The following is a 72,089-nucleotide window of genomic DNA, read 5'->3' on the forward strand; positions in this document are numbered from 1 at the left end:
TGGGAGACGCTCCACTTATACTTAACTGAAAATATTGATGGCGTCACCAGAAGACTCGTCTTATCGTTTCGCTCTACCAAACATCAAGGGTCCAAATCAGGGCGATAGCCAGGGCAGCAGTCCTTCGTAGCCGTCGGGAAGCGGGGAACCTCGCAGCAAAGACTTTCGGACCACGTCGACATGCAGGGGTCGATGAAGTGGCGGCCTTCCTCCAGAATTTTCACACGAAGCTCCTCACAGACCTCAGGCTTGGACCGGTACCGCTGGTATCGCCCCACGTTGGGCGCCAACTGAGGTACTGGGTTTTTCAGAACCGGTACTGATCCGGTAACCCAGCGGTGCCAGGGTACACCCAAAGACCTCGGGTACTTTCCTGATTCAGACCACAGAAACTCAGAGTCTTCTAGGTGAAGTCAAAGATCGAATTTATTGGCTGCAACCAAGTAACAAGCGTCCTAGAAGTACAACAGCACGGTTTGTATGTTCTCAGGAGACTGTCTGTCAATGCAAAATCAGGTTTCCTTATATACAGTTTTTTAAGCTTCAGGCAAACATTCTTGACATTTTGGTTGGTCATTCACATGTTTTCACTACAAAGGAAAAAACAGTGTCATGATGAAACCTCATATTTCATGTCATCCAACCCATAATAAATTACCCGGCAAGGCCTAGAATTTCACATCAGATAAGTGTGGACCCCCAATAAAAACGGGCACCTCCCCCTCGTAAAGTACGAAGAAGAAAAGAGCAGGTGCAGGTGTGAGCAAGATTAGGCAGGGCGTGTGAGTGATAATAAGGGTTTTATGGCATGGTGTGCCTTGATGCTATCTGATTCGGCCACTGGGAGAGGGACTGACCAAACAGGTTTGGCCTGAGGCAATGGTTCCAGCTTGCCCAGGTCAGAGAAAAGTCAATCAAGGTGTACGTGTCCTTGGAATCAAATCCGACTGTATTATAAGCCTATGTGAGGGCAACTTTTAAAATGGCTGCCGTGTATAAAATGGGAGCCACGAGTGCAGGACGAAAATGGCGATTTCGAGGTGAAAGCGCTGCTGGAATTGAGCGAAAATGCTCATGCTTAGTGTACTAGTCATTATTGGTCTTTTGATACTAAAATCGTACTGCTGTGGCAAAGTAAATTACATGGGTCCAGAATTTTTAGAACCACACTGTAACAAAAGTAATTATGCACACAGTGCATATATGTGTGCCCTGAACTTGACTCCTGTCTGCTAAGTAACCTCCACAGGTGGGGCATCAAGGGGGCAAGCAGGCACCTCAGGGATTATTCGGGGGCAGAAGGGGGGTTTGGGCTTAGGTTTGGGAGGGGAACTTTTGGGATGTGGCTTGGGAGGGTAGTTTAGGTTCAGGTTTAGGCTAAGGGGAGGGTTGGCTTCTTTTGGAAGGGGTAGACTTCTTGGCAGGGGGAAGGACATGGGTAGTTGCAGGGGGGCAAGGGTGGTCTTGAAGGTGGAAGGGACAGACTTGGGAAGGAAAGCAACATGTTTAGGGGTGTCATGGGGCAGAGGGGTAGGGAAAAGGGCAAACTCGGTAAGGAAGGCTTTCTTAGACACACAGGACGGTCATAGTAAAAGGGTTAGTGTGTGGAGGTAGAGGGAGTGGTTGTAAGAGGTCTTGGTGTGGATGTCCTGGGTGCATGTGTGTGCGAGGTATGCTTGTGGGTGCTGGGTGTCTGTTAGTTGGGTGAGTATGGGCATTTATGTGTCTTGGGGTGAGAGTGGTGGAGGTAATGGGGTATGCCGTGGTAGGTGGGTGACTGTCTGTTGGGGTGGTGACTGCAGGTATGGTGGATGTGCTGCACGTAGGAGTGTCAGTGGTTGTGTTGTCTTAGGGTATGTTGACTCAGGTGGATGTCTGAGGGTCTGCTGTGGTGCTGTCTGTGGATATGATCTATGTAGTGGCTGGATATGTGAATGTTGGTGTGGTGTCTGCAGATGTGTCAGGTGTGCTGGGTCTGATGCTGGGGGTGTCAGGGCAGGTTGTGACTGTTGTTGTGTGTGCATCTGAATGTTGCTTGTGTACATGCCGATGGGGGGTCATGTGGTGCTTGTCTGTCTGAGCTACCCCTGGATGTTGAGGTGGATACATGCCTGTATGTTTGTGTGCTTTTGCTGGGCCTGGAAAGAGGGATTTGAGTTTGGGAAGAGGAAGGTGGAGGGGGGATGGGAGACAAAGGGTGACTGGCTGCCATCAATGTGGAGGCCAGAGCCTGAAAGGATCTGTATAGGCTAGCCAGTGCACTGTGAATGCCCTCCAGGAATGCATTACTCTGTTAGATTTGAGTTGCCAGTCCCTGGATGGCATTGACAATGGCCGACTGACCCACGGAGATCGACCTCAGGAGGTCAATGGCTTCCTCACTGAGGGCAGCAGGGCTCACAGGGGTGGGGGCAGGGGTTCCTACGGGAAAGAAGATGCCCATCCTCTTGAGTGAGCAGGCATGGCCAATTGGGTGGAGAGCTATAGGGAGAGTTGTGGGAGAAAGAAGGGTGGTGGACAGAGAAGGTGCTGGGGTGGTCCCAGATGGGTCCGCCACTGCCAGGGAGTATCTACTGGAGGAGGATTCTGATGATGAATAACTGGATCTGGTCTCCCACATGGCTCTCCCCTCACCCTCCAGGCCACTGGGTCTCTCGTAGTCGGTGGTATCATAACTTGAGGTCCCGTGGTTAGCAGCTTCTCTTCTCAGCTGACCTCCATCTCCTGCTGATGCTGGAAAACAGAAAGAGGTAGGGTCATCATATTCTTTACAAACACTAACATCACACTGTACACTTCAACACGTTACAGCCAATTGGACAACACCCCCGGGTAGAACCAGGTAATTGTCAACATCATGTCACAACTAGATGCCACCTGTTAAACCATCTATCACACACCTTCTATACCATCATAGCAGTAGAGCATTCACAATAAATATTCCTTGACAACCTAACTTCCCATCGTGACTCTGAGTCCCTATCCACATCAGCGGAGTCAATCAACAACCAAGCAATGTGAAATAGTTCTAACATTCAGTTCAACATATCATGCACTCAAAATTCACACATATCTACATTTGTAGCTGATGTTATGTACAAGGATAGGAACCACATCATGTTCCAAACACAAGACATCATGTTGCATACAATCCAAAACCATTTCATGTTACATAGTCCACAACCCTCACTATTGACATTTTCAAACATGCAACAACTATACCTGCCTTTTTCAAAAAAGTGAGTATAATAGAGTCCAAACATGTCAGAACTTTGTGGCCCAATAGTCAGGTAGGAAAGTATGATACATACGTTTTAGAGCTAATTATCTAAGTCATTCTCCACCTGTGATGAAAAAGTCATGTACACTTATAGGGGCAGACTTAGTCCACAGGATTTACCCAAAGACAAGGCCAGGTAGCATGCAATCACCTTAAATACAATGTACATTTGTCATATGCATGAAGGCCACATACAGTACAACTAATCATGATGATTGGCAACATCAATAGCCCCTTATTTAAGTGGCAACATCCCTATCCACACTTCAGAGATGTGCAATCTTACATCTGTACATGACCATTACAATGCTACAACACACTTCTGAGCTTAACATGATAGAGACATACACCTTGTGCCAAGCCTAATGACTGACTACACATACCATTTCAACTACATGTGAAGGTGAAATACCACATCTGCAACACAATTAAGTCAGTACAAACTATAGGATTCCATACTAAAAACCATTAAAACCTATAACTTGTGCCCTAAGGTAACTATAACTCAAGCCCCCGCCATACACAGTTTCTTCTTCAATAATTTGTGTGATAATGTTTCATTTGTATTTTTTATGATGTTATAGCAGTTTTCATGAGTTCTAAAATATATGGGGTAATTAGCAGTGCATGACGAGGGAACGAGTTATAGTTACCTTAGGGCACGAGTTAGAGTTGCTTGAAAGAACTCTAACTATAACTGCTGAATTTCTATGGTTTTGTATAAGTAAATTCAGAACCTAACTATAACCTCCCTGTAACGTTTGTTTTTTTCAGTGAATTTCTACAGTTTTTTAAATGTAAAGTAATTTTCATTACTATACGTTAATCTAACCACCACTGTGCACGGCTTTCGGCCATGCATGTTGGCAGTTGGCCACAGAGCCTGGCCTGTGGCCAGGCCCTGCAGCCAACCCCTTTAGCCACCATACCCTGCGCTGCACACAGCCTTCAGCCATGTGCATTGGGGGTAAGCCACAGGGTCTGGCCTGCAGCCAGTCCCTGCCGCCAACTCCTTTAAGAACCTAATCCTGCACAGCCCCCCACCCCCTCTCTAGGCCTAAATATTTGATTATTTTGTTTTGGGGGCGGGGGGCTAGACCTATCACAGATGCCTAGGATAAAACGTGTGGGACTAACCTCCACAATCTTCATGTAAAGTACTTGTGCTTCCTTACAATGCAACTTGTCGTAATGCCACATTCTAAGATTTAATACCAATGAAAGATACCCTCAAGAGTGATGTGAACAATAAAATATTATATGATGCTGCATCTCCTTAATCCTTGTGTGGTTAACGAGTAGCCCCCAGGGATTTAATTCACTAAAGTTATTTTGTAAGGGTTTAATTTACTTGATGTAAAATATTATAAGAGAATGATGATACTCCCCCCAGCCTCAGTGGAAAGTAGTGATACTTTTAAAAGGTGTAATCCATTCAAATATCATGAATTTAAACCTTACTCATAATATCATGCTACCATACTCTCTAGATATATTTCGGTTTAATGAAGTGACATTGTTTTGCTTTCTTTATCTTATGACCGAGCTGACAAAACTTCTCTGGTATGCACTTCTTAGTTTAAAGAAGACATTTATTATTATTACTTCACCACGAGGTTCCTGAAAGACGAGATTAGTAGGTTGGAAGCACAAGTTTAAAAGTAGTCACAGCAATGAAAGCAAAATATATCAAAGTACTTCTCAATTGCAATGTACACAGTAAATACATGTGATTATATTATAGCATGACTTCAAAGCAAATAATAAAAGTCAAAAATGCATCACTGTAGGGCCTATCACTGCTTGTCATCTTTCTCATGCCAGCAAGTTGATGACCCAAACGGGAGGCCAGGCAGCTGACGTCCGCTCCTGACTGAAGTCCTGGAAAATGTCCCCTTGCTGCTGCCCAGGGCCACCGTAAAAAGCCTGCTAACAGGCCCCTTAGTCTAAACATGCTGGCTCAGTGGAGGGAACCGAACAAGAGTTTGGAGAGTGGCCAAGTCTCCAAACTTCTTGTTCATTCCCAGGTTGGATTGAGAGGTAAACACAAAATATACGCTCTCTTATCACGTTAAGGTTCGTGTGAATTCAATTTGAAAAACACAGCTTGGTCTACCATGTGGAAAAACACAGCTCATCTGCAATGTCTCAACTGCAATGTCTAACTCCACGTTAAAGCCAATAGGCAGCTAAACTGAATGTAATGTCTAATGCCATGTTAAAGCCAATAGGCAGCTAAACCGAAAACAGAATGTAATGTGCTCCTGAAGAACATTGAACAACTAATATGCGCAGTGGTGAAACACAAAGTCATTGGTCAAACACAATTAATGGCATAACAGCCATGTGCAGTGCCATGTGTTAAAAACCTTTCTAATGGCCTGGGGCTCCAATACTCTCCCAACGTCTGGTTTATTAAGGTTCCATGTCCTAGGGCCATTCTAGGAATCCATTTAACTGTGACATTATATATGAGAACCTTTATAATAAAAGGGAACATTCTCAAGTCGGTGGAGGGGTGGTGCACCCAGTATGTCCCACGTCAGACCTTACTGCTTCAACTTACTAGTTTTGCATACAAAAGGTTTTAATAACCACAAGGAACATACAACATTAAATTATAAAGCAGGAGTTAAAGCTGTCCCTCCTATGCCCTCATATGGAGTGCTGATAATTCCTGAACAGTGTTAACCGCAGGATGTAAGATACACAAGAAGACTGGAAATAAAGTATATCAAACTTGATATAACATACACAGTGGGGCCTGGATATTTCGAGTATATTGATCTGTTAGTAATAGTACTGTGACCATCACTGTAAGCAATTCTTCATTACAGCGCCATGACCTTATTGCAATACAACCATCAAACAATGAGTTAATGCACACTGAGTTCCTATATCAAAGGACTAATTAGAAAGAGGTGGATACCTCTATAGGATATATGGACAACGTTACAGTTGTGGGGGATATATATATATATACATGTATGTATATATATATATATATATATATATATATATATATATATTGTAACACAGTGGCCAGCCAAATTGAAGAAGGATATGCCCAGACACTCCTACATTGCTGAACGTTGAAGTATATTGAAACCACTGCTCATGGGCTACAAATGTCCCTACCATTTTAAAACGTAGTCAGAAAAATGGTGGCAGCTCTTCTACCTCATTTTAAATATGCTCCAACAGGTCATCTAAACATTGCAAAAGGTATAATTATTACTCAGTGTCAAATGCTATCCAAATTATAATTCTTGTAATTCCCAAAATCAAAGTTTGTTCACCTGGCTGTGATGTCTCTCATCTAACACAGCGAACCAGAATACCCATCAATATTTTTGGCTTCAACAGCATTGGCATGACATAAAAAACATAAGAAGTTTTGAATTTCATATAGCAAGCACAGCACACAATAGCAAATGTCAAATATCAGCCTGATAGGGCACAGCATAGTATTAACAATAGCTAGTCCCAGATATCAACTTGGTGGGGCACAGCATTATAAAATGAACCCTCCTATTGTACCAACTTTCCAAATGTAATGACCTGTATAAACAGCAAACATTCCTTGGTCCAGTCCGGGGACACCTGTGGTGGCAACTGGGCAAATAGCCTACAAGTACCTGTCCACATTATTAGCATACCACCCATGTAGGCATGATGTCCAGGAACCTATTCCCTGTGGTAGTGATTCCCGGACCACTGTAAGGAACGTAAGAATGAGAGGAAAAAGGAGAAAAAATTAGAATCGAAAAAAAATATACAATTTATACATCCATAAATGTGACAAGGGAGGGTTGCAATTATCTAAGATAACGCTGGTAGTGTGAATTTTGCTCCCCTATCCTTGACTCATGGACTCTATGAAAATATCAAAATATAATATGATTTAAAGTGGGTGAGGTTGGGCCACTGGGGGACACATGCCATTACTAAATGGGAAAGCCTTCTCATATAGTCTTTGGAATCCCTCAGACTGACATATCATGACTTAACTAATACAGGGGCAAAAATAGCACCCACTGTTCACAAGAGACACAACCTCATGTGCATTGACCTATCTCCCCAAAAGAGGTGTTAAAACTTCACTGCTTAAATGTTGTATTCAGAGAGATCATCAAGGCAAAAATACACCAAAAAATATGACAAACAGCACTCCAGCTTGCAACAAAGTCATGGAAGGGTGGTGAAGCGGGGAGTGGGGGTTGAGGAGGTAGACCGGAAGCCTGTGCCTGATATCTCCAACCTGGCAATGCAGCTCGGGTTGGAGACAGCTCAGTGTGCACGTGGGTTTGACTGTCCTGAGATGGCCAGCCAAATCAATATGCTCACTGAGGGGAGTGAACACCACTCCCCCTCCATGGCTGTCAACCCCCATGGCCCCACACCCAAGACTCGGCCAGGAACAAAAAATAAAATGATAATAAACCTGGTTTATTATCATTTTATTTTTCAAGTTTTGCCTCTGCTGGCAGGGGAGTGACCCTCCTCTGCCTTAACAGAGGAGCCACCCCTGTCAGCTTGTCCCCACTGGTCCAAGGTGTATACAACTTCAACACTACTGCCACCTTTGCCCATCCAAGGCAGTGTAGAGTGAGGCTGAATGAAAAAAAAAAACAACGTGAAGATAAAAACACATAAAAACAGATTAAAACTTAGAACTAATACAAACAAATCTGTTTAATGACTTTGAACCTCCTCAACGAGAGGTACAAGTTTTAAACAGTTTTTTTATGTGTGGGGGGTGACCCACCCCCACCTACTTTACGTCATATTGCATTTTGGTATTGTCATCAGAATCCATGAATCAAGAGCAGGGCAGGCTAATAAGTGCACTACTACTACTTCTATAACTACTACTATATATCTATTCATTGAAAAAAACAAAGGTTAAAGGGACATTATAGTTAGATTCACATGTTACCTACATAAAACCGTAGGAATTCAGCAGTTATAGTTATACTTATAGTTCTACTTATGTTAAGAAACTATAACCCCTGGCCTATAGTTGCTTAACAGCACAAAGTATAGTTTCTTCAGATGCCATGAGTGATGTCATAGCCAATGTCATAGAACATGTAATTCTTCTAATGGAGTGTATTCAGATCTCATCTACTCCTTATATACTATTCATGATCTTGTGAAAGTCCTGTGGTATTGTAAAAATTTGTTCAAAACAATATACATTTATTTTCTTCACAGTAGTGATCCCTTAGTCACACATATATATGTATGAGTGTATAAGTTTGTGTGTCTTTTTAACTATGTCCATACGTATTGCAATCATGCTTTTTAAAGAGGATGGGGCATGATGTTTGTTGGCTTTGAGAAAGATGATTCTGTTGAAACAGTTCAGCCGACATGAATAAAAGTTCTGGATTACAACCCTCTCGGAGTGTGGGAGTCTCTTTGTTGATAAGTAAACCCCGTTTGGTGGACTTAATTGAAGGATCTGCAGTGAGTTAGCATGTGGGACATAAATAAATATATACATATGTATTTAATATGTGTATATATATATATATATATATATATATATATGTATATATATATCCCAAACACGAAAAGCCCAGGCACCAGTCCATGTTAAAATCCAAGAGCAGGTGTGAGTGAGCTGAGCCAGTGCTTTTTAAATACACAGTCTTGTGACTTCAATAACCAAGCTTCAAATCCCATAATGCACAGTTCCATCTAAACAACTTCCTGAGCTGGAGCGCTGAATTTCCATATAACTGCAATAGCGTCACAGACACTTCAGTTCACCATACAAATATCCTTTTGTGCATTAAGTATCCATTACTTGATAGTCCACTTGCTTTTACAATTGCTGCCCAGCATGATAACAGCAATACAGGGAATACATGAAAAGTAAAAGGAGAGGCACACTGCCTCCCTCCTATCCCTTGCTCACCTCCATCACAATATATTTCTCGGATAAATGGCTTGTTTGCATGAAGGTGAGCAGGTCAGGCCCCTTCCATCAACCTATCATTGTCACATCCTGCTCCGTAAGGGGCCACAGACCCTGCAGGGCGGCCTGGGTTATTGGGATGCTTCGCCCCAGTAACCCAGGCCGTCCTGCATGGTCTGTGGCCCCTTACGGAGCAGGAGGTGATAATGATATATATATATATATATATATATATATATATATATATAGTGAGCGCCATGTTGAGTTTGCAACTTTTGAACACACTTTGGTGGTCATTACAACCCTGGCGGTCGGTGTTAAAGTGGCGGTAAAACCGCCAATAGACCGGTGGTAAAAGAAATGGAATTACTACCGTGGCGGAAACCGCCAACATAGACAGCCACTTTAACACTCTGACTGCCAAGGCGGTACAAACAAACACCGCGGCGGTAACCGCCACCAGACAGCCGGAGGACAATGTACCGCCCACAGAATTACAACAGTCCAATCCGCCACCTTTTCAGGGGCGGATTCACTGCAAACAAAAACACGGTGGAAACAGGACTTGGAAGGGAAAACGCTCACCTCTACACACCCTACGAGGAACCAGGATGCCAAGGAACCAGAACTTCAGATACTCCCAGCCTTTATCTTCCTGCTCCTCTACCAGGAGCACGAACACCAGCGGCGAAGACCACGGTGAGTACTGCACCTACGACACAGGGGAGGGAAAAAACAGTGACACACACATGCAATACGCAACACCCCCACCCCCACCATCACCCACTACAACACACACATAAATGCAGCATGATTCATTACAGTTAAACCCCCCAAACCCCCCTTGAAGAATGCAAGTACAAAAGGAAATGAGTTGAATAATTGTAATATATTCAATTACATAAATCAAAAATATTTTCCATATATATACATTTACACTATAAACAATTATATACACCAAGAACACAAGTCCAAGGGATTCCACCATCATAGTCTGTGGACCACTGGGCCCAAAAGGCATGGGCGAGGCCCACACTCAACACCCAAACAAGACGGAGAGAACACTGCTGGGGCATGAGATAGAAATAAAACAGGCACCTCAGGGGGAAGGGAAGGGGGGCGCCTCAACCGGATGAGTGCACAACGCCAGATCCACAAGGGGGTTCCATGCCCACTGTTCAATCCTGGGGAGTGCAAAGCCACAGTCTCTCAAGTCTCTACAGTGGGTAGGTTGCCCACTGTTCAATCCTGGGGAGTGCAAAGCCACAGTCTCTCAAGTCTACAGTGGGTGGGTTGCCCACTGTTCAATCCTGGGGAGTCCAAAGCCACAGTCTCTCAAGTCTCTACAGTGGGTGGGTTGTCCACTGTTCAATCCTGGGGAGTGCAAAGCCACAGTCTCTCAAGTGGATGTAACTCTCCACTGGTTCTGGAGGGGGCTTGGTGCCCAGAGTGCTTCATCCTGCCAAGGACAGAGGTAGTGGATGTAACTCTACACTGGTTCTGGAAGGGGCTTAGTGCCCAGAGTGCTTCATCCTGCCTGTGGCGGCCTCAGTAGCGTTGTATTCATTGGCGCTCACTGTCCTGCAGTGGTGCTGGCGGTCTTGTCCTGGGCAGCGGTGCTGCTGGCGGTCTTGTCCTGGGCAGAGGTGCTGCTAGCAGCGGGGTCCTGGGCAGCGGGGCTGGTGGCGGTCTTGTCCTGGGCAGCAGTGCTGCTGGTGACGGTCTTGTCCTGGGCAGCGGGGCTGGTGGCGGTCTTGTCCTGGGCAGCGGTGCTGCTGGTGACGGTCTTGTCCTGGGCAGCGGTGCTGCTGGTGGTGGGGTCTTGGGCAGTGGGGCTGGTGGCGGTCTTGTCCTGAGCAGTGGTGCTGCTGGTGGCGGTCTTGTCCTGGGCAGCGGTGCTGCTGGTGACGGTCTTGTCCTGGGCAGCGGTGCTGCTGGCGGTGGGGTCCTGGGCAGCGGGGCTGGTGGCGGTCTTGTCCTGAGCAGTGGTGCTGCTGGTGGCGGTCTTGTCCTGGGTAGCGGTGCTGCTGGCGGTGGGGTCCTGGGCAGCGGGGCTGGTGGTGGTCTTGTCCTGGGCCTCGGTGCTGCTGGCGGCGGGGTCCTGGGCAGCGGGGCTGGTGGCGGTCTTGTTCTGGGCAGCGGTGCTGCTGGCGGTCTTGTCCACCAGGCTGATCTTCCCAGACTTTCCGGTTTTACTGTGCCCCTTCCCCACCTTGGATGGTGTCACAGGTGTCTCCACACTCCCAACTGTACCCCTGGGAGCGGCTTTGGTGGCAGATTTCTTTCCCCTCTCCCACCGGGCACTGGCCAACTTTTTATGCTTGACAGGTGGGGGACTGTCTGTGCTTTGGCTCCTTGCCACACTGGCTGCCCTGCTGCCTGGTGCACTCCAGAATCCAGTGGCTACTGGCACCACTGGTCCCGCCGATGTTGTGGCTGAGGTGCTTGGTTGGGACCTGGAGAGTCGGGCCCTAGGTGACTGAAGGGGTGGGGGAGGTGAGGGAAAGAGGTCAAGGTTGGACAGGAAAAGTTTCTTAGGAACACTGGGATGGGTAACTGGAAGGGGTTTGGGAGTGGAGGAAGAGGTAGTGGTTGTAGGAGGTGTACGTTTGGTGACTTTGGGTGAAGGTGCATGGGCTGGAGGCTGTCAAGAGGTGGATGGCTGTTGGGTGGGTGTGTGGCTGCGTTTGTGTACCTTGGGAGGTGGTCTCACAGACACACTGGGAGAGGACACATGGGACGTGTGAATGGTAGTGGGGGTGGTGACTGCACGTGAGCGGAGTGTGGTGGTGGGTGTGCTGGTGATGGACGTAGTGGCTGAGGATGTAGTGCATGCAGGTGTGAGTGGAGACGAGACAGGGATGGAGAAGGGAGACGAGGAGGAGGGGGACACAGTGGAAGCAGTGGATGTTGGTGTGTCTGCATGTGTCTGATGCTTGCGTGAGTGCATGTGGGATGTGTGGTGCTTATGTTTGCCAGAGCTTCCCTTGTGTGTTGATGTGTGTGCATGCTGGTCTGATGGTGTGCTTGGGATAGGCTGAGGTACAGGGGTGTGGGTCTGGGTGGAGGAAGTTGGAGGGGAGAGGCTAGAGACAGGGACAATGGCTGCCATCAGTGCTGAGGTCAGAGTCTGAAAAGCTTGCTGAAGGGCTGCCTGACCAGAGTGGATGCCCTCCAGGTATGCATTGGTTTGTTGCAACTGCCTCTCTATACCCTGGATGGCATTCAAAATGGTAGACTGCCCAACAGTGAGGGACCTGAGGAGGTCAATGGCCTCCTCACTGAGGGCAGCAGGGGTGAGTGGGGCAGGGCCTGCGGTGTCTGGGGCGAAGGTGATACCCACCCTCCTGGGGACACCGGGCAAACGCTGAGGGGATGTCAGCTCCTGTCCCCGCCGTGGAGCTCCCCTCACCCTCCGTCCCACTGGTGAATTCAGACTCCGTAGTGTCGCCCTCCAGGTCCATGTGGGATGCAGCTCCCTCCTGCTCCGGTGCCACTGCTCCTCCGCCTGATGATGCTAATGCACACAAGAACAGGGAGACCACAAAAGGGGGGGAGACAGAAGAAAGACATGTTGAATGCATGCAGTACCACTACCGTTGGCGGACACGACAGACACAGAAGCCACCTGCACTACGCCGCACACTTGGAGTCCACTATTCAATCCCAGGGACATGGGTTACAAGGCTATGCCCGATTTCTGCACACATGGATGTCGCAGGAGCCTGACTAGGTGTAGTTGGCACTGTACACAGGTGGGGTGAGGTGTCACAGGGCCTGCCTTAAGAAGGGTCTTTGCCTACTAAACTCGCCCTGGCCTAAGGGAACCCACAGCCCACCTCCCCCACCCAGACACCTACAATGGGCGCTGAATCAGCAGAATGAGAGTGTACTAACCCCCTTGTGTCTGCTGTGATCCCCTCAAGCGCCCATCCAACTCCGGGTTCGCCACCGCCAGGATCCTGAACATCAGGGGGGGGTCATGGTGCGATGGACACCCCTCCCACGTTGGGAGGCCATCCCCAGCTGGGCCTCCGCCGTCTTCTTGCTCCAGCGGCGAATGTCCTCCCATCTTTTCCAGCAGTGGGTGCTCCGTCTGTGGTAGACCCCCAGGGTTCGGACTTCCTTGGGGATGGCACGCCAAATGTCCTTCTTCTGGTGGGCGCTGACCTACTGGAATTGTACAGGGGAAGAAGAGAAGTAATTACCATCTGCACCATCATAGTCATTGGCCCCCATCCCTACCCTTGCCATGACGCACATGCACTCACCATCGTTTCATGCACGCCTCATTCTCATCCTCCCTATCTTTCATCCACCCCACCCCACTCCACACAGGCATTGCCCATACAGCATGCTCACAGTGTACTTACCTGTTTTTCTGGAGGACCGTAGAGTCGCGTGTACTGGGGGAGGACCCTATCCACGAGTTTCTCCAACTCCTCCGTGCTGAAGGCATGGGCCCTGTCCCCTACACACGAGCCATTGTCTCTTCCAGACTGAGGTCAAAGCAGCACTTGCAGTGTAGGTCCTATCCTGTCGAAGATCAGGTATCAAGTGATTGAACAGACAGAAAATGGCGGTCCTGTCCGCGGCGGTGCCTACCGTCACCGCCGGCATACATCATCATTAACCAATGCAGGATTGCGCTGCGGTCTTCGACCGCATACCACGACAGTGTACAAAGCCAGCACAGTTACGTCATATCCCCCTGTCCCACTTTACAGGTCAGGCAGCCGCCATTTCATGGGCCCACATGGCATTAATTTGGACTTCGTCACACATATCTAGGCCTTGCCTAAACACTCATACAGGCAAATTTCGATTTGCTAATATTTTCAGAGTAAGCTGTGTTTAAGTACCTCAGAGTTGGTTGACTCTCTGCTCGCTTTTCTCCTCCATTGGCAACGTCCGCTGGGGCATGTGAGGAGATGGCGGCATCCTCTGGTGGACCTGTCTACAGTGGAGGAGCGACATGTGATCATCACCTACAGGCTTGATCGTGCCACAATCCAGGAACTGTGTGCCCAGTTGGAACCAGACCTGATGTCAGCTATCCACCATCCCACAGAAATCCCCCCTCAAGTGCAGGTGCTGTCAGTACTCCATTTCCTTGCAAGTGGGTCTTTTTAAACAACAGTGGCCATAGCATCAGGGATGTCCCAGCCTATGTTTTCCAACGTGTTGTCCAGATTGTTGTCTGCCCTGCTGAAACACATGCAGAGCTACATCATTTGCCCTCAGGTGGAGGATTTGCCTACAGTGAAAGGTGATTTCTATGGCCTAGGACATATCCCCAACATCATAGGTGCCGTTGATGGGACACATGTGGCCTTGGAACCCCCCCACAGGAATGAAACCGTTTACAGAAACCGGAAGAGTTACAATTCCATGAATGTGCAGATGGTGCGTTTGGCAGACCAGTACATCTCCCATGTTAATGCTAACTTTCCTGGCTCAGTGCATAACGCTTACATGCTGCGGAATAGCAGCATCCCTTATGTGATGTGGCAACTTCAGAGGCACCCGGTGTGGCTATTAGGTGAGGACATGGACCGAATACAGTGGGAATAGTTGTCTGGGTCTGTGGATGTCCCTATGAGTTAGTTTGTGTCTAACAGTTGTCCCTCGCCATTTACAGGTGACTCTGGTTACCCCAACCTGTCATGGCTACTGACCCCAGTGAGGAATCCCAGGACAAGGGCAGAGGAACGCTAAAATGAGGCCCATGGGCGAACTAGGAGGATTATAGAGCGGACCTTCTGCCTCCTGAAGGCCAGGTTCTGGTGCCTCCATATGATAGGTGGTTCCCTATTCTACTCACCAAAGAAGGTATGCCAGATCATCGTGGCCTGCTGTATGCTTCACAACTTGGCTTTGCAACAACAGGTGCCTTTTCTGCAGGAGGATGGTCCAGATGGGGGTCTTGTGGCTGTTGTGAACCCTGTGGACAGTGAAGACGAGGAAGCAGAAGAAGAGGACATCGACAACAGGAACACAGTGATCCTGCAATACTTACAGTGAGACACAGGTAAGAAGACATCACTGCCTGCTACATCTGATTTTAATCTACTACCTCTCTACTGTCTTTCATTTTCACCTAATGTATGGTCACTGAGTTGTCACTTTCCCTTACGATTTCACAGATGTGGGTCCCACTGTGTGACATCTGCTTTGTTTCCTCATGGACTACTGCTGTGTGACATAGGTATGTTGACATTACATTTGAAAGAGCATTTTGACACTGTAATTGCTAATACACTATTTCGAAATCACAGACAGACTCCTGATTGTTTTGTGCTTTAAGGGTGTTTATTTAAGTGCTCCATATTGGAGGGGGTTGTAAAATGGTGAGTGGTGATGGTGGAGGAATGTCCATGGCAGAGTCTAGTCTCTTAGTCTCACAGGTGCATTGCCCAAATGGGCATAGGAAGTGGAGCTGGGGCAGTTTGAGGATGGACAGGGTGACAAAGTGGGACAGAAAGATGACATTCTGGCTGGTCTCATTTCTTGGCGGGGGTCTTGGCATCATTCTCTGTCTTTGTCCTGGATCTCAGGGTCCATTTGCGTGGTGGTTCTCCCTCTGCAGGGGGTGGGGTGCTGGTGTGGTGGTCCTGTGGCGGTGCCTCCTGTCCACTAGCAACGGCAGAGGTGGTGGGCAGTTCATCGTCCAGGCTAGTGTCAGAGGCCCCTTGTTGTGCCACATTGTCCCTCCTGGTGTTGAGTACTTCCTTCAGCACCCCTACGATGGTGCCCAGGGTGGAATTGATGGTTCTGAGTTCCTCCCTGAAGCCCAATTATTGTTCCTCCTGCAGGCACTGGGTCTCCTGAAACTTGGCCAGTACCGTTGCCATCGTCTCCTGGGAGTGGTGGTAGGCTCCCATGATGGAGGAGAGGGCCTCGTGGAGAGTAGGTTCCCTTGGCCTGTCCTCCCTCTGTTGCACAGCAGCCCTCCCAGTTCCCCTGTGTTCCTGGGCCTCCTTCCCATGGACCGTATGCACTCTGCCACTGCCCCCAGATCCCTGTTGTTGCTGGGGTGGTGGGTTAGCCTGGATTCCCTTTAGTGGTGGACACACTGCTGCTTGATGTGTCCTGGGGACAGAGGTATGGGCCCGCTGGGTGGGTGCTGTGCTGGTGTTTCCAGAAGGGGGAAGGTCTGTAGTGGCCTGTGACTGTGTGAGGGGAACCAACTGTCCTGAGGTCCACGATGGGCCGGGCTAGTCATCTGGATCCAGTTGGACAGAGCTGCTGTCATCACTGTGGGCCTCTTCTGTTTGTGGTGTGGACAAGTGTGGACCCTCCTGTCCGGTGATGTTGGGTAGGGGTCCTGCAGGGGTATAAAAGGATGTTTATTACATCTGTGTGTTGCATGGTGTGCAATAGGTGGGTGACCGTGTACCCCGGTGCTTGCATTCCTCTGTGGGACCTTGTGTGATGGTGGTTTAGGTGGGTGTATGCGTATGTGCAGTGGCCATGCTTTGGTGATGGGTGTCCATGCTTTGTTGTTGCATGCAGGGCTTGGTGTTGGGATGGGTGGGTTGTGATAGTGGGACATTTGTGAGGTGTTGGGGTGATGGGGGTGAGGGTGAGGGTGGGGGTATGTTATAGCATGCAGGTAGGTTGGGGGATGTAATAGTAAAGCTTTGACTTACCAGAGTCCATTCCTCCGTCTACTCCTGCGATGCCCTCAGGATGCAGAATCGCCAAGACCTGCTCCTCCCATATTGTTAGTTATGGGGGAGGAGGTGGGGGTCCGCCGCCAGTCTGCTGAACCGCAAGGTAGTGTCTTGAGACCACGGAACGAACCTTCCCCTTAGGTCGTTCCACTTCTTCCTGATGTCATCCCTATTTCTTGGGTGCTGTCCCACTGCGTTAACCCTGTCCACTATTCTTCGCCATAGCTCCATCTTCCTAGCTATGGAGGTGTGCTGCATCTGTGATCCGAATAGCTGTGGCTCTACCCGGACGATTTCCTCCACCATGACCCTGAGCTCCTCCTCCGAGAACCTGGGGTGTCTTTGCCGTGCCATGGGGTGGTGTGAGTGATGTGTGTGGGGTGGTGTGTGTAGTTATAAGTGGGGTGATATTTAGTGGTGTGTTGTGTGAGGTGCGTGGAAGTTATGTGGGGGATGGTATTGTGTGCCTGTGGATGCTTGGTAGTTGTTTGTGGTGTCTCTCTCTGGCCTTTCGGTATTTTTGGTAGCAAGGGTTTGTGGGTGATGTGGGTGTGTGTTTTATATTGTATTGTGTGTGTGGGAGTGGTGTGTGTATGTGTATCAGGTGTGTGTATTTGGAATTGTCCAATGTGTGTTTTGTAAAAGTGTGTGTATTTTGAGCGCAGTGGTGTGTACTGCCAATGGAATACAGCGGTTGAAAGACCACTGCATGAATTCGTGTGTCATGATAGTGTGGGCGTATTTCTGTTGGCGTGACAGTGGAGGTTTTGTTTTCGCCAGTTTATCACAGACCTTTGGTGTGGCAGACTTCTGTGGGTGTCTGAATTTTGGCGGATTCCATGCTGTGGGTCATAATAGCTGTGGCGGAATTCCGTGGCGGCGGCGGTGTGTTGGCGGTCTTCTGCACGGCGGTGAGCAGCTTTTACCGCCAATGTTGTAATGAGGGCCCAAGTCACAATGTTGGGGACCACATGGGAAGCCTGAAGGCCCTTACTGTCCCAGCCAGCTCCCCACCTCCTGTGGTAGCCGGCACTGCTGTCACAGAGTGGGAGCTGTTGAACTCAACGGAGCTCAACGGGAGCTCCCTCTCTGTGAGAGAAAAGTTTCCTTTGTTCCTCTGCTTGCATCTTTGCGGGCAGAGAAACAGAGGAACCCTCCACTTCCAGCTAGTGAGAGCTGTTTGACAGCTCTCACTTGCCGGAACCAGAGTGTTTGCTCTGACTTGGCGGGAGCTGTCAAAGCTCCTGCCAAGTCAGGACAAACAGCTGTGTCCCGGGGAGGGCACTCTTGGACATACCAGGAGCCGGCCCTGGGGAGTGACGATCCTCAGGGCCATTATTGGCTCTGAGTAGTTGGTGGTCCCCATGCCTGGGGGTACACAACAGACCCCCTTTATTAGCTTACTTCAGCTCCAGGGAGGTGGCGGTTCCGGAGCTGCTGGGGGTGGTGCACTGGCCCACTCATTGTATTTATTTGATTCCCAGGGAGGCGGTGGTCCACAGGGATAGAGAAGGCTGGGCGGCCCTGCATTTTTTATATTTAAAATTGGGGAGGTGGTGGACCCCAGGGCTGCGGGGGGACAGATGACCCCCTGAATTTCAGTAGACGCAAGTCCCAGGAGGTAGTGGTCCCTGGGACTGCGGGGGGATAGGTGGCCACCCTGCATTTTCTATTTTTTAATTGAAGCTCAGGGAGGTGGTGGTTACAGGGACGTTATAGAGAGTGTCCGAATTTACTCACTCAGAACGAGAGAAATTCAGCAGCTATAGTTATTTCAAGTAACTATAGCTCGTGGGCTAAGGTGACTATAACTTGCGGCCCCTCCATGCACAGTTGTTTCTTCAATAATTTGACAGCTTATTGATTGATTGATAATCTTTATTTTGATTATAAAAATATAATCATAAAAACATGTAAGCATAAAACCATATAACATTCTCATAACAAATTCATCAACATAAAATATCCCATCCAGAAATAAATAAATATATGAAACATATAAATACATTAAAAGCCTCAAGCAGTTTGAGATTTCATAATCTTGTTTCAAAACACTTTTTAAAAAACAACACAGGCTAAAGGCCACCAATAATTGCAGATGAAGAAATGCAGGTCTAGATTGATAAAAACTCTGGCCTTGAGAATAGGCAACAAAACCCTCGGGCGGGCAGGGCCATAAAAGTCACAAAAGAGAACCAGGTGTTCCAAAGTCTGCAGGGAGCGGTTGTCAAATGGGCATACTGCTATAGAGGATGTGGCAAACTGCCCAGGCGGGAAACAAAGATGTGACCTAGTAGAGCCCAAACAGAACCTCGTAAGATGTGATCTCTCTCAGGGACTTCTGACCCAGGAAAGATAAAGTTCCATGGTAAGAGAAGTTTTCAGAGCTGAAAATACCAATGGGGCAAGTCTGCTCTGAACCAGATTCACTCTACACTCCTTGGCAAGGGAAAAAAGTTTCCTTAGCCCTCTTACCATCCCCTTTACAGAGCTGGTGTGGAGTAGAAAATAGATCAGCCATCCCCAAAGATTCTGCAAGACTCTTAATATAATTCAGGAAGCCCTCTATCACATCCCTATTGAATGCTGTTGACTCTTTACACTGTACAGCCACCCACAAGAGTAGTGGGGTGATCGCGGGGTGATGCTCAACATAATCTAAGCCCAATTCATCATGCACACAATTGGTGACTACAGCGGGACCCACTGCTAACAGCCATCTACAAAACAGATTCTCCATCCACTGAATACAAGAACAATCCCAGATCACGCAAATTGCTGCACCATATAACAGGGCAGGCCGACACCTCATGTTACAGAACTGCAGCAGGGACTAAATAGGTTTTCTAGTCACTACAGCAGCAAATCTAAAAATGGCACCAAATCTAAGACAGTGATTAGCAAGACAGGGAGACCGGTTGTTGAGCTGATCAAATATGCCCCCTAAACAAGGAAAATAGGTCATTCTTGCAATGAACTTCCCCTTAACTAAAGTAGGTCTTGATTTTTCTGATCATTTTCCACAAACCATATAATGTGTTTTCCCAACATTCGTGTCAAGCTCAAGGCTATCCATGAAATCTACAAAGAGATCAACCAATCATTTAAGCCCATGAAGGTTGGGGGAAAGGAGGACAGCATCACCTGCATACAATAAAGATGGTACTGGTAACGATTTAATCTTCAGTAAATCTCTCCCATTCTCAGCCAAATAAGAACTAAGCCCATTGATGTACAGTAGGAAAATAATTGGTGCTAATACGCACCCTGATGAACCCCTCTCCTTGGAATGGAAAATGAATCTGTATATTTTCTGTCCTGCCCGTACCGAACATACACGTTAACATCACAGTCAAGGGCATGCAAAAAATCTACCAATGGTTGTGGCAAACCAAGAGTGACCAATGTGCCCCACCCGGTCAAAGGCATAACTCAGGTCAATAAACGGAAAATACAGCTCTCCCTTCTTGGTGGACACGTGTTTACCAATTACCAGAGTAAGGTTCAGGCATTGTCATATTGTTCCTCTCCCTTCCCTGAACCCATATTTGGCTGGACATAAACAATTATTGGATTGCACCTAGTCCTTAAAGAGATGCAAAACAATCCTCCCGCAATTTTGACCATTGAGCCTAATAAAGAAATAGGTCTGTAACAAGCCAGATCTTGTCTTTTGCCCTTTTTAATAACTTGGACAATCACTGCAGACTTCCATGTATAAGGAATATTTGTTGCAGAGATAGCATTAGAGATATTAGTTAAAATTGGGGCCCAAAACAAAACAAAACAAAGGGCCATGTTAGAAGAACTAACCAGAAATTATACAAGTTATAAAAGTTGACACTATAAAAGTTGTCATGAGTGCTGTAATATCTGGGGCAATTAGCACTTCACAGCAAGAGCGAAAGTTATAGCAACCTTAGGCCACGAGTTATAGTTCCTTGAAATAAGTCTAACTATAACTGCCGAATTTCTCCGGTTTTGTTCCAAATCTTATTATAAAATCCATGTAATCTTTGTTTTTTAAGTGAATTTGTATGCTTTTTTTAAATTCAATTTCTTTACTATAACGTCCCTATAACCTTTGTTTTTTTTTTAGTGAATTTCTATGGAGTGTTTAACATATAGTAATTTTCATTACTATATGTTAATCCAACCACCGGCAAGCATGGTTGGCCACTGCCAATCCCCTTTAAGCACCCAATCTTGCACCGTGCACAGCCTTAACCCGTGTGCAGGGGATGACTTGGCCTGCAGCCACACCCCGCAGCCAAGGCCCTCTAACCACCCAACCCCATGCTGTGCACAGCCCTTTGGCTGTGCATGTTGGGAGTTGGCCTTGGCCTCTCTGGGTGTGAGAATAGGCGTGAGAGGGCGTATTGAGGGGTGAGAGTGGCTGTCAGATTGTCTGGGTGTGAGTGCGTGCATCAGTGTTTTAACAGGTGCAACAGTGTGTGTACGAGTCTGTGAGTTGGTCATGAAGGTGTCAGTGGGTCTGTGACAGTCTGAGTGGGTCTGTGAGTGGGTGCTAAACTGTCTGAGTGAGTTTGTGAGTGGGTGCATGAGGGTCTGACTGAGGATGTAAATGGGTGCACAAGGGTCTGAGTGGGTCTGTGAGTGGGTGTGTGAGTGTCTGAATGGGTCTGTGAGTGTGTGCATAAGTGTCCGAGTGAGTGAGAGAAAGATTGAAAGAGATATATAGAGAGTAAAAGAGTGAGAGGGAGAGAGATAGAGATAGAGAGTTTTTTATGCATTGATATGTGACATAGTGAGAATGAGATATTTCTGGACAAGTTAAAAAGAAAAGTGTATTTATAATTTAAAAAGAGTAAGATTACCTTTCAGTATGAGCCTTAAAGATTTGTAGTAAAAAAAAAAGAGAAAAACAAGTCCATCTGGACTCAAACCCTAAATGCTCCATTTGAAGGTCTGTTGACCTTCACACTGAGCTATTCATTTTTTTTTTTAAATATATGTTTGTGTAGCCCTTTACGGGCTATTTGGGACCAGGGAGGAAGCCTCAAGGTCTCCCCGTGCGGTCCCATTGCTTCAGGAACCAAAGATCTGTTTTAAGCAGCAGCTCCCTTGTTGCTGAAGAAAACCTTTTATCTCTGTTCTCTGCATTCATATCTGCGTGCAGGGAACAGAGATGAAAGGTCAGGTTCTTGACAGCGGGACCTGTTTGACAGGTCCCGCTGTAAAAAACTGGAGTGTTTGCTATGTCCCAAGGAGGGGCATCCTGGGACATAGCAGGAGCCAGCCCTAGGGGGTGGTGGCCCCCAGGGTCATCAGTGGCTCCACAATCGGGATGGGCACCTTCTTAGAGACCCACTGACACACATACGTACCCAGTCATAGACCCACTCAGACACTCATGCAAGCATTCATATACCAGTCGGACACTCATTCACCCATTCACAGACCAACTCAGACACTCATGCATGCAAACAGGTACCCAGTCTCACACTTATGCACCCACTCACAGACCCAGTCAGACTCATGTGTCCACTCAGAGACCCATTCAGACACTCATTCACTCACTACCATACACTCTCTGGCACTCATGCACCCACTCAGACCAACTAAGACTTACGCACCCACTCACAGACCTACTCAAACACTTATGTATCCACTAGCAGACCCATTCAGACACTAAGGCATTCACAGAGCCACTCAGATTAATGCACACACTTACATACTCACCCAGACACTCATGCACCCACTCATAGACCCATACAGGCCCTCATGAACCCACTCACAGACCCAGTCAGACCCTTATTTACCCACTCCCAGACGTACTCAGACACTCAAGCACCCACTCGCAGACCCACTCAGACACTCAAGCACCCACTCGCAGACCCACTCAGACACTTATGCACCCTCACACAGACCCACTCAGGCACTCATGGAGACTCTCACAGACCCACTCAGACAATCACGCACCAGACTCACGTTGAAGTCCACCTGTGCAGTGCTTTTCCAAGTGCTCCCCCATGGTGATCCTGCACCAGCTCCAAAGACTTCCAGACGTTGTTCCGCCGGAACCAGGAGTCATCTGACCTTCTCTGGCTGGTCCAAAGGACATTTTAGCGACCTTGACCTAAAAATAGAAGGAGACATTGGTAAACACACTGCCTGATTTTACATGCATTTTACAAATGTTCTCGCATTGATTCCTATGGTGTGTCATTACGCAAAGAAACAGAACATTTTCTAAACTTTTAAAAATCGTACCTTAAAAAGTACTTACCTGATTTTGTTTGAGTGTGTGTCCACATTTATTGTTACTGTGAGTACAAAAGATGCTTAGAACTTCTACAAAATTGGTCTAACTGCTTAACCAAGCTACCATAACATTTAGAACATTAGTTGGTCTAGTTTTTACCTATGTAAACCAAGGTGGGGTTGCTTGGACTCTTTGCACATTGCACACGTCACTGTTGTACACTACATAGAGAGCCAGCCTCCTTCACCCGTGCACAAGCCCATGCCAGGTGCAAGAAGTCTGCATCAGCCCCCCACATGTCCTCCCTTAGCCTGTATCTATATAATTTTTAAAGGTGTATAGTACATTTGCTGTAAATACTTGAAGTGTATAATGCATAGGTTGCATTTTGATGTCAGTAGACCAGACAGTGTGCAGCAAAATTCCCACTCCTCTTTTGTCAGTGGTGTGTCTCGTGCAGTAGGCTAATGTTCTAGTCCCTTAACCATGCAGGTCAGACTATCTTCCTGTGCAGCATTGCATAATTTAGTTGCTATTTTTGTCTGGGTTTGGCTAGTGATCAGTGTCTGTAGGACACAAAGTGTCCGAGGCTTCTCTGGGAACAAGGGGAAGATGGTTCTGATTGCAGATCAAAGGTAGTAATATGAAATATGACGATCAGTGTATTGTTGCGTAGGAATTACAAGTTGCTAAGGGCCAGATGTAGCAATCTTTTGCGAGTCGCAAATGGCCCAAATCACAATTTGCGACCCCGCAAAAGTGGAAATGGGATGCAAAAAGCCCATTTCCGACTTGCAAAATGCGATGCAAGCCATTACCGACTCGCAAAAATAGCGACCCCATATTGCGACTCGCAAATAGGAAGTCGCAATTTGTGAGTCGCAAACCATATGCAATAGCCACTCGCAAATTGCGACTAGTCGCAAAAAGCCCATTTTGCACTTCCAATTTACCACTAACTCAGAGCAGATGGTAACCATTACCAAAGTATAAAAGGAGACCCAGAAGGCATCTGGGTTACTCAAGATGGTGGAGATATATGTGATAGGAATGAGGAGGAGAGCCCACGCTGCACAGCAGAGGAGGAGGAGGAGCCAGAGACAGGAAAAGATATACAGAACCAGGCAGACACTTTCCCAACAAACAGAGGAGGAGATATATGATAAATATAGACTCAGCAGTGCAGCAATACTAGATTTAATAGATTTACTCAATCCGCAGCTTCAACACCAGACTGTGCGTGGCTGTGCCATCCCTATGCATGTGCAAGTGCTATGCTCACTGCACCTCTTGGCCTCGGGTAGCTATCAGGGGGTCATTGCTGTGGCAGGTGGGGCATCCCAGAGTGCACTATCACGGTTCTTTAGAGCATTCCTAGATGCCTTACTCGCACACATGCCCAGATACATATACCTACCCAGGAATGAGGCAGAAATCAACAGCACCAAGTTGGAATTCTACAGGATTGCCAACTTCCCCCATGTCATAGGGTGTGTGGACGGGACACATGTACAGATCTGTCCTCCTTCAAATATGGAATATCTGTTCCGCAACAGGAAGTGTACCCACTCACTGAACATCCAGGTGGTATGTGACGCCCTTTATGTCATCACTGACATGGTTGCCAAATTTCCAGGGAGTACACATGACTCGTGCATTTTCAGGCACAGTGGGATACACCAACACCTAGAACGTGGGGAGTTTGGAGACGGATACCTCCTAGGTATAGCTGAATACACCTTGCAGACATACACACAGGTCAATGTGGAACCCATCTAAGCCCAGCTAACATTGTACATTTTATGCCAAACAGGTGACAGTGCATATGCACTACGACCATGGATACTCACCCCGTACTTAACACCCAGCAATGAGACAGAGAGGCGATACAACAATGCCCATAGGAGGACCCGAAATATCATAGAGAGGACATTTGGACTGCTGAAGTCAAGATTCAGATGCCTCCACAGAAGTGGAGGTGCCCTCCATTATAACCCATTCAACAGTATTCAAGATAGTTGGCGCATGCGCTATGCTCCACAACATTGCCACCAGACGTGGGCTACCTCTCACCCCAGAAGACCCAGATTCGGAGGATGAAGAGCAAGAGCTACCACATCACCAGCCTGGGGATAGAAGCATTGCTAATCAAGGCAGACAGAGACAGGACCACATTGCAAACCAATACTTTGGAAGGTACGTGCTGACTGTCACCACACTCACTAATGTCACACACAAAGAGTCCAGGTGTGAAGTGGAACTAACAAGTGATTTAATTTGTGCACCAAAAAAAACTATATACATTGACAACAGTTCAGGGGCTGTAAAAGTCCACCTGGCATGAGGACACATTGACCTCATGTGCCTTTACCCCAGGACAGTGTGGAGCTCATATTCTACGCCGGCCTCGGCCAGCATGGCTGGTACCAGGTGTGTCAGCAGTGCCCTGCCTTGCGCTTCCACTGCACAACACTCTGGTGTCACTGGCTGAGACACTGCTGATGATGGAGCCCTCCTTGCTGTCCTGTGGCGTGTCAGCCGCGCCCCGAGCCACCTGCCGTGCCTCCATGATATCTACAGCGTGGCTGAGACGTCCCAGTCCACGTGCCACATCACTGGCAAAGTGGCCCATGTCTACTTGGAGGCTGACCGTGCGCCTTGAAAGGCCAGTAGTGTTCACAGCCAGCTTGACAATGGAGGCAGACATTCGGTCCAGCCGGTGCATTAACTGCCTGTCACGACGCATTGCACCCTCTCTCTCAGTTATGAGTTCTGCCACAAGTTGTCTCATGGAGAGTGCAAGGTCGCCGACATGTGTGTTCAGTTGTTGCAGCTCTGTGTGTACCAGCTGCATACCACTGCTTTGGTTTCGCTCCATGCGCCGCATTGCCCCTGATATTCTCTGTATCTCTTGTGTTTGCAGGCGCTGACCCCGTAGGAGTGCGGCCTAAGCTGGCGACATGGAGGCATCCCCTGACTCTGCCTGCGGCTCTGGTGGTACATTTACACGTCGCCTGCGACGCAGTGGAGGCTCCGTGTCATCTACAGTGGCACTGTGGCTGGGACCAGGTGCTGGCTCACACACCAGTAGGGCAACTGGTGCATCATGAGGGGACTGTGTGTTGGTGGTGCAGGTCTCTGTGGTGGCTGGTCCTGACTCGTCTGCAGGCTGGTGGCTGACCTGTGGCCCCTGGATGCTTTGGTTGGTGGTGGTGTCGTGTGGGAGACCTGTAGGACATAGGGAACACACTGTCAGTATCTACCATCTGTTATCAACTTCCTAATAAACTTTTGCCTATCAACTGCCTACTTGACTACATTGCCCATAATGCACCATGCAGGTGGTTGCTACTCTGAAATGGAGCTGTTATGGTTGTGCATGCTACTGTGTACAAGGTGGGTGGGGGTATGGCATATTTGGGTGTACATGCATGTCTCATGGTACTCACCGGTTGATGGTCCTGGCTCTGAAGTATCCAGCTTTCCCATCCCGCACCCTGCCTCTGGCTCTAGGGTCTCCTCAACTCTTTCCTCCAGGGGTGTGGGTGGTGGTATTGTGGACGGTCCCCCCCCCCCAGTGCCCCACATCTCTCGGAGCCGCTCTGCCAACCTCTCCTTGTCCGGGAGCGCAGGTCATACCACTGTTTCTTTAACTCTTCTATGCTGCGGTGGCTGACACCCAGGGAGTTCACCTTGTCTTGGATGTCCGTCCAGATTCTTCTCTTCTCCACCTCTGGCACACTGAGGGCTGCCCTCCCAGAAAGTTGGTCATGGTGCTGGCAGCACTCCTCTGTCAGCACATCCAGCTCTTTCTCTGCAAATTTCAGTTTGCGCTTCCTTGGTGTCTCAGCCATGGTAGCTGCTGTTCTCTCTGTTTGCAGTTCAGCAGTTTAAAATGGGTGTGGTCCTCCCTCCTCCCAGGTGTATTTGTAAACTTCCTGGCTGTGATGTCATCATCAAGAGTCAGGAAGTGTTTTCCAGAGTGTTCTGCTGCACCTGCATTCAATTTCCAGCACAGTCGCAATTTGCGACACCCACTCGCAAATTGCATGTTCGTTTTTAGCACGGTCGCAAAAAGCGAACTCGCAAACAGCGGACTCGCAATCTGCGGTGCGACTTCATTTGCGACTCACAAATTCAAGTTGTGTTTTCTTCTTGCATACCATTTAGCGAGTCGGAAATTGCGAGTCGCAACGACTCGCAATTTCCGACTCGCTAAATTTTTCCTACCTACATCTGGCCCTAAGTTCCAGTAATTCCCTTCTGAGTGCAAGTCACCCATTGTTGCAATGCCTGTTTATTTGAGGAGGGTGATACCTCCTACTTTCTGCGCCACTGCAATGGATAGGCGATGACTCAGTGGAAGCAGAGGCGTATACAGTGGTAACTTATGCGCTCTTGCGCCTAAAGAATGCCATGTTGCTGTTGTGCAGTTTATTGTGTTTATTTCTGTACATGTTATATCTCTGCGGCTGTACGGCAGGATATATTTGAGCAGAATGGGCTGTGCGTCATCTGCTTCCCCCCCAAGTGGGGCGTGTAGGCATGAGACTGATACCAGTAGTGTGCGAACTGTGTCTGAGCGCATAGGTAATATAGATACATATTGGGTGCGCCAAAGCCGTGCCATGGCAGTGTTAGTACCTTCCATTCAACTCGAGGTTATTTGCCAGCCCAGACCAGCTGTATCAATTGTTTTTGCAGTATTTTAAAGAAGCACTGTGGTAAATTCATAGGAATATTACTGAATAGGTAGAGGAAGCATGATAATAATAGCATTTGTATTGTAGCCACCCTGTCCGCCAGGGACAGTGGCCACTTTATCAACCTGTCTACTTGATGCTCTAGTTTCCCAATCACTTTGCCATAGTTGTCTCTTACCACTTGAGTGGGATCTCTATGAATCCATAACCCTAAATATTTCACAGAGTCAGTGGGCCATTCTAGTGGGTATTCTAGGTTGTGTGGCATTATGCATGGCATCAGTGGGAATATCAATGATTTGTCCCAGTTTATACCGAGACCGGAGAGCCTTTTGAACCGAACATACTCCCTCAGTATATGTCATAAGTGCAGTGTGGGGTGTCTTACATAGATGACCATGTTATCTGTGTATAGCGATATTCCAATAGGGTGTTGCCTGAATCTAAGCAATGCGTCCACGTGCAACTGATGTATCACATGTGAGAAGCTCCAGAGCTATCGCAGAGTATCGGTAACAGGGGTCATCCCTGTTGTGTACCTCGCTACATATGGAGTGCTGTTGATGTATGACGATTGATCTGTATTCTTGCTATTGCATTGGTATATAGCAGTCACACCCACTTCACAAAGCTATCAAGAATTCTATTCTGCTTAGAATCGTGAACATCTATGTCCATTCTGTAGAGTCGAAGTCTCTGGCAGCACAGAGTAGTACCACCACCACCTCCAGCTCTGGGTCCAGCTGATGCTGGAGTGCAAATATTGTGCATAGATTGCATGTGGTGGAACGCATTTTTACAAAGCCCGACTGATCTGGTAACACCACATTCAGCAGCAAGGGCTGGAGTCTACTAGCAAGGATTTTCCCATTAATATTTATCAGTGAGAGCTGTTGATACAATTCACAGTTCACAATTCACAGTGCTCTGTCCGCTTGTCTGGCTTTAGTAGTGCTATTATGAGAGCTTTGCATAGTGTTGGAGGGAGGTACTGTTTAGTGTCTGCCTCCACATACATTGCATGCAGATGTGATGCAATCAAGTCTGCAAATTGTTTATAGAATTCGCTAGTCAACCCATCTAGGTCCCGTGCTTTCCCATTTGGCAATAAACGTATAGCTTTGAGCATGTTGTCTCGTTCTGTGGATTGCAAAAGATATTCTTTTTGTCCAACTGATAACCACGCTAGGGTTGCTAGGGTTATGTCGTCAAAGTACTCTGCTATGTTTACTGCTTCAGTTGATCAACGGGAAGCATATAGTTCCTCATAAAAAGCAGTAAATGCACCCAATACTCTGAACATATCAAAATGATCTGACCCATTATTGTCTAATATTGCATAGGTTGGTCCCCAATTATGGTCCTAATTTGGCCACTGGTGTGAGGACAGGTCTCCCTCACTCACCATAGGTCCACGCTGTATGCCTGCTTGACATGTATTTATGTTCTCTCACTGCCTTGTCATGATTTCTCGTGGTATGGTCTCTAATATCGGCTAAGATGTCAGGCTGAGGCTCATGTTCCTATTTTGTCTCAAGTTGTTGTAGTGTTTGTTCTAATTTATGCCGCTGTAGGTGGATGCCCTTGAGTATACCAGCTTTGGTTGTAATACATATTCTCTTTTCCTTAAATGCCTCCCATAAGGTATCTGCCCCAGTAGCGAAGTTTTTGCTTGTATCAAAATAATCAATCTTAGGCCCTCATTATGAATCTGGGGGTAATCACTGCCGATCGCTGTGCTGACGGTGAACACAAGACCGCCAGTGCTGGTAGACTGCACACAACTGAATAATGATGCCAAAAACACAGTCCACCCAAAAATGTACAACCTCCACTCACTTCCAGGGCCAACGACGGCGGTAAGGCAGAACACAGCACCCCGCCACAGCCATCCCTACGAATCCCCCACCCACCAAATAATGATGCACAAATCAGTGTGGCGGACAGTGGATGCCCAATGGACATTGGCGGTAATGACTGCCAAGCACAGAAATGGGAACCGTCAGCAACAGAAACACACATTGGCAATTTTGAAAACCATACAGCTGACACACATCCACACCACTATAAAACAAACACACACAACCCACAATCCTTTGCAACGCCAACAGCACCACAGAAAACCACAACACACAAACAACCACCACACAAGTTACCGACAGGTAGCTGACGGCCATGGTGGATGAAATACTCAGGGTCAAGCTGCAGTTTTTTGGAGCACAGGTGCAGCAGACGCCCTTGGTCAAGAAGATGGAGCTATGACAGAGGATAGTCAACAAGGGCAACACAGTGGGAATCTATCCAAGCACAAAGGATGATATCAAGAAGAGATGGAACGACCTGTGGGGGAAGGTGCATTCCATGGCATCAAGACACAACATTGCCGTACAGAAGACTGGCAGTGGTCCCCCACTTCCTCCCCCGAATACACCGACTGGGAGGAGAGGGTCATGGCCATCCTGCACCTGGAGGGCCTCACTGGACTCCCTGGAGGACTGGACTTGGGTAAGTCATCCACACCTGCAATGCATTTATCACCCCATCCCGCTCACTACCACCATGCCCCCATCCCCTACATCAGTGGTTCCCAACCTGTGGGCCGGGGACCCCTGGGGGTCCGTGAAGCCTCCTCAAGTGGTCCGCGGCTGCTTAAAACATTTAATAATATTAGGTACCAGCTATCAATAATGACTCCTCGGGGGGCCCGTGTTCCAATAATGATTCAGTGGGGGTCCCCGGGCTCCAGTATTGATAAAATGGGGGTCCACAGAAGTCAAAAGGTTGAGAACCACTGCCCTACATAGCTCACAACACCCACAGACACCTACCCATGTCCCCTGCATGCCCACAACCCCCTATACAACCACTATCCAGTCCCTTTTGCACAGTTAAAGCAGAGCTGCAAGGGACATGAAAGTGCAGGACACCCACATCTCTGTTCTCAGACCCACAGGCACCACCACCCATGCCATCCAGACGGAGACATCAAGGGATGCCAGTACTCTACCTGAAGATGAAGGCCCCACTCAGGAGAGTGCAGAGGGATGTCTGGACACAGAGGACAACCCTGGCCCATCCCACATAACCATTGCACATTCACCCCCCAGTAGCCCCACCCAGGACACCACTGACACGCTTACCACTCAGCCACCACCATCAGCTCTGGCCCAATGCCCCCACACCAGTGTCCCCAGGCCACTGACTGGCTGCCCACAAGTACAGAGTCCCGAGTCCCCACCCACCATCAGGCAGGATGATGATGGTCCCAGTGCAAGTGCGACTGCCTGACCTGTACAGGGGACACAGGTACAGAGGGCTAAGGGCCATTGGGACAGGAGCAGTGGGTCGGGGTGGCCCAAGGAGGGATACTGCTGCCCAGGAGGCTATTTCTGTGGTCCTGGGAGCAGGACAGGATGGCCCAGATGCTGGCCACGCTGGAGGAGAATCAGAGGCTGCAGGTAGCACACCATCATGAGGCCATGGAGCAATGGAAACACATCAATGCTACCATGGCCACCATTGCACGGGTGCTGCAGCACCAGAACAACAGCCAGCCTGAGTCCTCCACCCACCAGTTGGCCCTTTACACTAGCTAGTCCACTAGCAGCTGCTAATGGACTGGTAGCACTGCCAGAGTACTCACGGGATATCAGAATCCCTTCTACTGCAGCCCATCTTCCCCCTAGGGACATAGCACAGGGACCGTCCAGGGAGATGAAGGCAGCAAAATCTTGCCTTAAGGAGTCCTTTGGTTCTCTCAATAACCCTCCTAGTGTTACCATGTGCCTCATTATAAAGGATTTCAGCATCGGTCCTGGGATTCCTCACAGGTGTCAGAAGCCATTGCATATTTGTGTGTCCAAAAGCTCCTGCAAAAGTGGGCGAAAGAGGGTTGAATCACACAAAATCTACTTGCATTTTGCCTGTCTGTCAGCTATGTAAGAGATCCAGTGTCATACACACTCACCTATGAGCCAAGCTCTGTCCCCCTGTAGTTGCCCCATCATGTGTGGCATACTGCTGTTTCTCTGGATAAAGGAGACATGGAATGATCCTGGGAGCCTTGCATTGACATGAGTAATGGACTGATCAGCGGTACACACCAATTGGACATTAATGGAGTGGAAGTTTTTATGATTTCTGAACACCTGTTCATTTACTCTTGGGGACATGAGGGCTATGTTACCATCAATGGCATCTATCACATAGGGAATATTTGCAAAAGCATAAAATCCAGATTTGATGGAGGTGAGATCAGCTCTTTGTGAAAACTAGACATAAATCTGCAGGTGTTGCACAAAGGAATCCAGATATTTGAACAGGATGCGGCAGAACATTGACTGAGAGGCACCGGCTGCCATGCCCACTGTCACTTGGAATGAGCCAGTGGCCAGAAGATGTAGCACAGATAGTACCTGCACAGTTGTAGGGATGGCATGGGGATTCCTAGTAGCTGGTATCAACACCGGCTCTATTTGTGCACAGAGTTCCAGGACTGTGACACGATTCAGGCGGTAGGTGATGATGATGTGATGTTCCTCCATGATGGCCAGATCAACCAGGAGTCTCTAAACAGATGGTGCCCTCCCTCGCCACATAGGTCTGTACCTAGGGGGGGGGGGGAGACACATTGATTTGCTACATACACTTCAGTCACAATATTCCACAATTTAACTTGTACATGCAACACTATTGCCCCTCACACAGACGCAGAGAACATGCTAATCCTGTCTGGGTATTGCCTGGTGAGGTGTGTATTCTGCATTGCATCAAAGTGTAGGCACTCTTCCCGCTATGATTCCATGAAAAGGATCACTCATCATACCATTATTCGACAAACGGTAGAGGGAATGGAGCCATGGATTAGGACACCGGACAGTCTATGAAGGTGTGGTGTATGCAGAATGGCAGCCCTCTGCCCGACAGGTAGTGTAGTGCAGGAAGCGACCAAATTCCACTGGCGTTATTCATCATGGTGGTAGGCAGTGTTCACCGCCGGGCACCTCTTCATTGGATAGCATCAGTGTCTATGGGGAAGCAGGGCCAATCACGATCCCCACCGGCGGTGACGGTGCACACCGCTGCGGTAAATGCTGCCATTTTGTCATGCCCTTGCCACTTGACTCCTACACCTCAAAAGGAACAAAACTCCACTGCGTGAGCTGCTGTGTCCTGACTCTGGGCCTAGTAATGGAAGCTGGTGGACTGGATCTTACCCCTGTATGCGAAGCTGTATGGGCGACCGTAGGCTCAGGTAAGTTGCTATTAGTGCTCCTTGAATGTGTGTGAATGTGGTGGATACCTGTAGGCGTTGTTGGTGGCTTTGTGGATACTTACCCTTGATGTGTCTGGCAGTTGTCGTCTTGGCTATTATCAATATGTGTGTCCAAGCCATTGCCAAGGAAGTGCAGACCCAGGGGGTCTACAACTGTCGGAGCACCCACTGCAGGAGGTGGTGGGAGGGCCTGCGGCACTGGGCCAGGAACACCGGAGAGGCCCAGCTGGGGATGGCCTCCCAAGGAGGAAGAGGTGCTCGTCAGACCCCAACACCCACCTAACGGCCCACATACTGTTGGTGGCCTATCCTGATTTGGATGGGTGCATGAAGGCAGCACAGCAGCCAAAAGGGGATGAGTAGCTACGCTAATGTGATGCTACTATGCTGAGTGTAGCTAGGTGCCATGGGACGTATGCAGTGTTGTGGCAGGCCCATAGGCAGGTGTGTCCCTGTGTCCTTAGGTAGATATGGCTGGGAATGTAGGCCTGTGAGTGGAACCCTGTTTGGGCTATTGGTTCAGATGTGGCCTCGTGGATTGGCAGATTAAGTTGTCTTGCCAACGTCTCTCATTGGGTCCCATTGCAAAGTGTTACGTAGTAGAGGGCCAGGATGGTCATGTTTTTTACTGTGGGATGTTTCCTAGCAGTCAGGGTCACATTCAGGTGAATAATTCTGTCTGCTGGGGGTTAATGCATTGGATGGGTGGGGGTGTATGTGTGCCAACGGGTATTTTTGATCTGGATTTGACCTACTTCTTTCTTGTTTTGTCCCCCCACTGTGCTCCTGTGTCCTTGTGTGCTTTAGCATCATCTGGTGAGGGAGCTGAGGCACCTGCGAGTGGGGATGCAGCAGCCTATGGTTCCCAGGAGGCAGAGTCCACAGACGCCTAGGGGGCCAGTGAGTTGGAGAGTGAGGGGAGTACTACAGGGGAGGAAACTACCACTGGGGGTAGTGACTCAGACACCTCCTCGATGGCAGCTCCCTGGTGGTGGCGGAGCCTACTGGGCCCAGCCATTCCTTAACCTCATCTGCGACCCCATACCATCACGCCCTACCAGTAGCTCCCCAAAGTGTGGCCTGTGCCTGCTCACCCAGTAGGGTGGGCGTCTCCTTCGCCCCAGGCACCTCATCTCCTGCCCCTGTTAGCGCTGCTGCCCTCACTGAGGAGGCTATTGACCTCCTGAGAAGCATCTATGTTGGTCAGACAACCATTGTGAATGCCATCCGGGGGGTGGCATCCCAGATGCAGCAATGCAGTGCGTCCCTGGAAGGCATTCACGGGGCCATGTCTGGCCTCCAGAGATCTTTTCAGGCTCTGGTCTCCTCTTTGACGGCAGCCAGTGTCTCTGGTATTTCCATCCCCCCTCTCACAATCTCTACCCCTTCCAGTACCCCACTCCCTTCTCTCATCCTAAGCACACATCCAGACAGCAATGCACCCAAATCAACACCCAAGAAGCATGCAGAGAAACGCAAGCACCGCACACCCAAACACATGCAGGCACACACCCAACATTCAAAGACAGACACAGCAACATCCACCTCCCCCACTGTGTCCACGACCCCTCCTCCCACGACACAGAAACACTCCCTGACATCCAATCCACACACATCCACCAAACATGGGCACACTTTACAGGCACCTGCATCCAAGCACAGCAGACCTACACCTTATACCTCCACTCCCTCATCCACTACTCCCAAACCTGTCTCCAAAACCCCTCCAGCTGCACCTCTTAAGCTTTTCCTCTCCCATGTTGACCTGTTCAAACCCACTGGCCCACCCCATCTTGTCCCCAAATGTTCCCTTCGCCTCCTGAAACCCACTACTTCCTCATCCAAGTCCTCAGCAGTCCACCCTACCTATTCCTGTGCCGCTTCCCCAGAGAGACCGAAGCCTAGTGTTACCGCTGGTCCCTCTGTCACCCCTGGTCCAGACCCACTCCTCCTCCTCTGCCCAAGGGCATGCCTAAACCCTCTCCACCTCCAGAACCTATGCCCAAGACCCCCCCCTTCCAAATCTGAGTCCTTACCCCAAACAACCCTCCTGCCCCTGAACCCTGGGGTGCCTGGCTGCCCCATTGATGCCCCTTCTCAGTGGAGTGTTCCTTTACATTGTGGGAGTCAAGTGTGGGTTATCTTTGCCCTACCAGGACTTTGTACTGGTCACTGGCCTTTTGTAAATAGGTTTTCTTTACATTAAAATGAGCTGCCCAGCAGACATGTTGGTGCTAAATTGAGCCGTTGTGCAGTGTTTCACTGTGGGGGTGTGGTGTGCACTGGTGTGTGGATTCTTACAGGTATTTGTTGGCCTGTGTCTGGTAAGTACATTGTGTTAGGGTGTGTATGGTTTGGAGTGGTGGGAGGGGTTGGGTGTGTGTTGCGGTGTGGGTCTGCAATTGTGCCCTTTCCTCCCTTGTGTGCTAGGCTGGTGGACTTACCGTTGCCGTCTTCCTCGGCGGTCACGGTCCTGGAGGAATATGGCAAGGAGAAGCACTGGCATTATTTCCAACTCTCGCTCCACGTTGGCATGTTATGTGGGCCTCCGGTGAGTATTTGTCTTTCATAAGGGTCATTTCTGCCAGGCTTTGAGTGGCGGGGGTTCCCGCCCTGGAACTGCTGGCTGTGTGGTGTTCATAATATGCTGGTTGGGTTGGGCCCTTCCGCCGGCCTGGAGGTGGCCTCTGCGGTCGTCTGCGGTGCTTTCAAGATGGCGGTGGGTGGAGGGGCCGCTGACTGTTTCTCTTATGCTTCATTATTTGGCAGTCTGCACCGCCGGTTTGTTGGCGATAGTTACTGCCACCGTTGGTGGTGTGTTCATTACCACCAGGTTTAAAATGACTGCCTTAGTGTCTTTGTATATCAGGTCCAGCAATGCCATGACTTTGAATTGCCATGCTTGTAGTATAGTAGAGTATGTGGGAAATCTCTATTTCCAGTTTAGCCAACTTGTGATCTGACAGGGTCCTCGCAAGATGTTGTATGTCCGTTGCCCAGGTGCTTTTCTCCTGGTCGTCAGCCAGTAATCTAACTGGGACAACCTTGCATCAACAGTCAAACTAAATGTTCCCTCCCTTTCTTCGGAGTTATGTAGCCTCCACATGTCTACCATGTCAAATTCCTTTATGCCCTCTCTGAGTACCCTTGCAGACTATCTGTTTTGTCCAGGTGTGTGCATCAATTTATCTCGTGCACTGTCTAATGTTGTGTTTAGATCTCCACTCCATATTATTTTGGCCTGAGGCAGGGTACGTAACATGTTCCATATTTAAGAATAGAATGTGTGGTAATCCATATTGGGGGCATAAACATTTACCAAAGTGATCAGATAGCCTCCTAAGGAGCCCTCCAAAACCACATATCTACACTGGTCATTTGTGAGCTTATGGGTGACCATGAATGGGACCCCTCTTTCAATCAGTATCCCTTGGAGTATGAGAAGTAGGATGAGGCCAGATGTATTCTGGCCCATCTCACCCACCACAGCCTCCATTTTCTTGGTTAAGTATGTTTCCTGGAGGAAAGCTATTTGTATTTTTGGGAAGTTCAGATATGCTAGCACCTGGCATGACGTCCGGGGATTATTGAATTCCTTCTACATTCCAAGTTAACATCACAATAGATGCTTGTGATCAGGTTCTACTAATTTGTACTGTATGAGTGATTGTGTGGTAGTGTGATAAAAGGTATGTGCATGTCTTTATCAATCATTTTGCATATTAATGAGTTGTGGCTATGACTTAATGAGTTAAACTTCCCTCCTCCTACCACTTCAAGATTCAATCCATGCTAAGGGTCCCCCAGTGCAACTCAACCCCTGCAAACTGTAGCGGATCTAAAACTTGGCACTTTAACATTTGCATCTGTTGCATTATCTGTTCTTATGTGGGGTGCACCCATGTGGGGGTGCTAGGTTCACAGTTCCTCCCCGGTTGACGTGGGTGACCAAGAGACTCTAGTATATCCAGCAATTCTCACCAAGTCTAGGTTAGTAGTGTGGGCCACAATCATACAGGTAAGTGGGATAGCAATGTCCCTCCTCAATGCCACAGATGAATTGGGTGTGAAGCCTACATACCAAATCTGTATAAGGTCTATAGGTTTATTGGCCTATTAGGCCTCTCACCACACCAAGTCATGTCTACACATTGGCTCATGTCCATTTCTCAGCATAACGTGACATACTTAGCTATATTGGGGAGGGAAGTAATTTAAAAGTAGCAATGTTAACCACTGCGCAGCTCAGATCCCTAGTTGTCTGCGTTGGCATTGTCTGAGTCTTCGCAACCACTTCTACAGGCAGAAAGTTTGTTAACATAGTCCATCACAGCTTGGGCCTTGGTGTTCAATTCTGAGCCTCGCTGGTTTCAGCATAGCATAGGGTATTTGCACATTTTGTAGCTTTTTCTTAGCTGGCAGAAATTATTTCCATCCAACCTGAACATTCATTGTGAAGTCTGGGAAAAATGACACCGTGTTTCCTTGATAACTTATGTCTATTTTTTCCCGTGCCAATTGTAACACCATGTAGCAGTCCCTATAATTGAGTAGCTTGGCAATTATCGGCCATGGTTCCCAGAGGCGGGTGTAGTACCAGAGGCCTGTGGGCTTAGTCTACCACTAGGATTTGGGACATGGCATCAGTGCAGAAGATGTCAACACGCATACGTTCAATGACCCCTTCTTCTTCCCTGTGTTTGTTAACGCTGGAATCCATGTTAAACGTAGGTTGTTTAGTTGAGAACAGGCCTCCAAGTCTTCATTTTTTGCTGTGATCACCATAATGACTTTTCCATATTGAGGCTTTTACTGTTTATTTTTTGCACACTGTCTTCAGTGTTAGACACTGTTGGTTCTGCTTCTGTCTGTCTGTTCACATATTGATCAGGTTTGGTGGCTAGATGATCAGTCCTTAGACTTAAATGGACTATTTTGCTGTTGATTGTCTGCAAACTCTGTTGCATTGCCAAGAGAGTGCTTTAGAGTGACCCCAGACTCATGTGTGGAGTTGTCCATGTTAGCTTTCGGCTCTGTCTCTGGTGAGTCCCTTGTGCCGCCCTTGGGCTCAACTGTGAGTATGGGCTTTGTTTTGTCCTTTTCCCCCCTAGGAGCCATTGGAGCCATTGATTATGCCAGTAGTCTTGCAACATAATATGGTTTGCTGTTGATTGTATTGACTTCTCACTGGTGGTCCAGCAGTGACAGGTTCAAGGTCATCTGTTTCTCAGGAGCACTGTTGCCAGCCTGGAAGTGTCTCATAGGTCTCATTTGGTGCTCCAAAGTTGTTCTTTCCCAGCCAGTTTCAGGTGCCAAGGGCTAATGTCAAACAACTTCCCCAGCTCCTTGCACAGTTTCTGCGCCATGTCTCTGGCCTTTCAGACGCATGTCCACACATCTTGTATGGGAGAGCTCAGTGTCTATTAGTACTGAATGTGCTCAGCCCTCACCCCTTAATCACTTTTATAACGCCTCAGGTCAATTTGCAAAGAGTTGCTTGAGGCCTGTTTCTTCTCTGCTAGCAGCTTACTTGCATCTGAGGGCATGAATGAATGTACTGTTGTAAGACTCAAAGTGGTCCGACTCTTGCCAAGTGGCAGCGTATGATATGTGCTGGGTTGTCCTGATTTATCATTTTGGATGAGGTGGAGAGCGGGACAGGTTTACACTTCCCAGTGGCACCTCAAGGCTTCATGAGTCACCTAAATCGATCACAAGCAGATACATGGGGTTCTCCCCAGCCCCGTCACCAGAGTGTTATACACTGGGCAGGGCCGATGCCACCACGTAGATTGGCCTGTGTCTTGCTTTGGCTCGGACCTTCCGGCTGTTTAAGGGCCTCTGCTCCTGGGACGCATGCACTGTGTTCTAGGTTTGGGCAATTGTCCTTAGCTCACCTTCCTGTTACTCTGATACGTCGTTTCTGATCACCATGCAAGCACACCACTGGTTCACCTTTTCCTGGCACCCCGACTGGTTGTGCTTCCCTGATATGGGCCTGCTCAGGAGATGGTATACGATTTATATTTTTGCACCACACTTCCTTGTTTCAATGTTCCCATGTCTACCGCAGATGCTTATTCAAAGGTTCATGCTGTGTTCAGCAACCTGCCACGGTTTGCAATAATTCACCCAATCTTCCACAATTGCTGTTATATTACTGCTGTGTACTCCAGTTGCTAGGCACTCTCACCTACGCCATTCATGGCCTCGCAGTTAGTATCCAACAGGCGCCATCTTGTTGGGTGCAGTGATGCAGCACAGTGTGTCTCCAGAATTTATATTAACTTCTTGCTGTGTATTGTCTAAACTTTCACTCGTTACTGCTGCAGTCACTTATTTCGAACTCCTGTGGCCCAGTTTTATATGATTCTGTAGTCAGATTGCTGGACAGTCATCGGATTATGAGCTCACAGTTGGTGGAGCTGCACTGCAGTGTGGCCATGTTGCAGTGGGCTTACCAGTGCCTCCCCCCGGCTGTGGTATAAATAAAAAATGAAATGTACTCTTGGATGTGGTTACATTTATTAGGTTCAAGCACACCTGCTGATCTTCAGTTGCACAGTAATGTGCAGTTTGTAAAACATAAGCTGCACTTTTTTTGCTAAGAAAACCCCGCCAAAGGAGTACTGGGGGAAGGCTAATAAAGACATAGGGCCTGATTCCTAGATTGCCAGAAGACCGTACCGTGGTCAAAAGACCGCGGCGGTCATTCTGAGTTTCCCGCTGGGCTGGCGGGCGACTGCCAGAAGGCCGCCCGCCCGCCCAGTGGGAAACCCCCTTCCACGAGGATGCCGGCTCCGAATGGAGTGGAAGGGGTGCGACAGGTGCAGTTGCACCCGTCGCGATTTTCAGTGTCTGCCAAGCAGACACTGAAAATCAATGTGGGGCCCTGTTAGGGGGCCCCTGCAGTGCCCATGCCAGTGGCATGGGCACTGCAGGGGCCCCCAGGGGCCCCACGACACCCGTTACCGCCATCCTGTTCCTGGCGATGAAAACCGCCAGGAACAGGATGGCGGTAAGGGGGTCGGAATCCCCATGGCGGCGCTGCAAGCAGCGCCGCCATGGAGGATTCCCTGGGGCAGCGGGAAACCGGCGGGACACCGCCGGTTTCCCGTTTCTGACCGCGGCTTTACCGCTGTGGTCAGAATGCCCCCGGAAGCACCGCCAGCCTGTTGGCGGTGCTTCCTCCGTCACCTACCCTGGCGGTCAATGACCGCCAGGGTCGGAATGACCCCCATAGTATCATACGTAACTGAAAGTACATGTCTCTTCAGTTTTTATTCTAGAATGATTACTTTTTTTCCTACTGAGGGGTTATTTGAAGGAAAATGTATCTGTAAACTTTGAAAAAACATAAGCTAGGTATGTTTCTGGACCCCTGCAAATATTCATGAATTCATCACAAAGTCACACGGGGGCGTCACTGATGGTTGAAAAGTATTTGTGAATAATGACAAATAGCCCTTCATTTTATGATCGTCACAGAAGTGAAGAAAGGGTTAAGAAACAAGTGTGATAAAGAAAGATAAAAAAGGAAGGCAGCTTTTGATTCGCTGCCTTTACCGGATTTTTGTTTAAATATTGGCACTTGTAGATTCATTTTTTCATTGTACATGAATACTTCAAGTCCCAGAATTTAGTACACTGCAGCACTATATCACACATTTACATGTAAAAGTTATCAGCTATGTACTAGATATTCTTTAATCACAGTGTAGGTATGTTAAAGAAGTAGTGCTTTAAACATGGGTAAGGCCTATTAATGCTGATCCTGACTGTGCATTTCTATATGTGAGTGTCAGAAATTGGGTTTCTAGTTGGCAGTCAGTTTGCACCCTTACCAAGTAGGGACCCACACTCTAGTCAGGGTAAGAGAGTCACACACCTAGGATAAACCCTACTCACCCCATTGGTAGCTTGGCACAAGCAGTCAGGCATATCTCAGAGGCAATGTGTAAAGTATTTGTACAAACACACAATAACACAGTGCAAACACCACAAAAGGACTCCATATCAGTTTAGAAAAATAGGCAATATTTATCTAAACCACCAAAGACCAAAATGACAAAAATCTAACATTTACAAAAAAATATAAATTTTCAAAGTAAAAAGATCCTTAGTCCATAGAAATCAATCAATGCATTGTTTTAGCACAAAGTACCTGGTAAGCGTAAAACTAAAGCCACAGGGGCGAAGGTGCGCCAGAAAAGCAAGCAATGCATTGATTCCTTACTCCAAGTGAGACTGTGAGTTAATTCTCTTCCCGCCGGGTAAGCAATGCTATGGTTCTTTCCCCGCAGGGAAGTGATGTACCAATTTCCAAACAAGCAACCTCGGATCCACGCATTGATGTTGAAGATTTGACACCCAGGGACGATAAGTGGAAAATCCAGATGCACAGCAATGGTGGATCTGCGCTGAGCTGGCAATGCATCATTTTCTGCAGCAGCGAGGCAGACGCTGCATCAATTTTACAGCCATGTATGTGCTGTGTCAATTTATTCTTCCACTTTGCTCCAGTGGGTGCAATTACTCTCTCAGATTTTACCAGCTTCTTTTACCAAGGGCCCAGGGTCTGGACATGGCACCACTTGGCAAGTCCGGGGTATCAGCAATAGAGCCCATGTGCAGGCAGAGGAAGTCTTCGATGTCCCTGAGACTTCTTAACAGGAGGCAAGCTCAGTTCAAGCCCTTGGAGAAACTTCACAAGCAGGATACACAGCGAAGTCCAGTCTTTGTCCCTTCTAAGGCAAAAGCAGCAACTGCAGGCTAACCCAGCAAAGCACAGACAGCAAAGGGGCAGTGCTCCTCCTCACAGTTCTTCAGCTCTTCTCCTTGGCAGAGGTTTATCTTGATCCAGAAGTGTTCGACGAATCTGGGGTTTTGGGTCCAATACTTATACTTATTTCTGCCTCTGAAGTAGACAAAAGTATTTGTTGTGCACAAGACCCTGCCTCTTCCTTGCCCTGCCCCAGACATTCTCTAGGGGGTTGGAGATTGTATTGTGTGGGGACAGGCACAACCCTATTCAAGTGCAGGTGTCAACTCTTCCCCTTACACTAGCCCAGTAAGACCCATCAGGAAAATCAGGACACATTTAAGCTCCCTTTGTGTGACTGTCTACAGTGAATTCACAAACAGCACAACTGTCACTCTAACCCAGACATGGATTTAGCAGTCAAGAAGGGGCACAGAATGATTAAGCAAGAAAATGCACACTTTCTAAAAGTGGCATTTTCAAACTGACAATCTAAAATCAATTTTACCAAAAGGTGTATTTTTAAATTGTGAATTCAGAGACCTCAAACTCTACACCTCTATTTGCTCCCAATGGAAATTGCACCTAAATGATAATTCAAGGCAATCCCCATGTTAACCCATAGGGGAGATAGTCCTTGCAATAGTGAAAAAACAAATGTGACAGTATTTCACTATCAGGACCCGTAAAACACACCAGTACATGTCCTACCTTTTAAATGCATTGAACCCTGCCCATGGGGCTGCCTTGGGCCTACCTTGGGGGTGACTTACATGTAGAAAAAGGGACGGTTTTAGCCTGGCAAATAGGTACACTATCCAGGTCAAACTGGCAGTACAAAACTGCAGTGGCAGGTCTGAGACTTGTTACAGGGCTACTCATATGGGTGGCGCAATCAGTGCTGCAGGCCCACTAGTAGCATTTGATTTACAGGCCATGGGGCACCTATAGTACACTTTATTAGGGACTTACTAGTAAATCAAATATGCTGAGCAGGGATAACCAACCATAATCACAATTTAGATAGAGAGCACTTGCACTTTAGCACTGATAAGCAATGGTAAAGTGCCCAGAATACCAAAACCAGAAAAAACTAAATCCAGCACACAGTCAAAAATACAGGAAGCAGAGGCAAAAAGACAGGGGAAACCATACCAAGGATGCCAGGTCTAACAGTGTGCTTGAGTTGGCAGTAAAAAAGTTGCTTGACAAGTATTAAACTTATGTCTTACTACAGAAAACTGACCTTTCAGCTCAGCTATAGGTAGGCTATGAGCAATGTTGCTATGTAAATAAAAGGCAAGACATGTCCTTGAGAGTTTCACTGAGTTAGACCCCTAGGCTCACTTATGTATGTAGAGTCCCACTCATACTGCAACTCATGTACCTACTTATAGGAGGATAGAAGCATTCAGACACAGTCAGACAAATATCCAAACAGCAGCTGTGCATACCGCAATATCAGAACCAGTTGCTAACTGACACACTCACTTAAATATGCAGGCAACTGCTGAGACAAGCTGGTCTCCCATTGAGAAAGTAGCCCTTTAAACATGGGCCCAGCTTACTATTGCTGTCGCTGAATATGTAGTTTCAAACATCAGCTTGACTTGGCAATAGAAACCCTGCTTGACAAGTCTTAAACTGACCTCTTCCTGCAGAAAGGACATCCTTCACCTAGGGTGTAGGATGGTCATAAACCATGGTGCTATGTGATTAAAACGTGAGACATGCCCTTGAGAGTTTTACTGAGTTAGATGTGCACTGGCAGAGCCCTATGTCCAGTTATATATGCAGAGTCGCACTCATACTGTAACACATGTACCTACTTACAAGAGGATAGAAGCATCCAGACACACAGTCAGACACTGAAAGAGCCACTCATACATTCATGCACACATCCATATAGCAGCTGTACATGCTCCGGTATCAGGACCAGTTGCTAACTGATAAACTCGCTCACATATCAAGAGAACTAGTGAGACAACCTAGTCTCCCATCCAAAACAGTAGTTCTATAAACATTCTTCAGGCCTACTACTGCTGAGCCTTAGTGTATAGTTTTAAACATCAGCCTGACTTGGGAGAAGAAAACCTGCTTGATATGTTTTAAACTGCCTTTTAGTGCAGATACGTCACCCCCCACCTAGGCTGTAGGGAACCCCTGAACCATGGTGCTCTGTGATTTAAAGGTGAGCCATGTCCTTGATAGTACCACTGAGTTAGATGTGCACTGGCAGACCCCTATGCCCAGTTATATATGCAGACTCCCACTCATACTGTAACTCTATGCTTAGGAGAAATTAATAGGGTTCTTTTGCATGGCGCCTTAGCAGATGTGGAAAGAGTTTGTGAGATTGTTCAGTTGTGATTCTTTCATCCTGAACAAGAGTGTAGGAAAAATAAGTACTTTATGTGTAGGTGTAGATGAACAGCACACAGTAATTCGTGTTAGTGAATTTACAGGAGAAAGTAGGACATTTAATACAGTTTCTTCCTGGAGACCAAATATTATTTCTATATGTTGTTGATCACTCACTACAAACTCGTAATGTTGATTCTAGATATAACACATGTAGACAATGAAACATTACCGTCAAAGGGTGGAATAGAAAAGGTGAATCAATCAAGATCAGAAAAAATGTATGAACACTCCTCGTCATTCAAAAGAAGTTATTGGTGATGCAATTGACCTTCTTCAAATGAAGCAAGTAAAAGGAGAGGAAAGTTTAGAGGCTCGCTATTTTCACAACTCTTTACCACTGGAGAAGGTGGATGCTATGATGACCGCCCCGTACAGTTACAAGCAGCTGAATACCGCTCAATGAGATTATATTCTAAAGAGCCTAGATTTCAAAAGTGTGTTCCATATATATTTCATCTTCAAGTAGATCTTCAAAACCTTTTTGCAAAAGAGTTTGTTGACAAAGTTCAAGGAAAAGATGAAAAGTTGGAGTACAGCTTGATAATTTGAATGTGTGCAAACGTGTTACTAAAGAGTATTGGTACCCTCGTCATGGTGAGTTGAAACGTATGTTAAGAAAGCTAGGTGCACTTAAGTGGTCCCTGCCACTCAGTTGTGCTGAGTATGCGTGGGATAATCTCCCTGAATATTTGAGTGAAGAAAACTCTAATATCAGAGACATTGAACTGAAGACAGCAGAAGAACTCTGTTCCTTGGATCCCGCTAATGTAACTTTAACTATCAATTTCAAGCTATGATGTCTTTCATCTGCAACCAGACAAACTCTCCTCTTGGTAAAGTAACTAGTTTCTTTTGGCACAAAGAGTACCCTATCAAGAGGTGCTCCTCATATTCACATGCTGTTATGGATGAAAGATGCACCTAAATTTGAAACAGACAGAGATAAGTCTGTACTGTCTTTCATTGAACAGTATGTCACATGCACCATTCCAAAAGATACTAGTGAAAAAGGTTTGCAACAGCAAGTTCTGCACTTACAAAATCACTGATGTGGCAAGTACAGCAGATGAAAATATAGAACCAAAGGTACTTTTTATACAAGATGCTGTTTTGGATTCCTTCAACCTGTCATTTCAAAGGGAAGAGTAAACAGTTTTCTGTCTGCAGCCAAACACACATTGACACGAAAGTCACTGAAAAATTCTTACAACCTTAAAAGAACAGAGGCCTTCACGAACCTTAATGATTATAGTCCAGTCATTTTAATGATGCAGAATACAAACATGGACATACAGTTTATTGCATGTAACTCTATTGCTGTTGCTCAGTATGTGACATCATATCACAAAATCGAAGAAGAGAGAAATGAAGGAGATGTGGGAGGAGATTTCTGCAGCAGAAATGAGTCTTAGTAAGAAATTGTTCAGCTTTAGCTTCAAATGTTTACCCAAAAGGAACTGGATCTTAGGAATGCCCAGATAGGTTGAGCTCATCTGATTTGCTCTCAAAGTCTACAGGAATTATTTGGGTAAGTCTAGGACTTGCAAACACATGAAACAGAGTCTTAAAATCTTTCCCAGGAATTCAGTATCTAGTGGAGTTTGATCCAGAAAGTAGAGGCATTGTAAAAACAAACATGTTGGACACAAATTACCCAAGAAGGAGTCCACATTTTGTAAATGGGTGCTAGTTTGAAGTACTTCAGTACTACAGGTATAGCAATAATGTAACAGAAAACAAAGAAGAAGGGAGATATGCAGTTTTTTTAAATGTGATGGGTGTTTCGTGAGACACACCAAAGGATATCTAAATACTGCAGAAACCTTACTTGTCAGACTGCAGAGAGAAGTGAGCTTTTCTACTTAGCGCTTTTTCAGCTGTTCAAGCCATGGTGTGATTAATCTGAATTACTTGGTGACTAGGGGGGTCATTCTGACTCCCGCCGGGCGCGGTCACCGCGCGCCCACGGGAGCCGCCAAAATACCGTACCACGGTCGGAAGACAGCGGCGGGTATTTAGAGTTTTCCCCTGGGCTGGCGGGCGGTCTTCAAAAGGCCGCCCGCCAGCCCAGGGGAAAACGACCTTCCCACCATGAAGCCGGCTCGTAATCGAGCCGGCGGAGTGGGAAGGTGCGACGGGTGCTACTGCACCCGTCGCGTATTTCACTGTCTGCTATGCAGACAGTGAAATACAAGCGGGGCCCTCTTACGGGGGCCCCTGCAGTGCCCATGCCATTGGCATGGGCACTGCAGGGGCCCCCAGGGGCCCCGCAACACCCCCTACCGCCATCCTGTTCCTGGCGGGCGAACCGCCAGGAACAGGATGGCGGTAGGGGGTGTCAGAATCCCCAAGGCGGCGCAGCATGCTGCGCCGCCTTGGAGGATTCTGACGGGCAGCGGAAAACCGGCTGGAGACCGCCGGTTTTCCTGCACTGACCGCGGCCAAAGCGCCGCGGTCAGAATGCCCTAAGGGGCACCGCCAGGCTGTTGGCGGTGCTCCCGTGGTCATTCGCCCTGGCGGTTTTTACCGCCAGGGTTAGAATGACCACCTATGACTTCTACAAACACTCTTTCAGTGCTGGGAAAGACAACTTTCAGTGCTCTGTCTTTCCTAACTATTTGCAAATGTTGAGAGATGAAATTGAACAGGAAGAGACAATTGCTGCTGAGATGGGGAAGGAGCAAAGACGCCAAAGTAGTAGACCAGGCAGTCAAGATTCTCTTGGAGAACCCATTATTCAAAATGAAGCAGCTATAACAATGAATGAGGTGCAGACTGCAATGCAGCAAGCAAGAGAGGAAGTTCTTGTTTTTGAACAGTTAGTACAACAGCTAAACAACAAATAGAAAGAAATCTATGAAAAAGTAAATGGTAAAATAGAACATAGATTTTTACATGAAAAGAAAGAATGTTCATGCTCTACATTTAGACAACTACTACTATACATCAGAGGTTATGCTGGTGCTGGGAAAATATTCTAATTAAAGTTCTTACCGCCTGTATACAGAATACTACAAATTCAAATTTATCATATGTAGTAACAGCACCAACAAGATTAGCTGCCCACAACATTACAGGAAATACTTTACATTGGCCACTTATGCTTCCTGTTGAACATGATAATAAACTGGAATACCCGAAATTATCTGGTGAAGCTTGTCACAACAGTTTTGAAGAAATTGAAGCTTTTATTATTAATGAGGTGAGCATTGAATCAAACTTAATACTTGCCTTCCTACACTTAAGATCGCAGCAAATTTTAAGAACAAAGTACAACATACTTTAGGAAAGCATTTAATTGTTCTTGGTGACCTACCCCAACTTACTCCTGTGAAAGGAGAACCTGTTTTCAAAACACTTTTTCACAATGAAGCACAACATTCCTTGGGAAGTATTGCAAATATAAATATTTGGCTAAACTTCAAATACAAGGAACTTGTGAAGAATTTGCATCACACATTTGATGTAGACTAGGGAAATATTTTGAAGTACATTAGAGTAGGAATTTTGACAAATGATGGAAAACTTGCTTTAGAAAGTCTTTGTGTCAAGAAATTATTGAAGTCAAACATAACATCAGTTGAACTAATGTTCAAATGTATTCAAGAAGAGAAATCTATACTCTGTTTAATGCCAAGACATTAAGAATGTTCGAACTTCAATGAACAAGTATTGAGATTAGAGAAAGAAAGAAGATAATATTAAAATTACAGCCATTGATAAAATGGATCATCAGGGAGTCCCCATTCTATTAAAAGAAAAACTACAGCCCAAATTGGATTTTTTGGAAAAGCCTATATTAAAGACTGCATGATTTAGAAAGTGTTTATGCTTCTGCAAAAACTGTGGAATAATTTGACAGCATAAATTAAGTGTTGAAGAAGGGTTAGTAAATGGTGTAATGGGTACAGTTGTTGATTTTAAAAACATTTCAAATAGAGATGAGATTGAATATTTGGCTGTAAAATTTGATCAGATTTATGGTGTGAAGCAGATTGACCGATGTATCATATGGTTTTTGCTAGTAAAAGATTTATATTCCCAGTTTCTATTCTCACTAGCGTATGCTGCAACTAACCATAAATCACAAAGTTCAAGTGTAGGCACAGCTTTATTAATATTGGAAGTACTGTATTTAAAGAGGTATGTCATATGTAGCATTATAACATGTTAGGACATTGTCTTGTGTGTTCTTCTTTGATTTTGATGAAACCAAAGTTAATGCTGATGTAAGCTGTGTGAGATATTATAACTCACTAAAAGTTAATAGGCTATGTATGAGAAAAAGGTAATATTGTCGGAAGAGAAAGCTTGCAAAACAGTTGATGGATGTTGAGGAGAATAAGAAAAAGGAGGACAATCTAGAAAGTGTTAAGAAGAGGAAATTGGAAAATAAGGGTGATATTGTAGGTTACCAGTTGGAAAACAGTTCAGGTTTCAACTGCTATGCAAATGTTGTTCTCAATTTAGTCTTTCATTTAATACATTTTGTAAATGGAATTTACCAATTATAACATTTACTGAATGAAAAGACAGTAATAAATTCTGTTTCATCCTTTTAAAACCTTCTATATGCATGTAGTAGATTGGTACCATTTACTCTCAACACTCTGCAAGATGTACAAGCATTTATAATGGTCACCCTGGGAGTATTAGAAGATCAAGAAGTAAATATTGATGAGTCGTTTGCACTGAGGAGGTACAAATGGGGCCATGAGTGTGAATACTGCTCTTTTGCATTCTGTACTCAAATGAATTCTGAGAGATTTCTCTACATAACACTACCTAATTCAAAAACTGTATCTTTTGACAGGTTGATTGAAAACGCAAAACATGACCTGCCCGAATTGTAGATCAGATGTTATTTCTAGTATGTATTTACAAAGAACTGGAAAATATCTTATATTGATGTTACAATGATGCAGAGCAGATGGATCTAAATTGGAAACGGAAATTACAAACTTTAAAGCTCAACAAATTTCAATTTCTGATAAAAAATTACACTACTGTAGCTATCTCTTTTCATGCAGGACTCAATATAACATGTGGAACTACACTGTCTTTTTAAAGACTGAAACTGGATGGACAGAATACAATGACAGTATCCTTATATTCAAAGAGAAACTACCTTTCAGACTACAAAATTCTTACCTTCTGTTTCTTCATCCAAAAGTCTGACATATATTTCTGAAAAAAAAACTAACCTATAATATTTCATCTATGACGAATATAAGTTTTTTAGACATCATTCGGTCTACCAGGGGTGATGTACTTAAAAACTTCTCCAAACATTTAAAAAATCTTGTGTCATCCATGAAGAAGTTAAAATTACTTCTCAGCACTACTTACAATCAAGGAGAGATTACCATACAAACTACCTAATTGAAAACCGGTCTTTTTTAAATAAAAAATCTAAAGAGGACTCTTACAAAAAACTGGAACAGTTCACTTCTGGGACAATAAGTTAAGACATCATATGGCCTATCAGGGATGGATTTCAAATATTGAAATGGACTTCCTGCTACCATCAAATAACGTAACTCCCACTGAAGTGGAAAAGAGATTAGAATCTACAAACCAGTGCATATGACTTGCATAGAAGTTGAAATAGTAACTAAGGGCCAGATGTACGAAAGGATTTTACCCATTCTGTGTCTATGGGAAAAAGCTTTTGTACATATGGCCCTAGGTTTTTCAAACTAAACACGTCATTGGATACCCAGGTAGTTTTCAAAAAGTAAAAATATATGGACAAAATATGATAAGAGGACCATGACAACCCAACAGATGTTTAAAGAACACCTGAACATTAATAAAGAGGAATCATTATTATAACACTAATATCCTCTAGTCTTTTGTAATGAATTACCATATTTTACGACATCATGCATCCTACCAAGTGTAATTTTTTGTAACTTTTTATACCTACTGCTATCCTTCATGCATGGTAATTACATTATAGCAGTCTTCATGTACAAAAACACTTACATAAATCATACATCTATTACAGTACTTAATAACTTTAGGTAAAATAGTTAATACATTGTAGTGAGTGTGACACATAGCAATGTTAATTTAAAATAATGTACTATGGTCATATGAGTTTTTTTGCAGCCTATACAATAGTTTTTTCCCCAAACTGTTCACGGATGAGTATCTGTACAACATTTTATGGTGTAAAAATGTATGGAAGCTGAGAGCAGTGAAGAACGGAAAATGAGATGCTCAGATAATATGTACAATTCCTGTACAATGATATAAATTTCTTGTGTTACATTATTAACAATGTTTTTTATTTCAGATCATGAAGCTAGAAAAGACAAATATATAATATGAAACTTTAACTGCTATTTATGTTTTCTTCCTGTTTTTACATATTGCAGCAATGTAGGTAACTAATTACGTCTTTCACCATTCATGAAGTATCCATAAACATTTCCAACTAAACAAAGGTAATTATACTGATACACTAATACACACTAATGGAAACACTGATGTATCCACGTGTACACTTGTATAACATACCCAGGCATACACTGATGCATACATTGACACACCCAACCACACACTGATGCATACAGTGCCACACCCAGACACACACCCATCCGTACACTGACACAACCAGGTGCACACTAATGCATATGTTGCAAAACCCAGACACAAACTGATGCATATGCTGACACTCCCAGACACACACCAATCCATATACTGAGACACCCAGGCCCACACTTATGAATACACACCCAGGTACAAATGGATGCATGCACTCACTCCCCTAGGCACACTCTGATGCATACTCTGACATACACATCCAGACACTGATACATACACTGTCATACCAAGGCACACGCTGACACATATCCTGACATACCCACGCACACACTAACATACCAGGCACACACTGACACATACATTGAGACATCCATGCACACATGTATGCAAACACTCACACATCCAGGCACACACTGAAATATGCACTCACACCCCCAGGGACACACTGATGCATATACACACACACCAAGTAAACACTGATGCATATACTGACACACTCAAGTACACACTAATGCATACACTGATGTACCCAGCTGTATACTGAATCATACACTGTCATACTCAGTTACACATTGATGCATATACTCATACACCAATGCATACAGCATCCATGCACGAACACACACAGATGCACACTGATGTACACACTATCACACCCAGGCACAAACTGACACATACACTTACACCCACCGGAAAATACTTATGCACACACACTCACACCCCCAGGTACACACTGGTGTACACCCTGAAACACAAAGGGACACACTAATGCATACACCGAGACACTCAGCTACACACCAACACATACATTGACACACACTGACATAGACTGATGCATATGCTGACACACCCAGGCAGACACTGATGCATAGGCTTACACATACACTCACACACTGATCCATACAATGAGAGACCCAACCCCAGACTTATGAATACACTGACACACCCAGGTACAAACTTATCCATAAACATACACCCCTAGGCACACTCTGATACATACACTGACACAGCCAGACAGACACCAATACATACAGTGTCATACCCAGGCACACATTAATGCAGACACTACCACACCCATGCACACACTGATACATATGCTTGACACACCCAGATATATACTCATGCATACATTAACACACCCAGGCGCACACTGATGCATACACTGACACACGCAGGCACACACTGATCTATACACAAATACAAACAGGCGCACACTGATGCATACACTGACACACCCAGACATATACTGATACATACGCTGAAACACCCAGGCACACCCACTGATTTATACACTCACACACCCAGGCACACATTGATCTATACACAAACACACCCAGGCACACACTGATGCATATGTTGAGATACTCATGCACGCACTGATCCATACACTGACACACCCAGGAACACACTGATGCATAGATACACACCTCCAAGTACTCACTTATGCAGACACTGACGCATACACTGACACACCTAGCTACATACTGACACATACATTGAATCACCCAGGCATACACTGACTCATATGCTGACACACCTAGGCACATACTGATGCATTTGCTAAGATACACCCTTGCAGACACTGATTCATACACTGAGATACCTAATCCCACACTTGTGAATACACTGACACACCCAGGCACATTCTGATGCATACACTTACACACCTAGTCAGCCGCAATACATATACTGTCATGCCCAGGAAGCCATTGACCCATGTCTTGACACACCCAGGCACACACTGGTACATATGCTGACACATCCTGGCACACACTAATGCATACTCTGAGACACAAAAGCACACACTCATGTATACACTTACAAACTCAGGCACACACTTATGCATACACTGGCACACACAGGCACACACTAGCACATACATTAACACCCCCAGGCACAAGCTGAGACATCCAGGTACACACTCATCCAAGCACTAACATACCCAGCCACACATTGATGCGTACACTAACACCCATGCACACAGTTATACATATGCTGACACAACCAGGCACACACTGATGCATATGCTGACACATTCAGGCACACACTCATGCATACACTGACACACCCATGCACACACTAATGCATACAGTGCCACAGCAAGGTACACACTCATCCATACATTAACACACACTGATGCATACAGTAACACACCCAATCACACACTGACACATACACTAACACACCTAGGCACACACTGATGCACACACTAAGACAACAAGCCACACATGGATGTATACATTGTCATACCCAGGCATACACTGATGCATATGCTGACACACTCAGGCACACACTGACACATATGCTGACACACCCAGGCACTCACTTCTTCGCACACTGAGAGACCAGCCCAGGCCCACACTTATGAATACACTCACACACCTAGGTACAAACTGACGCATACACTCACACTCCCAGGCACATTCTGATACATACACTGACACACCCAGCCAGACACCGAACATACAGTGTCATACCTAGGCACACACTGATGCATATCCTGACACACCCAGGCACACACTGATGCATGCAGTGTCACACCGAGGCACACTTTAACACATACATTGAGACATCCGTGCACACACTCATGCACACACCAACACACCCAGGCACACACTGACACATATACTCACACCTCTAGGAACACACTGATGCATACACTCACACCTCCAAGTACACTCTGATGCATACATTAACACACTCGGGACACACCGATGCATACACAGACATACCCAGCTACATATGGATGCATACACTGACTCACCCAGGCACACACTGATCTATAATCAAACACACCCAGACACACACTGATGCATATGTTAAGCCACCCATGCACACACTGACACACACAGGCAAACACAGATGCATACACTTACACACCCAGGAACACACTGATACATACACTCGCACCTACAAGTACACACTGATACATGCACTGACACACTCAGGACACACTGATGCATACAGTTACACACCCAGCTACACATTAACACACAACCTGACACACAGAGACATACTCTGACTCATCAGCTGACACACCCAGGCACACACTGATGCATATGCTGACACAGCATGCATATACTGATCCATACACTGAGAGACCCAATCCCACACTTATAAATACACTGACATACTCAGGTACAAACTGACACATGCACTCACACCCACAAGCACACTTTGCACCTGCTTATACACAAGGGCACATACTCATGCACTCACTAACACACCTAAGTACACACTCTTTCATACATATACATACTAACTCAATCATACCAAAAAATTACATGCTTTTCGTCAACCATAACTTGTTACTTTAAGTCTTTTAACAAACATATATCAACACATGCTAACAGGTTCATACAATGATATACAAACAAACAAACATATAGTTCATCTCTATTTAAAACAGATAAGGTGGTTCTAACAAGAATTTTTTTTTTTTTTTTTTATATATTCAGGACCTCTTTTTTTGATTTTCCAAGTACATTTTTTTGGGTGTGCTTTTGAAAATGGAAAACTTGTAACATAAAACAACAAAAACAAGGTGTGCAAAATCAGTTCATAGGGAACAACCTTGGCAAAAAACAAACGTAACACTTATGGCAACACTTGGCTGCAAGGATTGCTAAAAAAGACTGCTCTGCCACTGATGTAACTTTATTGCTCTTCTGGCAAAAAGTGCCCGTATCCTTTAAGTTTAGGATGACAGCCGGGAAGCTTCAGTGCCAGGCACGGCTGTTGCCTCTCCCACCTAGAGCTCTCCGATGTGTGGCTGAGATGCCTCTTCACTCTCCTTCTCAGCGCGAAACAGGTGTCTGTTTGCATCAACTGTAGATGCTTCAACATTGATGTAGTGCAATGACTGTATTTCTTGGAGGTGCCTCTGGATAAAATTAAACTGCACACCTTGCACTGAATTTTTATCAATACAAAAGGATGATGGACGGAATGCTGAACAATGCAAACACTCACCCCCAGTCACAGATCTGGGTTTAATCCATCGTTCTTTTGCTCACCATTCCACCCCAGTTTGGACCCCGCCATATGCAAATCAGTCTTGACCCTGTTCCTCAAGGGAACAGTCCAGCGCGAACTGCCTAGCCAGGTCCTCAGTGGACCGGAAACAAGCATCCTGGGACCGGTTTCAAGGTTTCACCCTTCATCAGCCAGACTAGCTTGAACCCAGTGGCACAGTGAGCACGAGACCCACGTCTGGGCATACCCTTTCCACTTAGGGCAACTTTAGCAATACAAAAGGATGATGGACAGAGTGCTGAACAATGCAAACACTCACCCCCAGTCACAGATCTGGGTTTAATCCATTGTTCTTTTGCTCACCATCCACCCCAGTTTGGAATCAGCCATATGCAAATCAGACTTGACCCTGTTCCTCATGGGAACAGTCAAAGCCCGAACCGCCTAGCCAGGTCCTCACTGGACCGGAAACAAGCATCCTGGGACCGGTTTCAGGGTTTCACCCTTCATCAGCCAGACTAGCTTGAACCGAGTGGCACAGTGAGCACGGATCCACGTCTGGGCATACCCTTCCCACTTAGGGCAACATTAGCAATACAAAAGGATGATGGACGGAGTGCTGAACAATGCAAACACTCACCCCCAGTCATAGATCTGGGTTTAATCCATCGTTCTTTGGCTCACCATGCCACCCCAGTTTGGACCCAGCCATATGCAAATCAGTCTTGACCCTGTTCCTCATGGGAACAGTCCAGCCTGAACTGCCTAGCCAGGTCTTCACTGGACCGGAAACAAGCATCCTGGGACCGGTTTCAGGGTTTCACCCTTCATCAGTCAGACTAGCTTGAACCCAGTGGCACAGTGAGCACAGGAGCCATGTCTGGGCATACCCTTCCCACTTAGGGCAACTCTAGAAATACAAAAGGATGATGGACGGAGTGCTGAACAATGCAAACACTCACCCCCAGTCACAGATCTGGGTTTAATCCATTGTTCTTTTGCTCGCCATGCCACCCCAGTTTGGACCCAGCCATATGGAAATCAGTCTTGACCCTGTTCCTCATCGAAACAGTCCAGCCCGAACTGCCAAGCCAGGTCCTCACTGGACCGGAAACAAGCATCCTGGGACGCCAATCAAATCATACCTATAATGATTTAATAATGATTCATGAAACCATCAACAATTAGACAATCATGAAAATATCACATCCATCTGTAAATACCTATATATCAAAATCTGTGGTTGCACCTAGTAGGGAAAAACATAAGAAAATCACCATTTCCCCCAATGTACGCTATTACATTAATCCTACATGAACATCAAGCTCCTCATCCTCGTTTAATCCCCCTGGTGTCTTGGTCCCAAGGAGTATAATATATTCTCACTACCTTATCCTCAAGTGTCTTTCTCTATCCCCTCCACAAATATTTCTCTCAATTTTATCAATGCCACAAAATTTTAAACTATTAGGTTCACGGTTATGCATTTTTGACCAGTGTCTAGCAACCGGATATGAAGCATCATAGTTTTTAATAGCTCTGTAATGTTTCAAAATCCTCTTTTTCACAGGACCAATCGTGCTGCCAACATATTGCAACCCACAGGGACATTGTAAAACATATATGCAATAATCTGACCCACAAGAGATAGCTTTATTAATCCTTCTGATTTCACCCAAGGCCGTCTTGTAAATCTTAACATTCTTGCTATTACTACATGCCTTGCATCTGCCACATTTGTAAAAGCCCTTCTGTTGATCAAACCAGCCAAATGGTTGATGAGTCTGTGTATTCAAATAACTGTGAACCAGAATATCACGCAAGGATTTCGCCTTGCGATACGTAAACTGTGGGTGAAACTCCAGCACCCTCCCTATTACAGGATCATTTTAAACTAGATGCTAATGCTTCATTACTGCTTTCCTAATTGGCGGATTCACATTATTATAAGTTGTTATTATCCTCGTCTCCAGGATCACATTCTCCTGCTTATGGGTTTTTATCAACAAGATTTCCCTTTTAGTTTTAGTTACCTTCTCACTGGCTGTACGTAACACCCGATCTGGATAACCCCTTGCTTGCAATCTTTTTATCATCCTACTCTCCTCATCCTTATAGGATTCTAAAGTACTACAATTCCTTTTCGCCCTGAGTAACTCATAATATGGGATATTCCATTTCAGATTAGTAGGATTATGACTGCTCGCATGCAGGCTACTATTGCCAGCTGTATCCTTGCGGTATAACCTTGTCTGTAGTGTATTATCCTGAACTTTCAATAATACATACAAAAATTCAATTTTTATTGGATGTATCTTCTTAGTAAATCTCAAATTCAAACTGTTATCAGAAATACAATATAAAAATTCCTCCAAATCTCATTGCGTTCCCTCCCAGATCATACAAAGATCATCAATGTACCTCGTCCACATTGGGATGTGTCTAGCCCATCTCTCATTCTCTTCTATCCATACCTGAGTGGCCTCCCACCAACCCATAAAGACTTTAACATAACTCGGGGCAAAGCAACTTCCTATCGCTGTCCTGACCAGTTGACGATACCAAGTATCATTAAAAAGGAAAAAATTGAAAAAGAAAAAGATTATTGTTCAAACAGAAATCCAACATGTCTAGTAACATCATTGAATGCTCATATCTGCTCAACGGCCTATCACGGAAAAAATATTTACATGCCTGAATCCCCAAATCATGTTGAATGCAAGTATATAAGGATTCCACATCTAAGGTAACGAACAAATAATGTGGCTCCCAAGGAATTCCTTCAATCTTAGAAATAAAATCCATGGTATCCCTACAATAAGACGGTAAGGCCAACACACATGGGAGAAGGAAGAAACCTAAATACATGGATGTATGTTCTAAAAGACTATTATTCGCTAAGATGATAGGCCTGCCAGGTGGGTTATCATAATTCTTATGGACCTTTGGTAACATATAAAAGCATGGTGGAGTGGGCTTTTTAACCAACAAGAATTGATATTCATCCATGCTAAGAAACCCCCTGTCTCTCCAGTCAAACAATTTACTATGATATTGATCTATCGATCTAATGTATTGCTGCATCGTGGTTACTTCATAATTCCCCTCATCATTAAGATGTCTTTTTGCTTCCATACAATATTTGTTAACATCCCACAAAACCACATTACCACCCTTGTCAGAGGGTTTTATTACAATATTACAATCCTCAATCAGACTTTAGAGCTATATATACATATTCCCTGAAAAAAGCAAAGGTTACAGGGACATTATAGTTAGGTTCTGAATTTGCTTGCACAAAACCTTAGAAATTCAGCAGTTATAATTAGAGTTATTTCAAGTAACTATAATTTGTACCCTCAGGTAACCATGACTGGCGCCGTCGCCATGCACAGTTTTCTGATCAATAATTTTATTGCATATGTTGCAGTGATAATATCAAAGTTGTCATAGAAGGTGTCATCAGTGAAATAAAATGTGGAGTAATTAGCTGCACGTGGCAGGTGAATTCACAAATCTGAATCGGATGAAACAAAAATAATTGGGTGATTTTTGCCCACATGAGGCCCCTAAGGGACACCTCTATTTGTCCTATGGGGTCAGGATAACTGTATTCTGACCCCTTATGTGTTTCTTTGCTCTTCGTATCCCACCCATGCCAAAGCAACAAACAAAATGGCGGCTGCAACTTTTCTGTCAGGTTGTGGCAAGTCAATCAGTGGCTTGCTTTTCCGAATCCAGTAATCCAAATCTGCAAGGCTAGATATCTATATATTTAAACTCTAATATCTCAGTAACTACAGAATGGATTTTCACCAAACCAAAAAGAGTGTGATCTACAGAACAGAATCTAGCTTTGTGCTAAATTTTGTGTAATTATGTTCAGCCGTTCGGGCTGTAGGTGTGTCTAAAGAATTTAAAATCCTTATTGACACAGAATGGAGAAAAAGTGTTTTGGGACTCCCCCCTTTATTTTGGCCACTGCTTCATGGATCACCCCATAACTTTCAAGAGAGAAGCTGAACTGAGTTTTAACAATTTCATGAAGATTCATCAAGCGGTGCCAAAGTAATTTGCAAAACAAAAACACTCTGTTTATGGAAAAAATGGTCCTACTGTAACTACCTCGTGGTGACCACCACGAGGTAAGATATACATCTAACCTAGTGGCAGTCGCCACTAGGTAGATATAGCTAGGGCCATTTTTTCCATAGATGGAGCGTTTTGTTTTGCCTATAACTTTAGCACAGCTTAACGAATCTTCACAAAATTTATATATATATATATATATATTCCTTCACAAATGCCATTCCTATTGCTGAACACTTTAAGGATGGGTGCCTCCTCCGTGCAAATGGCATGCACGGTAATTACAGCAAAATGTAATTTAAGAAGAGACACGCTCTTGCTTTAAATGTAGAATTAACATGGAGGCTTTAAACTTTGAAGCGCGCAAGTATAAAAGTGAATAACAATGTGCCCAAAACCACTTTGGCTTTTAAATCTACCGAATATAAACTATGAACTGGGACTTTGAATATCAGATAAACATATGCTACTATGGCGACGCTTGCAACTATGTGATTTATGGAGACATGTCAGTCCCATTTCACTTACAAGTACAGCGAGGAGAATAAAGAAGGACAAGTATTTAAAGCATTTGCAAGTGAGTGTTTCTCTTTATTTACCGGCATTTGAGAAAGGCAAGTCAGCCGAAACGCGTCATGTTGGAGGAAGCTGGGAATCCATAGAGAGCCTTTTTGTTTTGATATATATATATATATATATATATATATATATATATATATATATATATATATATATTTAGCTCCAACAGATCCACAGGGAAAGGCGTGCTCTGCTCGTCAGTGCAGGCATCGGGGAAGGACCTGTTCCCATAAATCATTTGCCAGCTTAACATTTAAGTTAAAGATGCCGCACTCACAGAATTGTGACTGATCCTGTTTTATTTAATGAAGAAACACCCCCACCAACTGACACCAACGCGTTTCGACCCTCTCGGTCTTGATCGAATTTATTTTAGGCCATTTCTGCCCCCCCGGGGGCAGTTCGGCCTATTAGGCCTATTTTGATGAGGCCAATCTGCCCCCATGGGGGGTAGAAACCACTAGACACCAGGGAGTTTTTTCTTTGCGTGAATTTCACGCAAAGGGAGTGACCCCTTAGGCAAGGGTCGCTCCCTGGGGGGGAGGGCAATTTATTTTAGGCCATTTGGCAGAAACCTCTAGGCGCCAGGGCAAATTTTTTTTTTTGTATTTTTTTTTTTTTTTGTTTCTTTTTTTAGAGATGGGGAGCGACCCATCAGGCAAGGGTCGCTCCCCTGGGGGGCAAATTGTATTTAGGCCATTTCTGCCCCCCTGGGGGCAGATTGGCCGATTTTAGGTCAATCTTCCCCCAAGGGGGCAGAAACCACTAGGCACCGGGGATTTGTAGGCTGGGGGGGTAAATTTATATTAGGCCATTTCTGCCCCCCCTTGGGGCAGTTTGGCCTATTATTAGGCCGAACTGCCCCCGGGGGGGGCAGAACCCTCAGGGCACCAGGGGGAGCGACCCCGTAGGCAAGGGTCGCTCCCGGGGGCGGGGGTGGGTGCTGGGGGGGGGGGAATTTATTTTAGGCCATTTCTACCCCCCCTGGGGGCAGTAGCCGAACTGCCCCCAGGGGGGGGGGCAGAACCCTCAGGGCACCAGGGCAAATTTTTTTGTTGTGTTTTTTTTTTTTGTTTGTTTGTTTTTTTCGAGATGGGGAGCGACCCATCAGGCAAGGGTTGCTCCCCTGGGGGGCAAATTGTATTTACACCATTTCTGCCCCCCTGGGGGCAGATTGGCCGATTTTAGGTCTATCTGCCCCCAAGGGGGCAGAAACCACTAGGCACCTGGTATTTGTTTTTTGGCGCCAATGTCATGCAGGGGGAGCGACCCCGTAGGCAGGGGTTGTTCCCGGGCAGGGGCAGGGGGGGCTTGGGGGGTCAAATTTATTTTAGGGCATTTCTGCTCCCCCCCCTCCCGGGGCCGGCTGAACTAGAGGCCAAACTCCACAGGTAGGCACTTTGCAAAAAACACCTCTATTTTCTGTGAAAAAATATGTTCTGTCCACGTTGTGTTTTGGGCCATTTCCTTTCGTGGGCGCTAGGCCTACCCACAGAAGTGAGGTACCATTTTTATCGAGAGACTTAGGGGAATGCTGGGTGGAAGGAAATTTGTGGCTCCTCTCAGATTCCAGAACTTTCTGCCACTGAAATGTGAGGAACATGTGTTTTTTTAGCCAAATTTTGAGGTTTGCAAAGGATTCTGGGTAACAGCACCTGGTCCGAGCCCCACAAGTCACCCCATCTTGGATTCCCCTAGGTCTCTAGTTTTCAGAAATGCACAGGTTTGGTAGGTTTCCCTAGGTGCCGGCTGAGCTAGAGGCCAAAATCTACAGGTAGGCACTTCGCAAAAAACACCTCTGTTTTCTTCCAAAATTTTGGATGTGTCCACGTTGCGCTTTGGGGTGTTTCCTGTCGCCGGCGCTAGGCCTACCCACACAAGTGAGGTATCATTTTTATCGGGAGACTTGGGGGAACGCTGGGTGGAAGGAAATTTGTGGCTCCTCTCAGATTCCAGAACTTTCTGCCACAGAAATGTGAGGAACATGTGTTTTTTAGCCAAATTTTGAGGTTTGCCAAGGATTCTGGGTAACAGAACCTGGTCCGAGCCCCGCAAGCCACCCCTCCTTAGATTCCCCTAGGTCTCTAGTTTTCAGAAATGCACAGGTTTGGTAGGTTTCCCTAGGTGCCAGCTGAGCTAGAGGCCAAAATCCACAGGTAGGCACTTCGCAAAAAACACCTCTGTTTTCTTCAAAAATTTTGGACGTGTCCACGTTGCGCTTTGGGGTGTTTCCTGTCGCCGGCGCTAGGCCTACCCACGCAAGTGAGGTATCATTTTTATCGGGAGACTTGGGGGAACGCTGGGTGGAAGGAAATTTGTGGCTCCTCTCAGATTCCAGAACTTTCTGCCACAGAAATGTGAGGAACATGTGTTTTTTTAGCCAAATTTTGAGGTTTGCAAAGGTTTCTGGGTAACAGAACCTGGTCCGAGCCCTGCAAGTCACCCCATCTTGGATTCCCCTAGGTCTCTAGTTTTCAGAAATGCACAGGTTTGGTAGGTTTCCCTAGGTGCCGGCTGAGCTAGAGGTCAAAATCTACAGGTAGGCACTTCGCAAAAAACACCTCTGTTTTCCTCCAAAATTTTGGACGTGTCCACGTTGCGCTTTGGGGTGTTTCCTGTCGCCGGCGCTAGGCCTACCCACGCAAGTGAGGTATCATTTTTATCGGGAGACTTGGGGGAACGCTGGGTGGAAGGAAATTTGTGGCTCCTCTCAGATTCCAGAACTTTCTGCCACAGAAATGTGAGGAACATGTGTTTTTTTAGCCAAATTTTGAGGTTTGCAAAGGATTCTGGGTAACAGAACCTGGTCCGAGCCCTGCAAGTCACCCCATCTTGGATTCCCCTGGGTCTCTAGTTTTCAGAAATGCACAGGTTTGGTAGGTTTCCCTAGGTGCCGGCTGAGCTAGAGGCCAAAATCTACAGGTAGGCACTTCGCAAAAAACACCTTTGTTTTCTTCAAAAATTTTGGACGTGTCCACGTTGCGCTTTGGGGTGTTTCCTGTCGCCGGCGCTAGGCCTACCCACGCAAGTGAGGTATCATTTTTATCGGGAGACTTGGGGGAACGCTGGGTGGAAGGAAATTTGTGGCTCCTCTCAGATTCCTGAACTTTCTGCCACAGAAATGTGAGGAACATGTGTTTTTTTAGCCAAATTTTGAGGTTTGCAAAGGATTCTGGGTAACAGAACCTGGTCCGAGCCCTGCAAGTCACCCCATCTTGGATTCCCCTAGGTCTCTAGTTTTCAGAAATGCACAGGTTTGGTAGGTTTTCCTAGGTGCCGGCTGAGCTAGAGGCCAAAATCTACAGGTAGGCACTTCGCAAAAAACACCTCTGTTTTCCTCCAAAATTTTGGACGTGTCCACGTTGCGCTTTGGGGTGTTTCCTGTCGCTGGCGCTAGGCCTACCCATGCAAGTGAGGTATCATTTTTATCGGGAGACTTGGGGGAACGCTGGGTGGAAGGAAATTTGTGGCTCCTCTCAGATTCCAGAACTTTCTGCCACAGAAATGTGAGGAACATGTGTTTTTTTAGCCAAATTTTGAGGTTTGCAAAGGATTCTGGGTAACAGAACCTGGTCCGAGCCCTGCAAGTCACCCCATCTTGGATTCCCCTAGGTCTCTAGTTTTCAGAAATGCACAGGTTTGGTAGGTTTCCCTAGGTGCCGGCTGAGCTAGAGGCCAAAATCTACAGGTAGGCACTTCGCAAAAAACACCTCTGTTTTCCTCCAAAATTTTGGACGTGTCCACGTTGCGCTTTGGGGTGTTTCCTGTCGCCGGCGCTAGGCCTACCCATGCAAGTGAGGTATCATTTTTATCGGGAGACTTGGGGGAACGCTGGGTGGAAGGAAATTTGTGGCTCCTCTCAGATTCCAGAACTTTCTGCCACAGAAATGTGAGGAACATGTGTTTTTTTAGCCAAATTTTGAGGTTTGCAAAGGATTCTGGGTAACAGAACCTGGTCCGAGCCACGCAAGCCACCCCTCCTTGGATTCCCCTGGGTCTCTAGTTTTCAGAAATGCACAGGTTTGGTAGGTTTCCCTAGGTGCCGGCTGAGCTAGAGGCCAAAATCTACAGGTAGGCACTTCGCAAAAAACACCTCTGTTTTCTTCCAAAATCTTGGACGTGTCCATGTTGCACTTTGGGGTGTTTCCTGTCGCCGGCGCTAGGCCTACCCACGCAAGTGAGGTATCATTTTTATCGGGAGACTTGGGGGAACGCTGGGTGGAAGGAAATTTGTGGCTCCTCTCAGATTCCAGAACTTTCTGCCACAGAAATGTGAGGAACATGTGTTTTTTTAGCCAAATTTTGAGGTTTGCAAAGGATTCTGGGTAACAGAACCTGGTCCGAGCCCTGCAAGTCACCCCATCTTGGATTCCCCTAGGTCTCTAGTTTTCAGAAATGCACAGGTTTGGTAGGTTTCCCTAGGTGCCGGCTGAGCTAGAGGCCAAAATCTACAGGTAGGCACTTCGCAAAAAACACCTCTGTTTTCCTCCAAAATTTTGGACGTGTCCACGTTGCGCTTTGGGGTGTTTCCTGTCGCCGGCGCTAGGCCTACCCACGCAAGTGAGGTATCATTTTTATCGGGAGACTTGGGGGAACGCTGGGTGGAAGGAAATGTGTGGCTCCTCTCAGATTCCAGAACTTTCTGCCACAGAAATGTGAGGAACATGTGTTTTTTTAGCCAAATTTTGAGGTTTGCAAAGGATTCTGGGTAACAGAACCTGGTCCGAGCCCCATAAGCCACCCCTCCTTGGATTCCCCTGGGTCTCTAGTTTTCAGAAATGCACAGGTTTGGTAGGTTTCCCTAGGTGCCGGCTGAGCTAGAGGCCAAAATCTACAGGTAGGCACTTCGCAAAAAACACCTCTGTTTTCTTCCAAAATTTTGGACGTGTCCACGTTGCGCTTTGGGGCGTTTCCTGTCGCTGGCGCTAGGCCTACCCACGCAAGTGAGGTATCATTTTTATCGGGAGACTTGGGGGAACGCTGGGTGGAAGGAAATTTGTGGCTCCTCTCAGATTCCAGAACTTTCTGCCACAGAAATGTGAGGAACATGTGTTTTTTTAGCCAAATTTTGAGGTTTGCAAAGGATTCTGGGTAACAGAACCTGGTCCGAGCCCCACAAGTCACCCCATCTTGGATTCCCCTAGGTCTCTAGTTTTCAGAAATGCACAGGTTTGGTAGGTTTCCCTAGGTGCCGGCTGAGCTAGAGGCCAAAATCTACAGGTAGGCACTTCGCAAAAAACACCTCTGTTTTCCTCCAAAATTTTGGACGTATCCACGTTGCGCTTTGGGGTGTTTCCTGTCGCCGGCGCTAGGCCTACCCATGCAAGTGAGGTATCATTTTTATCGGGAGACTTGGGGGAACGCTGGGTGGAAGGAAATTTGTGGCTCCTCTCAGATTCCAGAACTTTCTGCCACAGAAATGTGAGGAACATGTGTTTTTTTAGCCAAATTTTGAGGTTTGCAAAGGATTCTGGGTAACAGAACCTGGTCCGAGCCCTGCAAGCCACCCCTCCTTGGATTCCCCTAGGTCTCTAGTTTTCAGAAATGCACAGGTTTGGTAGGTTTCCCTAGGTGCCGGCTGAGCTAGAGGCCAAAATCTACAGGTAGGCACTTCGCAAAAAACACCTCTGTTTTCTTCCAAAATTCTGGACGTGTCCACGTTGCGCTTTGGGGTGTTTCCTGTCGCCGGCGCTAGGCCTACCCACGCAAGTGAGGTATCATTTTTATCGGGAGACTTGGGGGAACGCTGGGTGGAAGGAAATTTGTGGCTCCTCTCAGATTCCAGAACTTTCTGCCACAGAAATGTGAGGAACATGTGTTTTTTAAGCCAAATTTTGAGGTTTGCAAAGGATTCTGGGTAACAGAACCTGGTCCGAGCCTCGCAAGTCACCCCATCTTGGATTCCCCTAGGTCTCTAGTTTTCAGAAATGCACAGGTTTGGTAGGTTTCCCTAGGTGCCGGCTGAGCTAGAGGCCAAAATCTACAGGTAGGCACTTCGCAAAAAACACCTCTGTTTTCTTCCAAAATTTTGGACGTGTCCACGTTGCGCTTTGGGGTGTTTCCTGTCGCCGGCGCTAGGCCTACCCACACAAGTGAGGTATCATTTTTATCGGGAGACTTGGGGGAACGCTGGGTGGAAGGAAATTTGTGGCTCCTCTCAGATTCCTGAACTTTCTGCCACAGAAATGTGAGGAATATGTGTTTTTTTAGCCAAATTTTGAGGTTAGCTAAGGATTCTGGGTAACAGAACCTGGTCCGAGCCCCACAAGTCACCCCTCCTTGGATTCCCCTAGGTCTCTAGTTTTCAGAAATGCACAGGTTTGGTAGGTTTCCCTAGGTGCCGGCTGAGCTAGAGGCCAAAATCTACAGGTAGGCACTTCGCAAAAAACACCTCTGTTTTCTTCCAAAATTCTGGACGTGTCCACGTTGCGCTTTGGGGTGTTTCCTGTCGCCGGCGCTAGGCCTACCCACGCAAGTGAGGTATCATTTTTATCGGGAGACTTGGGGGAACGCTGGGTGGAAGGAAATTTGTGGCTCCTCTCAGATTCCAGAACTTTCTGCCACAGAAATGTGAGGAACATGTGTTTTTTTAGCCAAATTTTGAGGTTTGCAAAGGATTCTGGGTAACAGAACCTGGTCCGAGCCTCGCAAGTCACCCCATCTTGGATTCCCCTAGGTCTCTAGTTTTCAGAAATGCACAGGTTTGGTAGGTTTCCCTAGGTGCCGGCTGAGCTAGAGGCCAAAATCTACAGGTAGGCACTTTGCAAAAAACACCTCTGTTTTCTTCCAAAATTTTGGACGTGTCCACGTTGCGCTTTGGGGTGTTTCCTGTCGCCGGCGCTAGGCCTACCCACACAAGTGAGGTATCATTTTTATCGGGAGACTTGGGGGAACGCTGGGTGGAAGGAAATTTGTGGCTCCTCTCAGATTCCTGAACTTTCTGCCACAGAAATGTGAGGAACATGTGTTTTTTTAGCCAAATTTTGAGGTTAGCTAAGGATTCTGGGTAACAGAACCTGGTCCGAGCCCCACAAGTCACCCCTCCTTGGATTCCCCTAGGTCTCTAGTTTTCAGAAATGCACAGGTTTGGTAGGTTTCCCTAGGTGCCGGCTGAGCTAGAGGCCAAAATCTACAGGTAGGCACTTCGCAAAAAACACCTCTGTTTTCCTCCAAAATTTTGGACGTATCCACGTTGCGCTTTGGGGTGTTTCCTGTCGCCGGCGCTAGGCCTACCCATGCAAGTGAGGTATCATTTTTATCGGGAGACTTGGGGGAACGCTGGGTGGAAGGAAATTTGTGGCTCCTCTCAGATTCCAGAACTTTCTGCCACAGAAATGTGAGGAACATGTGTTTTTTTAGCCAAATTTTGAGGTTTGCAAAGGATTCTGGGTAACAGAACCTGGTCCGAGCCCTGCAAGCCACCCCTCCTTGGATTCCCCTAGGTCTCTAGTTTTCAGAAATGCACAGGTTTGGTAGGTTTCCCTAGGTGCCGGCTGAGCTAGAGGCCAAAATCTACAGGTAGGCACTTCGCAAAAAACACCTCTGTTTTCTTCCAAAATTCTGGACGTGTCCACGTTGCGCTTTGGGGTGTTTCCTGTCGCCGGCGCTAGGCCTACCCACGCAAGTGAGGTATCATTTTTATCGGGAGACTTGGGGGAACGCTGGGTGGAAGGAAATTTGTGGCTCCTCTCAGATTCCAGAACTTTCTGCCACAGAAATGTGAGGAACATGTGTTTTTTTAGCCAAATTTTGAGGTTTGCAAAGGATTCTGGGTAACAGAACCTGGTCCGAGCCTCGCAAGTCACCCCATCTTGGATTCCCCTAGGTCTCTAGTTTTCAGAAATGCACAGGTTTGGTAGGTTTCCCTAGGTGCCGGCTGAGCTAGAGGCCAAAATCTACAGGTAGGCACTTCGCAAAAAACACCTCTGTTTTCCTCCAAAATTTTGGACGTGTCCACGTTGCGCTTTGGGGTGTTTCCTGTCGCCGGCGCTAGGCCTACCCACGCAAGTGAGGTATCATTTTTATCGGGAGACTTGGGGGAACGCTCGGTGGAAGGAAATTTGTGGCTCCTCTCAGATTCCAGAACTTTCTGCCACAGAAATGTGAGGAACATGTGTTTTTTTAGCCACATTTTGAGGTTTGCAAAGGATTCTGGGTAACAGAACCTGGTCCGAGCCCCATAAGCCACCCCTCCTTGGATTCCCCTGGGTCTCTAGTTTTCAGAAATGCACAGGTTTGGTAGGTTTCCCTAGGTGCCGGCTGAGCTAGAGGCCAAAATCTACAGGTAGGCACTTCGCAAAAAACACCTCTGTTTTCTTCCAAAATTTTGGACGTGTCCACGTTGCGCTTTGGGGCGTTTCCTGTCGCTGGCGCTAGGCCTACCCACGCAAGTGAGGTATCATTTTTATCGGGAGACTTGGGGGAACGCTGGGTGGAAGGAAATTTGTGGCTCCTCTCAGATTCCAGAACTTTCTGCCACAGAAATGTGAGGAACATGTGTTTTTTTAGCCAAATTATGAGGTTTGCAAAGGATTCTGGGTAACAGAACCTGGTCCGAGCCCCACAAGTCACCCCATCTTGGATTCCCCTAGGTCTCTAGTTTTCAGAAATGCACAGGTTTGGTAGGTTTCCCTAGGTGCCGGCTGAGCTAGAGGCCAAAATCTACAGGTAGGCACTTCGCAAAAAACACCTTTGTTTTCCTCCAAAATTTTGGACGTATCCACGTTGCGCTTTGGGGTGTTTCCTGTCGCCGGCGCTAGGCCTACCCATGCAAGTGAGGTATCATTTTTATCGGGAGACTTGGGGGAACGCTGGGTGGAAGGAAATTTGTGGCTCCTCTCAGATTCCAGAACTTTCTGCCACAGAAATGTGAGGAACATGTGTTTTTTTAGCCAAATTTTGAGGTTTGCAAAGGATTCTGGGTAACAGAACCTGGTCCGAGCCCTGCAAGCCACCCCTCCTTGGATTCCCCTAGGTCTCTAGTTTTCAGAAATGCACAGGTTTGGTAGGTTTCCCTAGGTGCCGGCTGAGCTAGAGGCCAAAATCTACAGGTAGGCACTTCGCAAAAAACACCTCTGTTTTCTTCCAAAATTCTGGACGTGTCCACGTTGCGCTTTGGGGTGTTTCCTGTCGCCGGCGCTAGGCCTACCCACGCAAGTGAGGTATCATTTCTATCGGGAGACTTGGGGGAACGCTGGGTGGAAGGAAATTTGTGGCTCCTCTCAGATTCCAGAACTTTCTGCCACAGAAATGTGAGGAACATGTGTTTTTTTAGCCAAATTTTGAGGTTTGCAAAGGATTCTGGGTAACAGAACCTGGTCCGAGCCTCGCAAGTCACCCCATCTTGGATTCCCCTAGGTCTCTAGTTTTCAGAAATGCACAGGTTTCGTAGGTTTCCCTAGGTGCCGGCTGAGCTAGAGGCCAAAATCTACAGGTAGCCACTTCGCAAAAAACACCTCTGTTTTCTTCCAAAATTTTGCATGTGTCCACGTTGCGCTTTGGGGCGTTTCCTGTCGCTGGCGCTAGGCCTACCCACGCAAGTGAGGTATCATTTTTATCGGGAGACTTAGGGGAACGCTGGGTGGAAGGAAATTTGTGGCTCCTCTCAGATTCCAGAACTTTCTGCCACAGAAATGTGAGGAACATGTGTTTTTTTAGCCAAATTTTGAGGTTTGCAAAGGATTCTGGGTAACAGAACCTGGTCCGAGCCCCGCAAGTCACCCCATCTTGGATTCCCCTAGGTCTCTAGTTTTCAGAAATGCACAGGTTTGGTAGGTTTCCCTAGGTGCCGGCTGAGCTAGAGGCCAAAATCTACAGGTAGGCACTTCGCAAAAAACACCTCTGTTTTCTTCCAAAATTTGGGATGTGTCCACGTTGCGCTTTAGGGCGTTTCCTGAAGCTGGCGCTAGGCCTACCCACGCAAGTGAGGTATCATTTTTATCGGGAGACTTGGGGGAACGCTGGGTGGAAGGAAATTTGTGTCTCCTCTCAGATTCCAGAACTTTCTGCCACAGAAATGTGAGAAACATGTGTTTTTTTTGCCAAATTCTGAGGTTTGCAAAGGATTCTGGGTAACAGAACCTGGTCCGAGCCCCGCAAGTCACCCCTCCTTGGATTCCCCTAGGTCTCTAGTTTTCAGAAATGCACAGGTTTGGTAGGTTTCCCTAGGTGCCGGCTGAGCTAGAGGCCAAAATCTACAGGTAGGCACTTCGCAAAAAACACCTCTGTTTTCCTCCAAAATTTTGGACGTGTCCACGTTGCGCTTTGGGGTGTTTCCTGTCGCCGGCGCTAGGCCTACCCATGCAAGTGAGGTATCATTTTTATCGGGAGACTTGGGGGAACGCTGGGTGGAAGGAAATTTGTGGCTCCTCTCAGATTCCAGAACTTTCTGCCACAGAAATGTGAGGAACATGTGTTTTTTTAGCCAAATTTTGAGGTTTGCAAAGGATTCTGGGTAACAGAACCTGGTCCGAGCCACGCAAGCCACCCCTCCTTGGATTCCCCTGGGTCTCTAGTTTTCAGAAATGCACAGGTTTGGTAGGTTTCCCTAGGTGCCGGCTGAGCTAGAGGCCAAAATCTACAGGTAGGCACTTCGCAAAAAACACCTCTGTTTTCTTCCAAAATCTTGGACGTGTCCACGTTGCACTTTGGGGTGTTTCCTGTCGCCGGCGCTAGGCCTACCCACGCAAGTGAGGTATCATTTTTATCGGGAGACTTGGGGGAACGCTGAGTGGAAGGAAATTTGTGGCTCCTCTCAGATTCCAGAACTTTCTGCCACAGAAATGTGAGGAACATGTGTTTTTTTAGCCAAATTTTGAGGTTTGCAAAGGATTCTGGGTAACAGAACCTGGTCCGAGCCCTGCAAGTCACCCCATCTTGGATTCCCCTAGGTCTCTAGTTTTCAGAAATGCACAGGTTTGGTAGGTTTCCCTAGGTGCCGGCTGAGCTAGAGGCCAAAATCTACAGGTAGGCACTACGCAAAAAACACCTCTGTTTTCCTCCAAAATTTTGGACGTGTCCACGTTGCGCTTTGGGGTGTTTCCTGTCGCCGGCGCTAGGCCTACCCCCGCAAGTGAGGTATCATTTTTATCGGGAGACTTGGGGGAACGCTCGGTGGAAGGAAATTTGTGGCTCCTCTCAGATTCCAGAACTTTCTGCCACAGAAATGTGAGGAACATGTGTTTTTTTAGCCAAATTTTGAGGTTTGCAAAGGATTCTGGGTAACAGAACCTGGTCCGAGCCCCATAAGCCACCCCTCCTTGGATTCCCCTGGGTCTCTAGTTTTCAGAAATGCACAGGTTTGGTAGGTTTCCCTAGGTGCCGGCTGAGCTAGAGGCCAAAATCTACAGGTAGGCACTTCGCAAAAAACACCTCTGTTTTCTTCCAAAATTTTGGACGTGTCCACGTTGCGCTTTGGGGCGTTTCCTGTCGCTGGCGCTAGGCCTACCCACGCAAGTGAGGTATCATTTTTATCGGGAGACTTGGGGGAACGCTGGGTGGAAGGAAATTTGTGGCTCCTCTCAGATTCCAGAACTTTCTGCCACAGAAATGTGAGGAACATGTGTTTTTTTAGCCAAATTTTGAGGTTTGCAAAGGATTCTGGGTAACAGAACCTGGTCCGAGCCCCACAAGTCACCCCATCTTGGATTCCCCTAGGTGTCTAGTTTTCAGAAATGCACAGGTTTGGTAGGTTTCCCTAGGTGCCGGCTGAGCTAGAGGCCAAAATCTACAGGTAGGCACTTCGCAAAAAACACCTCTGTTTTCCTCCAAAATTTTGGACGTATCCACGTTGCGCTTTGGGGTGTTTCCTGTCGCCGGCGCTAGGCCTACCCATGCAAGTGAGGTATCATTTTTATCGGGAGACTTGGGGGAACGCTGGGTGGAAGGAAATTTGTGGCTCCTCTCAGATTCCAGAACTTTCTGCCACAGAAATGTGAGGAACATGTGTTTTTTTAGCCAAATTTTGAGGTTTGCAAAGGATTCTGGGTAACAGAACCTGGTCCGAGCCCTGCAAGCCACCCCTCCTTGGATTCCCCTAGGTCTCTAGTTTTCAGAAATGCACAGGTTTGGTAGGTTTCCCTAGGTGCCGGCTGAGCTAGAGGCCAAAATCTACAGGTAGGCACTTCGCAAAAAACACCTCTGTTTTCTTCCAAAATTCTGGACGTGTCCACGTTGCGCTTTGGGGTGTTTCCTGTCGCCGGCGCTAGGCCTACCCACGCAAGTGAGGTATCATTTTTATCGGGAGACTTGGGGGAACGCTGGGTGGAAGGAAATGTGTGGCTCCTCTCAGATTCCAGAACTTTCTGCCACAGAAATGTGAGGAACATGTGTTTTTTTAGCCAAATTTTGAGGTTTGCAAAGGATTCTGGGTAACAGAACCTGGTCCGAGCCCCATAAGCCACCCCTCCTTGGATTCCCCTGGGTCTCTAGTTTTCAGAAATGCACAGGTTTGGTAGGTTTCCCTAGGTGCCGGCTGAGCTAGAGGCCAAAATCTACAGGTAGGCACTTCGCAAAAAACACCTCTGTTTTCTTCCAAAATTTTGGACGTGTCCACGTTGCGCTTTGGGGCGTTTCCTGTCGCTGGCGCTAGGCCTACCCACGCAAGTGAGGTATCATTTTTATCG

The sequence above is a fragment of the Pleurodeles waltl genome, chromosome 5 (genome assembly GCF_031143425.1).
Source record: "Pleurodeles waltl isolate 20211129_DDA chromosome 5, aPleWal1.hap1.20221129, whole genome shotgun sequence".
Classification (NCBI taxonomy): Eukaryota; Metazoa; Chordata; class Amphibia; order Caudata; family Salamandridae; genus Pleurodeles; species Pleurodeles waltl.